The following is a 72,089-nucleotide window of genomic DNA, read 5'->3' as shown; positions in this document are numbered from 1 at the left end:
GGAGAAATGCACTGCCAGGCAAATGTTTGAGAACACTTACAAGCTTTTTAAAGTGTTTTTAATACAAATGAGTGTATTGAAGATTAATCAGGTTTAGAGCAAAACAGTACAGTGTAATAGGCTACATGTCCACCTTTTCATCTAATGTTTCTTCTGGTATTAATAGGGAATTTGTCCCCCTTTGCTGCAGTAACAACCTCTAATCTTCTGGGAAGGTTTTACACTAGATGTTAGAACATTGCTGTGAGGATTTGATGGAGCATTAGTGAGGTCAGTTACTGATGTTGGATGGTCAGTTCTGGATCACTCCAGCTCATCCCAAAGGTACTGGATGGAGCTCCACCACTCCAGAGAGTGCAGCTCCACTGCTCATGCTTGGCATCATGCATGGTGGCCTAAGGCTTATAAGGTATCAAAAGCTAAAAAAAAAAATGTTTTTTACACAATTTGAAACATATTCTGAGGGGTGATGAATCACATTTTGCTATCTGGCAATCTAACTGACAAATCTGAGTTTGGAAGATGTCAGGAGAACATCACCTACAAGAATGCATAGTGCGAACAGTAAAGTTTGGTGGAGGAGGGATAATCAGCTGGGGCTGTTTTTCAGGGGTTTGACCTCTTGGTTTTCAGTGAAGGGTGTTAATGTTACAGCATACAAATACATTTTACATGTATGCTTCCAACTTTGTGGCAGCAGTTTGGGGAAGACCCTTTCCTGTTCCAGCATGACTGAGCCCCTGTACTCAAAGTGAGCTCCATAAAGACACTGTTTGACATGTTTGGTGTGGAGGAACTCCAGTGGCCTGCACAGAGCCCTGACCTCAACCCCACTGAACACTTTTAGGATGAACTAGAACAGAGCAGTGGTAGTTATTATAGGCACATAGGTGTATGGGTAACTCCATATTATTGGCAATGGTTTGGGAATGGTATGTCCAAAGAATGAGGTGTGAAGAGTCGGGTGTCCACTATACTGTACATTGTCCACTATACTGTATACTGTACAAATACACTATACTATATATATACCATATATATTTGTACAAATCAAACAAATATGCAATACATGTGCAATAAGTCTAAATACAGTCAATATCCTTAACTGTGGTATTTTTAAATATTTAACTATATGCACAAAAATATCATTATAAAGAAATATATTGCTGCTGTTGGCCCAAAACCTCATATCTCCATTTTTGTCGTTTTCACTTTTTGACATAATTTGAAAGTGCCTGTTGCCCTTTACACTGTGTGTAAATTTCATGATGAATGGACCAAAAGAAATGGCTTGGAAATAAATCTGGTTCCATTGACTTACATTAAGAGTAAAGTTTTTCCTTCTCCTGTAAATTTATCATTTTGGAGATACAAGGTTTTGTTCTGACAGCAGCGACATGCCCATATGTAGATGAAGTACATGTAATAGTGTCAGTCTTCAACATTTAAATATGTCTCAAATTTACACTCCTGGACAAAGCCCCAAATGGCAAAACATTATGTTTTTAATGATCTTAAAAACAAATAGAAAAAACAAATTAGTTCGGTGTATTTTTCCTTTTGACTGCATTAAGTGGTGAAGTGTTGTGGGTGAAATTGCAGACAGTGTTTTAAAGAAAGAAGAGTTAATATTGTTTTACTCAGCATTGACGGCTTCAGCTAAAAACTCTCTCTCTCTCTCTCTCTCTCTCTCTCTCTCTCTCTCTCCTGCAGGCCGGTGAGGACCAAAGGTCATGTGTGACTCAGTGAGTAAAGCTGTCTCCTGTAAAGAACCTGATCATTAACCAGTAATACACACATAACACATCTGTCTCAGCCTAAACAAACAGAGAAAGAGGTAAACATATATCCACCCACACTCTTTAGTCATGCCCAACTGCTTTTTACCAGCTTCCTACAAAAAAACATGAAGGTTATGAATTCACTTTCACTTTGAGTTGCACATAAACACACTTGTTTTTATATTGGTGGGGTCAAACATTTGTCCTGTATGCATTAGACGTATGTAAGTACCTCATGGTAATATGCCTGATATTTATTATATGCATGTGTATAATACTGTGCAGAAGCCTCAACAACAAAATACTGTATAATTTTCAGTATTCAGTTTGTCACTCTTTACCTGTATTACAGCTTCTATTATTTTCAGGATACTCACTTTCAGTTTCTCAAAGAAATCTGCAGACACACCTGCAAAGTTCAGTCTTAGAAGTTGGTTGATCATTTTGTGAAGTAATCCAAACACATTCAGTGATGTTGGGGTCTGGACTCTGGGGGGGGGGCAGTCCAGGAGGCTTCCTGAACAGCTACACATCCTTTCAGACCCATAGCACTGAGTTGTCTTCTCACAGTGGAAGGATGGACAGAAACACCTGTGTATGTTTTCAGATCTGACACCTGGGTAACCATGTGGGAAGACCTGGGAATTATATTTTCTCTGAAGCTTCTAATCATTTTCTGAACTCCAGTTTTAGAAACGTCTGTTTTTACATTCATTTGGCTTTGACCTTCTCTGCTCTAATGCAAGTGGATTATTTAATATCCTCAGAAGTATCTCTTGAAAAATGAATATCTATCTAATCAAAGATAATCTCTGACTTTTGCACAGCATTGTAGGTCCCATACCATGTATTTGTACGTGTGTGTAATATATCGCTGTTGTCGGAACAAAACCTTGTATCTCCAAAATGGTAACTTTACAGGAGAAAGAAAAAACCTTGTTCACTTTTAATGTAAGTCAATGGAACCAGAAGTTTTCCCAAGTCATTTTGGGCCATTTCTTTTGGCCTATTCATCATGAATTTACACACAATGTAAAAGTCAAAAGGCCCTTTTAAATTATGTCAAAAACTGAATAAACTGACAATATACATATATATGTATACATTAGAGGTGGGAATCTCTAGGCACCTCACGATTCGATTCGATTACGATTCAGAGGGCTACAATGCGATTATAAAATGATTATCGATTATCTTTTAAAGCAAAGTATTTGTAATTATTCATAATGTATTTACTTCCAATATATTTTATTAATAAATCAAATGATGTGGCAAGTGAACTGGAAGACTCTCATTCACTGCTCTTGTTCGGAGCACATGAGACGCTGCTGCCACTCATCTGTGATAAGTTACGGTGACATAAGATCCTGTGGCAATAGAGGTCCACACAGCACATGTTCAGTTTTGGTCACAAATCCTTGGCAAAGTTGCAACAGAGTTTGTAATTTGCTTCCACAACTTGCAAAAAGTATGGCTCTTATTCAGGTCCCTTTTCCTCTGGTGTGCCAACTTCGGGTCACATAGAAACACAGACAGTCTCGCTTGGTTAGTAGCTAATGAAAAGGCAAAGAGAGAGATTTAAGACGAACATTTGGAGACAAATGGACTTATTTGCATTTATAAGCAGCGCAGTTGGTTTCCTTGCATGTTAAATCTGCAACAAGAGACTGTCAAACACTAAAAATTTGCAAAGATGAAGTCAGCTTCTCTTTCGAATTTTCCTGGTCCACCTTAAATGGTGACGCATTTACATTCTGGCACCTCAGGCAGAATTTAAGGTGGAACGAAAAAATTCGAACAAGAAGCTGGTGAATAAGAAGCGACTTCAGCCTCGTAAAACAGTCAAACCTTGAGAGACGTTACAAGAAACTGATCTACGTTTGAGGAAAAGTTGCCGGAGATGGGATAAAAGCGGCTAAAGCTAAAACTTAAAGCAGAGCAAAGTAAGTCTGCGTTTTTGTTTAACGTTATATTTTTTAGCCTATATTAGGACATTAACAGATACTGAGACATATTGGACATAAAATGTTATGGCTTCCAAAGTGATTTGATTTTTGTTGAAAGGACAAATTGGCTCTTCTTAACATTTGTGTTGTGACTCCTGACCTAACTTACCTTTTAATGCAGAGGGTGCCTGTCGGATTTCTCGCTCATCCATGTTTGTCTTTGTTATGTGCCGCCACAGACTGTCCAGCCGCTGCACTTCCAGTTCCACCTTTTGCGTTCCGTCAACATTACATTGTAAAATGACATTTTGAAAATTGATTTTTGACATTTGTGAAACTATTCAGAATTGTCCACATCCACATCGCGATGCATCTAAGAATTGACCCCCCCAACTCCTAACATACACTATACTATTCTAAATTACTATGCTACTACTATAATTTCCTAGGCCTTTACCAAGCTTTTGATTCTGTAAGTTAGTCACGTTTTGCTCTGGTTTTACTACAGAATCGGGAAATTTTTGTTCAGGAAATATAAGAAAATAGACACATGCATGTTCACTCTAAACCCCAGCCGTCTCTCTGTGTGTATAAATGAATCCAGCTGTGGGTCTGGTGTCCTGGGGCAGAAACAGACAGTTTCTGACATCTCTCATATCCCTGAATTAATTCCCATCTCTACTTCCTGTCCCGACCTAATCAGTCTCCCACTTTGAGATGGAAATTACAACTCTAATAGCATTAGAGTCTGTCTCTGCTGCACGCCGGCTCATATGTGCAGAGAGCAACTGCCTTTCTGTCATCCTGGGAAAGAGGAGAATGCTAGTTGGCATGCAGGCCATGTGAGATAATGCCCTGCTCGTCCCGAGTTAATTCTGCTGTCTGTGGGAATCAAGACGTGAGTGAAACCATCAAATTATTCCAGCAGATTTCATTTACAGCAGATTTCAATCACATCATGATATCTAGCCATGGAAAAATACTTTTTTCTCAGAAAGTCTGTGCTAACCAGCTACTATAAACACACACACACACACACACACACACACACACACACACATATATATATATTTCTTCATTTACACTCCATGCTAATATAAGTGGTGATTATTAGAGCTATTCCGTTAGTTTGGGCCTGAAAATTTCATCAAAAACAGAGAAAAATTCACCTCTCAGATAATGCTGATTTCGGATTTGCTGTAGTAGAATGTTTTTTGCCCATTCTGAAGCCTGTTAAATCAGCCTATTTCAAGGCTTAATATTGATTTGACCTTGCAGCAGTTCTACAGGAACTCAGCAAAGAGTTTTCAGTACAGTAGGCGCCACTATATTCCATCCTAAAACTGACAGAAACCTGGTTAAACTACAGTTTGTTTTCAGTGATCATATGTAGAACTTCCAGAAGCAATAGCGTTTCTTTTGTCTTTCAAAACTAGTTACTCTGTAATCAAAATGTAAATCCTAAGTATGTTAGCAGCTAATCCTATGTTTAAGGTCTTCAGTGCAGCTCCTGAGGTCCTAACCCATTGGAGGATTTGGTTGGGTGTAATTGGTAGCTCTTTTACTGCCCTGTTGTGGCTGCACAGCAGAATTAGATTTTTAGGTAAACATAAAATATATATAAAAATAAACAAAAGGTAAACAAAAATAATATAGTGAGATAAATGTACTTTTTACTTAAAACAAGTAAAAAAGTTTGGAAACAAGCTAAATAATTTTAAAATATGTTTACAACAATCTCACCAGGAGAAATATTAGATTTATTGACTAGATTTAAAATAATTTTACTAGACAAGATACTATTTTTTGCAGTAAGGGTGATACAAAAAACAGGTCATACACAAGTAGGCTTACAGACTGGGAAATGCTCAGTATGCAACGTGGGTGTCGGCAATACTTCACAGAAAGCCAACCTAAAGCCTGGGCTTATATACTATCTGACAAATGACAAGAAATAGAGAACAGCATGAACTCAAAACTCCGGTAATGTAGAGCATTGGAAAGAGACTGAACTTGACGAAGGTGATGATGGTGCTGTCAGGTGATTCCCTTCTATCTTATGGGAAATGACATTCTCAACACAGTCTGTATGCTCAAGTGAGCCTGCAAAAGAGAAGGAATGAGCAGAAAAGGCAACCTCGGTGTGAAGTGTGAATCAATGAAATAAGAGTATTATTGTAATACTTGCAGAGTTTAAATGCAATGAAGCATGGTGATTCTATTAAATAAAAGTCTACATGTATTTTTCAGTTCCTAGAAAACATTAGGCCTTCTATGAAAGCATGGGAGGCCCTAAAGGGGTTCCCCTCTGGCTATTATACATAAATTATTTAATAGTTAATAGCATTTACCATCATCATCATCGTCTTTAACCGCTTAGTCCAGCTAGGGTTGTGGTTAATAGCATTTACCATGTAATTTTAAAGTAGTTACTGAATAGTAAGTTTGAAAGTTCAACCAAATATGCCAAAAAATGAATGCATGCTCATAACCAAAATAATCCACATTGAAATAAAAAGTACTTCCACTCACTGGCCACTTTAGTAGAAATGCCTACCTTGTACTTCCACTCACTGGCCACTTTATTAGAAACACCTACCTTGTACTTCCACTCACTGGCCACTTTATTAGAAACACCTACCTTGTACGTCCGCTCACTGGCCACTTTACTAGAAACACATGCCTTGGACTTCTGCTCACTGGCCACTTTAGAAGAAACGCCTAACTTGTACTTCCACTCACTGGCCACTTTATTAGAAACACCTACCTTGTACTTCCACTCACTGGCCACTTTAGTAGAAACGCCTACCTTGTACCTCCGCTCACTGGCCATTTTATTAGAAACACATACCTTGTACTTCCACTCACAGTTATTCTGCTTCTCAAATGTGAAGCTCAATTCCACCTTTTATTAGACAGTCAAGCTTAGCGCTCACTTTTAAGAAGCATCTAAAAATGTATCTCTTTAACTTAGCATTTAATTAAAACTGTGTCTTGTGGTATGTTTATCTTTTAATTTGATCTCTCATTTTCTTATATGATTCTAAATTAATGTTTATAATTTCTTGTATTACTGTTAAGCTTTATCTCCTGTCTGTAAAGTATTTTGAGCTTCCACTAGCATGAAAAGTGCTATATAAATAAAAATTATTACTATTATTATTATCCTTATTATTAATTATTGTCTACTTTAATTCACTGTTAACAATATTTGTGTTTTTGACCTATAGCTTCAAGATTTGGGGAGTTAAGTTTAAGCAGTTAATCAGCATAGCAGAACTGGCACAGTAGCACACTGCTTTAATGCCATTCCAGACGCTTGGGGTTTGTATTTTTCCATCAGCAAGTAAAGCCCAAGGCGGATAAAACTGCAGTTGCTGAGGTTATTACTTTTGTTTAGGAGGCCCAAACTACAGTGAATAATGAGCCGCCATTTCCAAACTGCCCAACTGCTCCTGAATCTGACAGAAATATAGGATCTCTCACTGATGTAGCAAGCATTAGCTTTCGAAATTCTAAAAATAAGAAATACTTAGCTGGTGTTTTCAGAATTATCTCGCTTGCTAAGGGATTAAAATGGAACCAAAGACATTTTTTTCAGGCAACTTGGGAGGCTTGTTTTCAATTTAGAAAGACCATAACAGATATGAATGCTTTTGTACAATAAAGCAGTTCTACTACAAAACTCCAAATTAGATAATGCTGAAACATCTTTCCACCGCTTAATGGTTCCTTTAGCAACATGTTTAATATTCTCCTCATAAGAGCCATTACATGCTTCTAAGTGGTTGCAAAGCATCTAATGCGCTAGTTGTTATTCAGCTACATTCTCTTAAATTTCACTAACAATGGGCAGTGAAGCAGAGCACAGCAAAATGCATATCTTGCATTACCACTAAAAAGGCAATAACTGATGCAAGAGCAGGACATTTTCCTCAGTAAAGATCAATAAATACATTTTACATTCACTGGCTACTTTATTAGAAATGCCTACCTTGTGCCTCTGCTCACTGGCCACTTTATTAGAAACACCTACCTTGTACTTTCACTCACTGGCCACTTTATTAGAAATGCCTACCTTGTACTTTCACTCACTGGCCACTTTATCAGAAACACCTACCTTGTACTTTCACTCACTGGCCGCTTTATCAGAAACACTTACCTTGTACTTCCACTCACTGGCCACTTTATTAGAAACACCTACCTTCTACTTCCACTCACTGGCTACTTTACTAGAAACACTGTAATTCTACTCACTGGCCACTTTATTAGAAACACCTAACTTGTATTTCCACTCATCGGCCGCTTAATTAGAAAAACTTTGTACTTCCACTCACTGGCCACTTTATTAGAAACACTTACCTTGTACGTTCATTCACTGGACACTTTATTAAAAACACACTGTATTTCCACTCACTGGTCACTTTATTAGAAACACCTACTCTGTGCCCCCTCTTACTATATTGTTTGGGTGTTGGTCCATTCTCAGCTCAACAGTGACAGATAGAATGACCACTGATGAAAGAGTAGAGGATGTCTAACACAAACTGTGCTAGGAGGTTCATTAAACTTTCAAAAGGTTTTTCACAGTAACACATCTCACTAACACAAATTGGGGGTACAAAATAACTACAGCTTGGGAGGAGAACCATGCCTGAAGCTCCTGTAAGTTTCCATCTTTACTTTCTGTTTCCTGAGATTACCCCACCACCACCTCCCTCAGTTTAACCTCTGCTCAACAAGGGGTGTCCAGAGTTTTATCCTGTTCTACAGTCTTTGCTTCATATCCCATAACCATATATTGAGGGCGTGGTCCAAACTAGCAAATGGTTCTTTGAATAATCATTCAGTGAAAGGTTCTTTAGGGGTCCAAAAGTGCTTCTTTTATGGCATTGCTCTGGAGAATCCTTTTTTGGCACCTTTTTGTTTAAAATTGTGGCCTGGACATCCTGTACGTTTCAGCTTTGTGTAGTTTTGTCATACTTTAATACACTTCACTAGGCTCATGAGCTAATCATCAAATGTGCTTAGGAAGGTCACTGATTCAATACAAATGAGCCAACCTGATCTGCGTCAGTGCTCTTAGTAACGTAAGAAAATGGTCAGCTACATGTCTTTACCTGTTGCTCCTCAGAGCTGATGTTACTACTGAAAAAGTGACATTAGGTCATTCAGGCTGTGGCATGTTCAGACTGCCTGTTTATTATTCAGCCGTAAATTGGAGCCCACATTTGAAGAGTGAAGAGTGATGAACTAGGATCATGTTCAAAAATGCTTTACACCAAGTGCTTCACTAGCTGATCACAATCTGGCAACTTGTCTTAGTGCAACAAATTGAGCAGATTTAAAAAAACACCTCTGGAATAAAATGCATAAAAATGCAGACTTACTTTGCTCCGCTTTAAGCTTTAGCTCAACTATAGCCGCTTTTCTCGCATCTCCGGCAGGAAACTTTTCAGAAAGCGGTTTCTTGTAAAATGTCTTCCAGCATTTGATTTTTTATGAGTCTGAAGCTTCTCGTTCACCAGCTTCTTGTTCGAATTTTTCCATTCCACCTTAAATAGTGCAGCAGGCAAGATTGTGGCGAGACTGTTGTCTGCATTGCTATGGTGACCAGGAGTCTGCGCACCAACTTTCAGGGTTAAAGGGTGAATTAGCAGTCATATATTAACTCGAGCGTTTAAGACCATTTATTGTTAAAACTGTGTTAGAACAATCAGTAGAACATTATTTTACTGACCCCTGCCATAGGGAATGTTTTCAGATGATCAATGCAGACATAATATCTAAATAGATTTTTTGTTCATTTAAATGCCCATAAAAAAACATCTAAAAAGATGCACTGTCTGTCTAAAGTTTGGGGACACTGTCTTCTTAAGAAATCTGAAGTTGCTTGTGGTCCCTTTTCAGTTTCATAAGAAAAAATACCTTCAAAGGTTTACTTATTATGAAGCATTAGAATCAGAATCAGAATCACTTTTTTGTTACACATACAGGGAATCTGTCCATTTGTATGACATCTAACATACTAAACAGACCAGATACCAGGCTATTAAGAGGCTCATATAGTACACGCTAATATAACAAGACAGAGCTGCTGTACAGACCAGGAAAAACAGGTCCTCACCAGGATCCTGCCAGCTCATTCAAGAACTCCTTGGCATTCACACATGGCACAAAGCTATCGTGTGATTCTGATATGATTAGATATCGCTCTTGTCTCATGTTGCAAACCTGACTCAAGTCATGCAGGTTTCTCCTCTACAGTATCAGCAACAGAGGATTGTATTTTTTCTCTAGAAGGCCGGCCAGTTGCTAGACTGCTTCAACTCGCTTGTGGCTGGTCTTCCTACACTCTCACAACTAAAGCTAAGAAACACTGGGGCAGTACCCCTCTTCTCACTGGGGTGGTACTTTCAAGGGTACATTTCAGTACCTTTAGTCAGGGAACATAATTGTACCATAATCCATTTAAATTATATTTTCTAAGTTGTATTGACCCCACACACCCCGTCTCGTCTCCAGGCTTTTTATTTTATTGTTCTGTTTTAAAACATTAGGTTATGAAAAGGTACAAATACATACTTTTCACCTGGAAAAACTTGTTTAAGGTGCAGAATTGGACCTTAAAACCACTGTTGTACCTTTGAGGGAACATTTACATTGTTTGTACCTTGATGAACTAAAACTGTACCTGCACAGCATCTTCATTTCTAACAGTGTAGAGGATGTGTTAACCTATTGTCACTTAAAAAATCAACAAAAGCATTTGACCAGGGGTGCACAAACTTTTGCACCATAGGTCACTATTTAGTTCTGCCACCTGAATCATCTGCCACAGGTTGATTACCCTCTGACACTGTGCTGTAACATCCCGAGACGGCTCAGTAGAGAGACATCACGCTGACGTAAGTGGAACAAATTGCTTTAGCACAGGAGCTAGTGCACAGCTCCAGGAAGACAGAGCAGACGGAGCGGCCTGACGTAATGAAAGCCATACATCACCATCAGAGTGACACGCAGGCCAACCCTGAGCCCTTTAACATCCCAGCCGTGTGAAGACACCATATACTACCAGCTAAGTGGCAGTGAGAGAGAGGCAGTGTGTCACTGTGACACTGTATTGATTCAGCCTTGTTTTGCTTGTCTAAGGAGTAAAGCCACAGTGTAAGCAGAGGTTTGTAGAGTAGCCTAAAGACATTTCCAAGTAAAAGTGTTGTTACTTCATCGACATGATGACTCAAACACTAGTAAAAGTAGCCTATTAAGAGTGCTGAGTTCCCTAGAACTGCAGTATTACGTCATATTATTAATATGTATCAGGATAGGAACTGAAGTTTGTTGGGTTCTATTCTTCTTTTTCTGGATTATTTTGAGACTTTGATGGCCCAGAGCAAAAGCTCACAGCACAGATGTTAACATCAGCATCAGGTTTTGGTTTTCAATTCACATGAGGTGGATTGGAACAAGACTACTACCACTGGACTGTACAGTTGCTGACTGTAGCTCCCTTGTTGTCATGAACAACCACTTACGTTTAGCAAACAGATGATTTTCCACAAGGGGGAGCTATTAATACATCACTGCTTTTGTGTGGATCTCTTAAAGAGAGGAAATCATAGGCGTCACTAATCCTCGTTTAGGGGGGCTTTAGCCACCCCCGAAATGCTATTTAGCCCCTCCTACCCAAATATATGTACACTACTAGTTCCAATAATCTATAGTTTATTCTTATTCACAATATAAAGTGATAGCAGGGCACAACCTGGGGAAGGCGCTGCTGCTGCTGTAATACAGCATTGCCTCTGCTGTGCTACCAGAGATTTACTAATGTAATGTGAAAAGTGGAGCCCCCAGCTTGGCCAATCATATCAGACCCTCGGAGCAGGTTTCTGGTTTTACTCACTCTACTAAGTAATGTAAATTGGCAACCACTGAAGCTAAAGACAGGATTTTGGCTAAAAGTCGACAAAAATAGCACTAACAGCTAGCTAGCTGACAAGCCGATTTTACCTTCACTTTATAGTGAGAGTGTGAGAGTGCGAATGAGCGACAAAGCAATAAATAACTTTATAGATATTCTTTATTTTTATATTTCTTTTCAGCATTAGGAAACAATGACACCAGTATTTGCCATATATTGTTGTTTACAGTAAGTTAATGTCAGTGAAAAGCTCATAGTGTTGCTCATAATACAGTTTTATATCCACCAGTTCTCCAACCTGTAGATGGAAATTAAGAGGTGACAACTCCATCAAAGGCCAGTCAGATGAGAAGATTTTTACCAAGTAAAACTAAAATAAATATAATATTTGTCACTCTGGCTTTGAAATTGTAACTTATTAAACTTGCCTACAGAGCCGCACCACACTCTTTCTGATTGCAGCAACTGAGACTAATCTATAATCTCTGTGTTTAAATAACATATGTAGGACCTACATCTTATCTAAGAGAGAGGAAAAGCTTGACTTCAGAAATGGATATAGTGTTTAAGTCATACCAGTTCTGTACTTAATACAAATACAAATTCTGTGTCAAATTGACCAAATAGTCATTTTTAACACATTTTCTGGCTGCTCTAAAAGTTTATGATGAACAGACATTTTGGGGCCATTAAATACTTCCCCTGAAGGAACATGCTCCCAGACCCCCCTGATGCAGGCTTAGCCCCCCATCTATGAACCTCTACTGACGTCCCTGGTTTGGTCTAAAAGGAAAAGAATGTTTAACAAGTCATGAACTTTTTATTGCAAAGTTTGTAATAACAAGAGATGTTTTCTAACTTTTGGAAATTATAGTCATAATTCACAGCTGAGGTTGGAATACAGACAGGTTGGGGTCAGAATACAGGCAGTTAGGGAAATTACAGACATGTCCAAATCCAAAAACCAGGAACCGAGGTGGCAGGGTTAAGTATCACTGAAAATAATATGGGAAATCAGGCAGCAAGGAGACTAGGAAATTATGCTCTTATAAATACAATCTGGGGACACGTTAATAGAAATTGCAGAAGTAGGGAAACTTAAAACAATGAAACAATGTGAACACCGCTAAGAAGTGCACAAACACATAAAATGATTTAAGTTGTATTATATTCCCAGACAAGGTGTTACTTGATTAGCCAGTTAGTTTGGGATCACGTATCTGTGTAATTGTGATCAAATAGGCTTGAAGATTGTTCGCGAGCCTGCAGAAAAACAGGGATTCTATGTGTACACATACCAAGATCACAGGTGATCACAGTAACTAAGGCAGCTGACTCTACATTAAATTAACAATGGATGGTAATGCACTTGATCTAGAACATACTTAAGCCCTAACAATTCCAGGCTTATTACATACTAAAGCTCATTATTTAATAACTACAGAGACTTCAATGCAAATTAGCTGAGGTATTCATAGGTTATAGAAGTGTGTAATAAAAGACAGTAGCCCAATCTGTTGTGATGAAGAAGACAGTAGCCCAATCTGTTGTGATGAAGAAAATTTTTACCTACCCTTTACCACCTTCATTATATTTAGTCTGCATTTCCACTGACACAGCACTTACAATGTTGTATTACTTTACATTACTTACATTACCATGTTTCCAAAAAAGTTGGGACGCTATGCAAAATGTAAATAAAAACAGAATGTGATGACGAGCAAATCATTTAAATCCTATATTTAACTGAAAATAGTAAAAAGACAACATATCATATGTTGAAACTGAGATTTCTTTTTTTTAAATGTGCCCATTTTGAATTTGGTGCCAGCAACACATTTCAAAAAAGTTGGGACAGGATCAACAAAAGACTGGTACAGTTGTGTAATGCTACCAAAACACTTGGTGGAACATCTCACAGCTAATTAGGTTAATTGGCAACAGGTCAGTAACATGACTGGGTATAAAAAGAGCATCTCAGAGAAGCCTTTCATAAGTATTGATGGAGAGGGTTTACCACTGAAAAACTGCGTGGGGAAATTCTTAAAGTAATCTAGCAAAGAGATAAGGCCAAAAATCAATATTGGCTGGATGACAGGTGGCCCTGCATTAAAAACAGACATGATTCTCTACTGGAAATCACTGCATGGGCTCAGGAGCACTTCCACAAATGTCTGTGTTCGTCATTGCATCCACAATGCAAGTTAAAACCCTGCTATACAAAAAAGACACGATATATAAACAGGACTCAGAAACACCACTGCCTTCTCTGGGCCCGAGCTCACTTACGATGGACTGAGGCAAAGTGGAAAAGTGTCCAGTGGTCTGATGCATCAAAATTTCAAATTTCTCCCCTCAGTCGTGAGTTCATGCTGCCATGTGTGCATTTCTCTGACTCATTTCTCATTTCTTTTTAGATGTGAAGTACCTTAATAAGCAATAATTACTTTGAGTTTACAATCATGCTACTTTGTGATTAATAATAAACTTTTCCCTGATGTTTAGTTAATCCTTCTTAAATTGTTAATATGTGCTTTTTTTAAATGTTAATAATTATTTTCCCCTATAATAAAGTTACAACTTTATAATGTATATTAAAAAGAAGTGTTTTGGGCTCTAGAGTGGTGCAACCATCTAAGTGTTGGCCCTATCATCAGGAGATCAAACCAGGGGTCGCGAATTTGATCCCTGGTGATGCTACAGCCATCCTAGACAGCACAATTGGCCTTGCTCTCTCTGGGTGGGTAGGATGGCACAGGTCTCGCAGGAAGCCTGTGTTAGCCTTCACCCTCCTAGCATTGATGGCATCGTGTGACTGGGGGAGCCCTAACTAAATTGAGGAGATAATTGGGTAACAAAAAAAAAGAAGTGTTATAGGAATTCACATGTATATATGTATTCTTTCCATATAATATTTAATCTAGTATCGTATCATTTTTTTTAGCTATGGTATGCTATCAATAAGTGTTGTCAATACACTGTAAGTTATTGTTTGTGTTATTATTGAATGTATATCCTCTATGATCATCATCACCATCATCGTTAACCGCTTAGTCCAGATAGGGTCGCGGTTCCTCTATGACGAAAAGCTAAAATAAAAAGCTAATAACAAACGATGTGTCCACATTATTTGCCTGTTTATTTTATTACTTTATGTATTCGCACAGGCAGTGTAAACCATATCAAATATGTCTGTGGGTGTGGTCTTGCTCAAAGTCGTTGCTGTTGCCGTGGCGATCTGCAGGTTTTGTATTCACAGATGTGCGTACCGAACCACAGCAGCATTCTGTGCACAGCGAGCTTCACGAGTCAGGACAGAACAACAGATAAATGTGTTTACACGCCACAGTGGGGACACTCCTCAACATCTGCTGCTCTGTGAGTCTGAGGACAGACAGAAAGAGACACAACAAGAGGACAGAGGAGAATGAGAGAGTTGGTATAGGGGACTGAGAGAATGAGAGACGAAAGAAGGAGAGAGTGTGAGGTAGAAAGAGAAAAGGAGGAAAGATAGAAGGAGAGAGAGTAAGAAAGAGAGAAACAGGGAGAGAGAAGAGGGGAGAGAGTGAATAACAGAGAGAGCATGTGAGAGAGTGAGGAAGAAAGAAACAGAGGGAGAGAAACAGAAACGGTGAGAAAGAAAGATCAAAAAACGAAGGAAGAGGGGGAGAGGGAGAGGGAGAGAGAGAAAACGTGAGAGGGAGAGAGAGAAACAGAGAGAGAGAGAGAGAGAGAGAGAGAGAGAGTGTCATAAACTTTCTCTCTGAGAGCTGCATGTGTATCAGTTCACCACTCCGAGCACCCTGTACTCTCTTCATCAGTAATGTAGTCACTGTGGAGAGACTTCGGTGGCCATTTGTCTCCTCAAATCTGATTGGACGTGACTCTGGCCGACTTCTGCTGTAAACCCAAAAGAGTGAGACATGAGCCGAATGCTCAAAGAGCCGTAATTACTTATACAAGCACCACGGTGAGCCAGGAGGAGGACCTGTGTGTACACGAGTGAGAGTGATGTGCTTGTTTTTGTACATTTTCAAGAACAAATGATCTTTACAGAAGAATTTTATTACATATAGATGCTTACATTTTGTTCCTGTTGGACCAAAAACATTTATCATCTGCCTTTATACAAATATTATGCATATGCATGTATAATACATTGAAGACATATAGGTACAGTCATTTGCAAAGGTTTGGGCTCCCCAGTTGCTCTTCATTGCTCAAAATGTTATGATGAACAGACGAAGAGGAATTGTCCAAAATTACTCGGAAAAATATATTTATCGTTTATCCTTATCCTGTCCTGTAAAGTTACCTTTTTGGAGATACAACAGCGATATATACACCAATCAGGCATAACATTAAGACCACCTCCTTGTTTCTACACTCATTGTCCATTTTATCAGCTCCACTTACTATATAGGTGCACTTTGTAGTTCTACAATTACAGACTGTAGTCCATCTGTTTCTCTGTATACTTTGTTAGCCCCGTTTTACCCTGTTCTCCAGTGGTCAGGACCCTCATGGACCCTCACAGAGCAGGTACTATTTAGGTGGTGGATCATTCTCAGCACTGCAGTAACACTGACATGGTGGTGGTGTGTTAGTGTGTGTTGCGCTGGTCTTAGTGGGTCAGACACAGCAGTGCTGCTGGAGCTTTTAAACACCTCAGTGTCACTGCTGGACTGAGAATAGTCCACCAACCAAAAATATCCAGCCAACAGCGTCTTGTGGGCAGCGTCCTGTCACCACTGATGAAGGACTAGAGGATGACCAACACAAACTGTGCAGCAGCAGATGAGCTATCATCTCTGACTTTACATCTACAAGGTGGACTGACAAGGTAGGAGTGTCTAATAGAGTGGACAGTGAGTGGACACAGTGTTTAAAAACTCCAGCAGCACTGCTGTGTCTGATCCACTCATACCAGCACAACACACACTAACACACCACCACCATGTCAGTGTTACTGCAGTTCTGAGAATGATCCACCACCCAAATAGTACCTGCTCTGTGAGGGTCCATGGGGGTCCTGACCACTGAAGAACAGGGTAAAAGGGAGCTAAAAAGTATGCAGAGAAACAGATGGACTACAGTCTGTGATTGTAGAACTACAAAGTGCACCTATATAGTAAGTGGAGCTGATAAAATGGACAATGAGCGTAGAAACAAGGAGGTGGTCATAATGTTATGCCTGATACCCTATTTAGGACATTTTACTCTTACATATAGGTACTTATTGTACTAACTGATATATGACGAGTGTGTGTGATTCAGCTCTACACTGACTTGGTTACAGTTCCAGCTGTGACTCCTTCTCACTGTTAAATCTCTCACAGTGGACTGAAAGTGAAAGCTTTCTTGTATTTCTTGATTCCACTCACATCTCTTGTCGATTTTGATTCATTGTGCTCTTACGAAATCCAGAACATCCTGCCAAAGCAGCTGCCAATAAACATTAAGAGACTAATTTTTGTGTTCGTTCTACTCCAAAGAGCTTATGTAAACTTCATACTCTTTCTTTTATTTCTTTGGTTGCCGTCCTGCAGTGCTCTTGGACAGGTTTCCTTCACTTCCCTGAAACGCAGTTATTATTCATAAATGCCCTCGACTTGTTATGAGGGTTGTAGCCCAGGTTACACACCAGACTCAATCAGGCTGTGAGCAGCTGAGACACCTTACTTCTGCAGCTCTGCGTTTAAAGTGAAAGTTTAACATCGATCATCTAAGACATGGTGACACTGGTGTCTGAATGTTTGCCCCTTTAGTTTCGCTCTGAAGGTACCAGGCTAATGTAGCTAACAAATATTTGGTTTCTTAAACCGTATGACATACAGTGTTGTATCAAGATCAAAGTCAATATTGACATATCCTTTAGTGGTTGAGATGTAAACAAAGCCATTCAGAGTGGTTTGATATGAAATGGCTTATTGTAGAGAAACAATGTCTACAACAAAAATACAGCCATTTTATTTACTACACAAAACCAGCAGGGAACCTACATGTGTTTTCTGAGCTTTTATTTGGAATGTTGATGGTAAAATAGGGAAGAAATCTGGTAAAATAAGATTTCCTCTGGGACTATTTTGCCATACAACACCCTCCATGCATCCCTTCACCATTTGAAAACACATTTTAGGCTGAATTGTTCTCAAAAGTATCATAAACAATGTCTCAGATATCAGGCAGCATATTCACAACCCGTTCATGTGATGACTTTCTGTGAGGGAGCTTTTAGAGGCATTAAACTCTTCAGACATCTGGTTTATATCACCACCACTGTTTCCTCATAGTGACGTATTTCATAGCAGGTCATTTGGGCAGAAGTTTTGCTAAATGTGTTGCAATACTCTGTAATTGGCTGTCATATTCAGGGAGACAAATGTGTTACACAAACTTTGTGTCTTACTCCTACGGTTTATATTAGCTACAGATAATTGATGAAATATCAGCCAAAAGAGCAAAAGAGAGCATTCACATTGGGCACAAAAAATATTAGTTAAGAATAAATAAAGAAAAAAGTACACTGTCTTTTACACTCCTCTAAGTTTAGGTATTAAACTCTCGTAGTTATTTTGAGCAACGTTATGGTCGGTTCTGAGACAGTTTAACTAAATAACACTGAAAAACCCATCAGGTTCTAGATATTAACTAAGTGTGGGCTACAAAGAAGGCACCATGCACCATCGAAGAAATGAAACTCTTTAAACCACATCTACTACTGGAGTTGCTGATTTGTTTTTGGTTGTGAATGCTGATGAGTTCAAACAAATTTTGGTGATGCGGTATGGTCTAAAAACATTTAATTGGGAAGAAATTCATCCAAAGAAGATCAAGACATACGTATCCAACAAAGCAGCTGTACTGAATGTGTCTGTAATTAATTCTATTGTAAGAACAGAAAATGCAACAATCTTCTAAGACTGAACTTTGGAAGTGTGTCTGCGGATTTCTTTGAGAAACTGAAAGCGAGTCTCCTGAAAGGAAAGGAAGCTGGAATAAAGGTAAAGCATGGACACAGTGTAAAAGAAATTAAAAACTGAATGGAATTTTCTGTCAAATATGTTTCCTGCTTAATGGCTGAAGGATGAAGGATGGTCTCTGGTTTTTGCACAGTACTGTATATGTTTTGTGTTTATGTGATATATCTAAATGTGTCTATCTGCCTAATGTTGAATGCCCCAGCCCCACAAAGATGACACGTTGTGTAGAGAAACTAAGAGTGTGCATCTATCGCTTTTAAATCCAGAGGACTGATCCATGGCTGCTGATAATTTCACAGTTAAGCTGGCAGTGTGTGATCTAGTCAGGCCATATAAAACCTCTTAAACAGTGATTCCACATTCAGCACTAATGACTGATCCATTTCACACGAGTTAAAGCGGCAGTAGAGCAGAGACAGAGCAACAGAGCACATCGTAGCATTCAGCTAATTACAACCTGACACCATTAACACCATTAACACACCGTCACTCAACACAGAGAGAGAGAGAGATTACAGCGCATATGGAAAAAAAATACATGGACATGTATTTGCATATGTTTGAAATACATGTCAAATACATTGCAGTACATGCCGAAATATATTCCAAACACTAAAATGTATTTTAGAGTATTTTGCCATATTAACCAAATGTATTTTAAAATTTAAAAGCACCATATAAAAATAAATGTATGAAAATGTATTTATGACATACATTTGAAAATGTATGAAAACAGTCAAAATACAGTCTAATGCACTTCACTGTTTGGATACCTTTTGAGCTTAATTTGTATTCCATTATTCAATATTCCAATATTAAATATTAGCCAATGAACCTTTAACATGGAAGCGGTGCTGAGGGGGCTGAGGGGGCTCACTGAAACACACTATCTAACTTACACCTTCTTGTTGTTGAGCAAAACATACTTACAAAAATGTAAACAAAGCTTTCTCGTTACTGCTGATAACAAAAAAAAAACATGCTGAATATTTTGAAAAACTAGTTTTGTTTTGTTTTGTTTTTGTACTCTCATTTTTCACTGGCTGTAGATAGAATCCAATCAGATTTGAGTCATTGACCCACATAACCGATTAGATAGTTCTAAGTCAGTTAGACCAAACATGTCTGATAACTCTGCCTTACCCGAAACAGATTAGGAGGTAAGCATGTGCCCCTCTCGTAAATCTACATCTTCTGTACCACCCGACCACGACAACAGCCCCGACATCTGCAGCCTAGAGCAGCATAGACTCAGGCAGATTGTAGAGTAGATTTTGTGTCATTTAACTTTTTAATTGTAGAGTAGAATTTGTGTCATTGGCTTTACTTGCAAAACCTCAGTTCAAATCTATTATCCACTCACAGGGAGCCAACATCACATGTAATGAGTATCAATGTATCTGCACAACACTCAGGTTCACACTGTGCAAATGTAAGTCTATTTATGTCAATTGTGAAAACTGTACTTGCCAGTCTGTTAAAAGTAAGTGCTGCCATCTTCACTCTAGAAAATAAAGGTGACACAAAGTGATACTTGCCTTAAAAAAGCAATTTGGTTCACTAAAGAACCTTTCAGTAAAGAAGCTCTGGTTTTAAAGAGCCATTCAGTGAAAGGTTCTTCCAGACAGTGGTTCTCAGACGAGAGTTACCATGTCAGAAGAACAGACAGAGAGAGAGAGAGAGAGAGAGAGAGAGAGAGAGAGAGAGAGAGAGAAAGAGAGAGAGAGAGAGAGAGAGAGAGAGAGAGAGAGAAAATGAAAGAGAGAGATACTGAGTGAGAAAATGAGATGGGAGAGAGAGAGAGAAAAAATAAAGAGAGAGAGATACTGAGTGAGAAAATGAAGAGAGTGGAAGAGACAAAATGAGGGACTGTGACAGAGACAGAGAGAGAGAGGGAGAGAGAGAGAGAGAGAGAGAGAGAGAGAGAGAGAGAGAGAGAGAGAGAGAATGAAAGAGACAGAGACTGAGAGAGAAAATGAGATGAAAAAACTGAAAGAGACAGAGAGAAGGTGAAAAGAGAGTGTGTGAGAGAGAGAGAGAGCGAGAGAAAGTGAGAGACAGATTATAGGTATAATGCCTTGCTAAAAGCTAAATTATTTGCTAATGGAATTGACATAAAATTACTGACAAAGGTAAAAACCTGGGAAAAGGTCAGATAATGATCTAATGCTATTATTACTACAATCCTACAAAGAGAAATGTAAGATACCAGATTTCTGCAATAGTGTTCTGTATTCGAGCCAGAATGATACTTTAAATGGCCAGGATCTGTTGGTGGGTCCAAAGTTTTATAACACAGTTCTATAACCTATAACGCCAGTATGCATTGAAGTCCCTGTAGTCACTGAATGATAAGCTTTAGTATGTAATAAGCCTGAGATTAACATACAACATACAATTAAACACTAAAAAATCTAGTTCTGATCAGGTTAAACCCCAAACTATAAAGCTGCTGAAAGCTATCCAGAACCTGCATCTGTGCTTTTAGGATTAATAATTTCACCTCTCCATATGCTAACACTACATGCTGGTGTTTTTATGACTCTACACACTGAATATATTGTTCAATATCTGCAATCTTTTCAATGGAATTCAATTAGCTAAGAAGTTTAAGATTATTATACTTATACACAAGTGTATACTATAACAAAGAGCTTGTTTTGCTTGCCTCAACAGGCAACACTCAACATGCAGTGATACAGATGCAGGTCTGATTTTGTAAAAGAACTATGTAGTTACACAGAAATAATGCATACAAAAACAGTGTAACTACTGCTGATGTATTCACTGTTACAGATGGGTTACAATAGTTTAAATGAAATGTTTGAATACAACGTAAAATAAAAATAGAATCTACATCATAAACACAATTAAAAAATACATTTATTCAATTAAGTACATTTTAGTGGTTGAATGAAAGCAATCCTGATATAAGGGGTGCTGAGGGGGGCTGAGGGGTCTGAGGGGGCTCGCTGAAACACACTATCCAACTTATAACTTCTTGTTGCTGAGAAAACAAGTTGGAAAAAAATGTAAATAAAGCTTCCTCGTTACTAGTAGATGCTGATAACAAAAAATAAATAAATAAATAAATAATAAAAAACATGTTGAACATGGTTTGTTTTTGCATTCTCGGTTTTCATTGGCTTTTATTGGAATCCAATCAGATTTGAGTTGTTGTCCTGCATAAACTATTAGATAACATCTGCGGTTGAGGGCAAATGTTTTCATACACTTAGAGTGAAGATATTAAAGCTCATATTTATCCCCTCCACAGATTCCATGTCAACAAGCTATAGTTTTCACAGGGTTTTAAGGAGGTCTAATCTGTACATGACAAAAGCTATTTTTCCAACAAATGTTCACACACAGATATCAAAATTCCAGTGGGACAGAAGGTTATATATACCAAGTTGACTTTGCCTTTAAATAGCTTTAAAGGAAAATTCCAGAAAATGATATCATAGCTTTAGGGAAGCTTCTGATAGGCTAACTGACATAATTTGAGTTAAGTGGAGGTGTAACTGCAGCAGTATTTTTAAGGCCTGTCTTCAAGGCCTATTTGCCTCTTTGCTTGACATCATGGGAAAATCAAAAGAAATCAGCCAAGACATAATAAAAAGAATTGTGGACCTCCACAGGTCTGGTACATCCTTGGGAGCAATTTCCAAATGCCTTGTGAAGATGCTGAAGGAAACAGTTAAAAAAAAGTATCTATATCAACAGTAAAACGTTTCCTAATTCGACATGACCTAAAAGGCTGCTCAGCAAGGAAGAAGCCACTTTCCCCCAAAACAGGCATAAAAAAGCCAGATTACACATGGGGCAAATATCGTCCTCTGGTCTGATGAAACAAAAATGGAATTGTGCAGCCATAGTGACCATCGTTATGTATGAAGGAAAAAAGGGGGAGGCATGCAAGCCAAAGAACACCATCCCAACTGTGAAGCATGGCGGTGGCAGCATCATATTGTGGAGGTGCTTTGTAGCAGGAGGGACTGTTGCACTTCACAAAATAGAAGGCATTATGAGGAAGAAAAATTATGTGGAGATATTGAAGCAGCATCTGAAGACATCAACCAAATGAGTCTTCCCCCACTTCCAAAGTTGTGTCAAAATGGCTTAAGGACAACAAAGTGAAGGTATTTGAGTGGCCATCACAAAGCTCTAACCTTAATCCCATAGAACATTTATAGGCAGAACTGAAAAAGCTTGTGTGAGCAAGGAGGCCTACAAACTGATTCAGTTATACCAGTTCTGTCAGCTGAAATGAGGCAAAATTCCAGCAACTTGTCTATCTCTCATACAATACCTTAATGCATGTTTGCCATTGTGTTAGCATTCCAAGCTCCAGGCTGAGCTGATAAACCTGAACACTAAACACCATGGTAAGAATAACAAAAACAAAAAATGCATCCAAATGTGAGAGTAGGCTATGATAGAAAATCATTTTGCAAAGAGAATTATATTTATAATTTAGAGAAACATGAGTTAATTAACAAAACTGCTAAGAATGCTGGGAAGCTTTTTGGGCAAAAGACTCTTCAGACTGTAGAACATACCCAAATGAACTGATCTTAACTAGATTTATCTAAGTAACTAATAATTAGACAAGAAATAGTAAATGTTGCCAGATTTGTATTAGTAAATTTAGCAAGTAAGTAAACCTAACCTAAGTTATTTCCATTATTGTGTTTTACAGTGTTGGCAAGCTGCCATGGAAGAACCACTTTTGGTTCACTAAAGAACTTTTCATCATTGAAAGGTTCTTTGTCACGCTTCCTGCCACTCATCAGACAGAGCTAGTTCCCTCGCTCGCATGTTCTGACACGAACTCCATTTCCCAGACTCCTCAGCAAATCACATGACTCCGGAGAGATCCTCATCCTCCAATCATCGCTCAAGTTCGCCTGAATACTAATGCTTTGCAGCTGTTTTAGACAATATTTAAGCCCGGGCTTTAGTTAGAATCTTTGTGAGGTATTGCTTTCTCTATGAAACTACTGAGCGTTTTCTTTCTGATTGTTTTCCTGGTTATGACTTTATTCTTATCGTTTTCTCTGACTCTGTTTTTGGATTTGCCCTTTTGTACTTCTGCCTGGTTATTTGGATTGGTGATTTTGACCCTTTGCTTGTTTTGTGGACTTTGACCTGTTTTGCCCTTGTCTGTTATGGTAGCCATTCTCATCTTGCTGTGTTTTCTGGAACTGACCCATGCTTGTTATCTGACTATGGTGCTCATCCCTGATTTCCCAAGTAAAGCTTCCTTTTTGTTTTCAAACCATGAGCGTCTGCTTTGTGTTCAAACGTTACAGAATACCTCGCCACCTATGCAGATGGCCAATCCGGAAGCTTTCCAAAAGGCATTGACGGAGCAAGGACAACTACTCGGCAGGCATCAGCAGGTTCTGTTCAGGGTAACTCACTCGCTAGAGACGTTAGCTCATCAGCAAGCTGAACAACAGTCCCAGTTGGCACAGCTCGTCGCTAGTGTCAAAGAACTGAGTACTCAACTCCAGAATCTCAGCGTGACTGAACCTGAAGTAAACATCGCGACTCCGTTGGCTCCCATGTCGACCACATTTACTACTTTCCTGGTTAGTAAACCAGATAAGTTTGAGGGTAACCCTGACAAATGTAGAGGCTTTTTGCTCCAGTGTACTGTGTTTTTTCCCCTGCTAGTAATGACCAGGCTAAGATATCCTTCATTGTATCAAGGTTAGCGGGTAAAGCGTTAGAGTGGGCTACCGCTAGCTGGAACAGGATTCACCGTTTGTCATATGTCCAATTCCTTAGTGAATTCAAAACAGTTTTTGATCATCCTTATGAAGGCAGGATCAGTGGGGAATTATTGGCTAAACTTAAACAAGGAGCTCATTCAGTGGTCGATTATTCCCTAGAATTTCGGACTCTAGCAGCCAGTACCGGCTGAAATGAAGCAGCCCTTTTAGTAATGTTCAGACAAGGACTCAACCAGGAGATATTGAATGAACTTGCATGCAAAGATGATGACTTGTCTTTAGATCAACTCATTGATCTAGCCATCAAACTGGATCATCTTTTGCAAAATCGTCGTAAACACAAGCCTGATAGAAACCACAGAAGAATCCTCTCCAGAATAGGGAGCCCACCAGAATCACCTGAAGCCATGGAACCCATGCAGTGCGATTCAGCGCGATTGACACCAGAAGAAAGACTTCACAGGCTCACAAACAACCTCTGCTTATACTGTGGGAACCCGGGACATCAGATAAGAGAGTGTAGAGTGAGGCCTCCTAAGAGCAAGACGCCAACCCTTGGACAGCACATGGAGTACACTCCGCATGCTAATGTGGTGAATGTTCCCACAAAAGGGTTGGTTTCCAAGTCTTTTATATTACCTGTCAGTATCTGCTGCCAATCTGATTCTCTTGTTGTTTCAGCCCTCCTAGATTCCAGAGCAGAAGGGAACTTCATTCATGCCCAGATTGTGGAACAGCTGAAGATTCCTGTGGAAAGTCTTCAGAACGTGTTAAAGGTGGCAGCGCTAGATGGAGGACCCGTTGGAGTCGGGATCATCTCCAAAATTACCACTCCCATTGTTGTATGGACCAGCACTCTGATTTGCTAGATAATTCTACTTTCCCCAAGGCCAGAGTGTATCCATTGACCCAAGAAGAACAGAAAGCCCTAGATGTATACATTCAGGAGGCTTTAACACAAGGGTTTATTCGGCCATCCACTTCCCCAATCTCCTCTAGTTTCTTCTTTATAAAGAAAAAAGATAGAGGACTGCGCCCTTGTATAGACTATAGAGCCCTGAATCAAATCACCAAGCCCTATCCCTATCCGCTTCCCCTGGTTCCAGTGGCTTTAGAACAATTAAAAGGGGCTAAGATGTTAACTAAACTAGATCTTAGAAGTGCCTATAATCTGATCAGAGTCAGAGAGGGAGACGAGTGGAAGACAGCCTTCATGACCACTAGGGGGCACTATGAATACCTCGTGATGCCATTCAGGCTCTCTATAGCACCCTCTGTTTCCAAGCTTTCATAAATGAGGTACTGCGGGATATGCTAGGGAACTTTGTCATTGCATATCTAGACGATATTCTCGTTTACTCACCAGACCAGGAGACTCATGTGCAACATGTCCGTGCAGTTTTGAAGAGGCTATTGGACAATAATCTATATGTTAAAGGAGAAAAATGCGAGTTCAACTTGGAGTCTGTCAACTTCTTAGGATATGTTGTTAGTAATCAGGGAGTGATCATGAATGATCGCAAGGTTGATGCAGTGGTAAATTGGCCTGCTCCCACTTCAGTCAAGGAGTTGCAAAGATTTTTGGGATTCGCAAATTTCTATAGGAGGTTCATTAGAAATTTCAGTACTATCACAGCTCCCCTTACTTCCCTATTAAAAGGTTCACCAAAAAAGATCCGCTGGTCAGAGCAAGCAGAGGCTGCCTTTCAACATCTCAAAGCAGCTTTTACCACGGCTCCCATTCTCAAACACTCTGATCCTTCCCAACCTTTTGTGGCAGAAGTGGACGCATCAGAGACTGGCGTAGGAGCAGTTTTGTCGCAGAGAACCGGGTCCCCTCAGAAATTGCATCCAATTGCCTTTTATTCCCACAAGTTGTTGCCAGCAGAAATGAACTATGGTATTGGTGATAGAGAATTATTAGTGGTAAAATTAGCCTTAGAAGAGTGGAGACATTGGCTTGAGGGAGCAAACCATCCTTTCACCGTGCTCACTGATCACAAGAATTTAGAATATCTTAGGAATGCCCGGAGATTGAATGCTCGTCAAGCTCGATGGTCACTGTTTTTTGCCCGTTTCAATTTCAGCATCACTTATCTACCAGGATCTTGTAATACCAAGGCCGACGCTCTTTCCCGCATACATCAAAGAAACAGTGTCAACACAGAGCTGGAGAACGCTAAACCCATTATACCCCCAGAAGTGATGATATAGAAGCTGCTTTAGTTAACACTTCCATTCCTAATCAGTGTCCTACAGGAAGAAAGTATGTCATAATAGGTTGATAACTTGGGCCCATTCATCCCTTACTTCGGGCCACCCTGGGGAGACACGAACACATCAGCTATTAGCTCACAGATATTGGTGGGAGTCTATGCTTAAAGACATCCATTCTTTTGTTCAGTCATGCTCCACTTGCTCACAATGTAAGACCCTGAAAACCCTACCTGCAGGCAAGCTAATGCCCCTTCCGATACCTGCCAGACCTTGGTCTCATGTAGCCATTGACTTTGTGACTGACCTTCCAGATTCGCAAGGTTTTAACACCATTCTTACAGTGATTGATAGATTTTCAAGGGGAGTCAGATTCATTCCATTTCAAAACATTCCAAGTGCTTTCCAGACTGCTGAAGCCTTGTTTAATCATGTATTTAGGCTGTTTGGGATCCCAGAGGACATTGTTTCTGATCGTGGGTCACAGTTCACGTCTCAGGTAAGGACTGCATTTTTTGAGCACATTGGAGTATCTATTAGTTTGACCTCCAGTTATCATCCACAAGCTAATGGACAATGTGAACGTATGAACCAAGAGCTAGGCAAGTTTTTGAGAATTTTTTGCTATGACAACTCTTCTGATTGGTATAGGTTTTTAGCCTGGGCTGAAATAGCCCAAAATTCTCTAACCAGCTCTACCACAGGGATGACTCCTTTTCAGTGTTTTTGGGCTATCAGCCACCCTTAGCACCGTGGACAGGTTCAGTGACAGAGGTTCCGGCTGTGGATGACTGGATGAGCCGGAGTGAACAGGTCTGGGAACAGGTGCACAGATGCATAGAGACTGTCCTACAAAGGAACAAACAACAGGCCGACCGGCACAGAGGTGAAACACCTGTCTACCAACCTGGTGATCGCGTCTGGCTGGCCACAAGAGTCTTTCGCAAGATGGAGGGAAGTAGAAAGCTCCAACCTAAATATATTGGACCATTTAAAGTTGTTAAAAGGATTAACGAGGTGACTTATAGGTTAGAATTACCCCCAAGGTTTAGAGTTTCACGGTCTTTTCATGTGTCCCTTCTTAAACCTGTTGTTGCAGGCCCATTGGATGAGGTGTCGCCGGACGTCACACCACCCCCACCGGAGGTGATAGATGGGGCCCCAGTCTTCGCTGTTCGGAGGTTGCTGGACTCCAGGAGGCGGGGTGGACTGTTGCAATATCTGGTGGATTGGGAGGGTTACGGTCCTGAGGAGCAGAGTTGGGTGCTGGCTAAGGACGTATTAGATCCAGGTCTCGTCGCAGACTTTCACAGCCAGCACCCGGAAAAGCCTGCTCCACGTTCGAGGGGTCGCCCACGTAAGGGGCCCCCTGCCTCCCTTCCAGCGCGTTTGCGGAGACACCGTGATCAGACCCCATCCGTCCAGCGCCTCAACGGTTCTGGTTCCGCCCCTGTTCAGAGGTCCGGTGGGGTGCTCGGTGGTCGTCCTGGTCGCCCTCGTACCAAGGCCCGCCAGGACTCTTTGGAGGGGGGTACTGTCACCCTTCCTGCCACTCATCAGACGGAGCTAGTTCCCTCGCTCGCATGTTCTGACACGAACTCCATTTCCCAGACTCCTCAGCAAAGTCACATGACTCCGGAGAGATCCTCATCCTCCAATCATCGCTCAAGTTCGCCTGAATACTAATGCTTTGCAGCTGTTTTAGATAATATTTAAGCCCGGGCTTTAGTTAGAATCTTTGCGAGGTATTGCTTTCTCTACGAAACTACTGAGCGTTTTCTTTCTGATTGTTTTCCTGGTTATGACTTTATTCTTATCGTTTTCTCTGACTCTGTTTTTGGATTTGCCCTTTTGTACTTCTGCCTGGTTATTTGGATTGGTGATTTTGACCCTTTGCTTGTTTTGTGGACTTCGACCTGTTTTGCCCTTGTCTGTTATGGTAGCCATTCTCATCTTGCTGTGTTTTCTGGAACTGACCCATGCTCGTTATCTGACTACGGTGCTCATCCCTGATTCCCCAAGTAAAGCTCCTTTTTTGTTTTCAAACCGCGAGCGTCTGCTTTCTGTTCAAACGTTACATTCTTCAGGGCAGTGGTTCTCAAACTGGATAGTCTACATTTTTTACTACCAAGCCCTATAGACCCTAGTGACGTGTTTTGCGTCAAAAATCACACCTTGTCTTATCAGCTTTATAATTCAGCAATACTTTAATGCATGAGTTTACTATCCTTAGAATATCCTTAGAAACAGCAACCTACCGTTTCTGAAAATAGCGGCGCCATCGCGGTCGATGAAGTATCTGTGAGTAATCCATTGTGGAAAAGCAGTAAAAAAATAGACTCTCCTTCAAAGTTTATGTTTTATTCTTCAAGTAAAACTCTTTTCTGTGCTCATAAACTCTGCATTTTGCTTTATTTCCACTACTATTATTTACTTCTAGGGCTTCTAAAATATTTACGTGGTGTTTCAAATCAAATATTTGATTAGATCAGTCAGTATTATCCACCGAAAATGCCTCTTCAGTGCGCTCCACCACTTAGCCAGCTCTGAAGCTGCGCGTGCATTCCGTCAATGCGCTCGGCCGAAGAGCCACTTTCCTCGCTCTGTTTGTGTGCTCTCCTCGCAGCGGCGCGTTCACGCATGCGCGCGCATCCAGCCGAGCACACTGAAGAGATGCGCGCGCACCTTCAGAGTCTTTTGGCGTCCGTCCAACACCACTGGACTGATATAGATTTTTGTGTGTTTTCTAAATAAGCCAGTATGTATCTAATCATTTGTGGAAGGACTCTTCATTATAAGAGTAATTGTTATTATTAGCAGCTGTAAACACCCAGTGTACTAAAACAGTTTTTTAGCTGGAATATTAGCCATATTGGCCTTGAACAAGAAACTCAAAGGCTTGGCCTGCTGTGTCAGTCTGTCTAGGGTTAGTTTTAGCAATCTGCATGTATCCTACAGTTGAGAATATCAAGAAAAATAAGTCCGCCTGATGCTACTCATATACTATATGACAGTAATAAGCCATGTAATGAACAATCATCAAAATTCTTATATTTTCACCTCACAGACACTTTATTCTAAAACTTTCTAATAGACATCTAAGCTGTGAATTGATTTTCTGAATTGATACAGTCAAAAATAAGTAAAAAAAAAAAAAAATGACACTTGGTAAAATTTTGATCAAAACATGTCCAGTTTCATAAAAATATCATACTTCTGTGGACATTTACAACTCAGGTGATTACATATTTGAGAAACCACATGTCTTCTGAAAAAAAAACAAAAAACAAAAAAAAACATATAACGTGGCTGTCTCATATAATTACTGGAATTACAACAACTGAAAGAGGAACTGACAACAATGGGAAGAAGAACACACCTAATAGGGCTAGCGCCCTAAGCGCTAGAGAGCTTTGAGGATTGAGCAAAAACTTGAACAATCTAGGAGTCCCTGAGGACCAGTTTGAGAACCACTGCTTCAGGAGGCCAAAACTGTTTCTTCTATGCACTGTTAGAAATAAAGGTTCTGTTTTTCATTCATCAAGGTACAAACAATGTAATGTTCCCTCAAAGGTACAACAGTGGGTTTAAGGTCCAACTGTGCATCTAAAGAAAGTTTTTGTTTAACCTGATGTTTTAAAACAGAGCAATACAATAAAAAGCCTGGAGACGAGACGGGGTGTGTGGAGTCAATACAACTTAGAAAATAACATTTCAGTAAATTATGGTACAGTTATGTTCCCTGAATAAAGGTACTAAGATGTACCCCTGAGGGTACCACCCCAGTGACAAGAGGGGTACTGCCCCTGTAGTAGTGTAGTGTAGATTCACTTCAAAGACCTATTTTTAACACTTTTATTTCAAGAAACACTGGATTTGCATCTTCTGCTGGCTAATTTTGGGGCATTTTCTTCATCATCCATGGTCATGAAAAGCAGTTCATTTATCATAAACAGCATGCATACAGTAAGCTTACACATATTCTTGAGTGTAGGTTTGGCTTTGGCTCATCTTTCATCTCCACTCTGTAATTCCCCCAGTCCATCAGCCTAAATTGACTTCGGAGATGTGTGTGATATTTCCCCTGGAATCCATAGTGCAGAGCTTCCCTTTGAGCTCTCTATTGTTCAACTTGACTTTACTATCAACTCATTTGTTGAAGCAATTTGGCAATCCCCAATACTACACCAAGAACAGCAATGGACTACTTGTTTTGCTCACTGATTACATCCTCTGCTTTGTAACATCCAGAGTACCGGGATATCCTCATGATCTTGTACAATGATGCCTGAATAAATTTACCAGCAGGGAGGTTTCTGGGATGAAGGAGTGGTAGACGGATGTATTAATAGTTTATCAATGCCGTGTTTCAAAAAGTCCCAGTCATTTAGAAATAACATGGCAAATCTATCAGTGTATAGTGGAGTCCAAAACAAATTTTAAACAAAAAAAAGATTATGAGAATGAAGAAGAAAATAAAGAAATATTTAAAATCCTGCACTATTTCTAGGTCACTATTTGTAAAATTTGTGAAATTGACCATGTTCAAGTGTTTGTACAAAAATGTCAGATTTTTTGGTCGTATTTATTCCATTGAAGGTCAAATTCAGATGACTCTCAGGTGGATTTGATCTAATGATCAGATACTTTTGCACAAACTCTTGAAGTCCATGCCAGCTCAAGTGTACACTGTCATAAAATAAAATGAAGACATACAGTAGCAAATACCAATAAAATCTAAATCCATGTAAACATTCAAAGATTCTACTTTTCATGCAAATTGTTATGAAATAAATTGTGTTAATTAGGAAAGAATGCAAAATAAAAGCATTTTTACCAGTGATCGTCAGTGTCCAAAGAAAACCATGTCTCTCCATTCAGTCGATATTTTGTTTTCTACATCATTTCAACACACCAGTTGTCCTTTACGCTGTGCGTAAAGTTCATGATGCATGGACCTATAGAAATGCTCTAAAATCACTTGGAACAAAATCTTTTTACATTGACTTACATTGAAAGTTAAGAGTGTTTTTGCCCTCTCCTGTAAAGTTACTATTTTGGAGATACTTGTTTTTCATTGGACAGCGACGATATGTAATGTTAAAAGATTAAATGTCCCCAAGTACAATTTATAATCATTAAATGTCCTATCACTTTTGACTTGATCTTTGGATTAACCTACAGTATAAGATTGAACAAGGCTGTACTTATTCCTTCTTTGCCTTGTATGAAGAACCAGTTTCTGGGCTCTAGTAAAGGGCCTGAGTCCTCACTTCACCACCTACTGTCAGAATCTCCTAATACTGATCACCTATTTCAGCCTATTTCGATTTATGATCTAGAGATGTCCACATCTTGGACTATGCCCACACAAGCATATCAATCTCACAGTATGCAGTGGGGCTTCCATTACCCAGAGCAGCAGGAGCCCCTTTGCAACGAGATGGAGTACAACACCCAGGAGGACAATGAGGTTTCAAAGGCAGTGACCCTCCATTTGAAACCTTTGATTGAATGTTCAGTCTGATTGAAATCATCTGAAGCCCTGAGTCCCAAAGAAGTGGGCCATTTCCGTAAGATTATGTGCTGGTTTAACATATGTCCACCTGGAAATGTCATGTGATAATTCTGGCTCCAGATCTGCTCTCCAAAACTCCCTTTCGTTTCCATGAAAACAATAAATAAGGTGGATGTCCACATGCAGGGACAACACATTGTGCAGCTAAATGGCAAATATGGTACAGAAAAGTGACACTGGACAAAGGAGGAGACTTTACCATATACTACATATGAATATTGGGGATTGCCATTTTCTATTACCTAGTTTTGTTATTATATTACTGTGTCAATTTGAACAAGACTACTATATGAACATCACCTCACCAGCTAAAACTAAACCAGCTCCAACAGCTGTGCTTGTAAACATCATCATTAGCCATGTTTACATGCAGCCTAATAATCCGTTACTAATCAGATTAATAGTTCAATCAGAATAGAATGCGTCCATGTACACGCTTCAATCGGACTAGTTTATTCCATTGGGAACACAATTTCTATCCGATTGAACGAGGTGGGTAATCATGTAAATAATCTGTTAAACAGAAGAATAATAACCATGTAAACGCCTGTATCTGATTACATTCCCAATCAGAAATTTAAGTACGTTCTGTGCGTCATAGCGAAAGTTTAGAACGTCCAACATGGTGGAGCAGATACTGGTCTGCAGAGGAGACGAAGTTTATGCTTTGAACTTTAAAAGACGGCGATGAGACGGGCATCCATCTTATGTGTCTCAGAACACGATGTCTTCCTCTCCCCCTTCTTTAATAAGGACACGTGAAGAACATTTTCCTGAGCCTGACATCATTTTAAAGTAATTCAAAACACAAGCACTGCTCACTGCTGCTCATCTCACTCTGACTGGACTTGTGATGCTCGTTGTCATGGTAACGTCTACACTAAGTGGTTCTCTACATATATGCATACTTTTGGATTGGTTTACTTGTGTGCATGTAAATGGAGATTTTCATCAGATTGTTGAGTAGAGTGAGCATATAAACACCTCAGTCTTAATCTATAATCAGAATTTGTTCCATCAGATTGGCAAAAATCTTGGCATGTAAACACAGCAAGTGAGAGTAATTGCACAAATGGAAAGGCCAAGCAGTAATTTCCCGGAACTGAAAAGCTTTAATATGTGTATGTATAGAGTGCGCATGTGTGAGAGAAGGGGACCTGACAGAAAGAGATACTGAAAGTGAAAGTACTGAAATCCACAGTATTAAACCCTGCCTCATAAAATTACCAGCAATTCCAACATGACACTGTTATATTACTGAACAAAATCTGTCATGATAAGTGATGACAGCATATCTTAATGGCATGTCTGTGTCTGTGTTATGTAGTGTTTTCAAAAATCTAGATAAATTAGAAATTCATTTATCCAATATTATTTCCTCACTGTGCAAGAGATACTACTCACAACAGAGAAAAGGAAACGGAAAGACACTTTTTTGCTTGCATCATGGCTCCAGGAAAGCCCCACTCAATGTGCACAAAGCTGCCTATAAAAAGGAGCAATAAACCTCCCTCTTCAGTGCTGCTCGGCTCGGCCCTGGGAACGGACAACTAGATAGGAGACCACATCTGGACGTAATCGAGAGAATAAAGTAAGAGAATGTGCTTGCTTCATATTCCAAGCAGATCTGTAATGCTTGCAGCTGGTGTTAATATATAATGACAGTTTTGGAAAGTCAGTTTTGATAAATAGGCTGAGATTTGGTTTTTGGCTCAATACTTTGGTTGTTAGCCTTGTCTTCAGGGCGTAAAAAACAAAGTGTTTTTAATTACCCGGTTTTGTTATTACATTACTGTGATGTCAATGCAAACTGGACTATAGTTACTGAGGGAGCTCCAAGTTTTGTAAATACGGTAATTATTACTTAGCAGACTTGTAAAAACTATGGACATTGTAGATTCATACCAGATTAAAATCACAGATCTCTTTGGCAACTCAAATTGAAGCACCTCCACAGCTAAAGCCCTATTCAAGCTGGATTAGTCCCAGAGGAGGTATGGTAATGTGATTTGTGCATAATTTGATTCATACTGGATCAAGGATCTGTGTAACTTTCTCCCCAAATAGCCTGGATTGAAACATCATTGCTTGATGTTTATGCCAGCAATTGCCACCAAAAATGATATATTAATGCCCAAATTTTAGCACTTTTCCTTTTCCAAGTAATAATTTTCTTGGCATTTATTTCAGAAAGTTCACTTATTAATCCAAAAAAAATATTTTTGCTTTTTTTTCACTGGCTCGAGTCGAGTAAAGAGCCAGTTAAGCATGCGTCGAGTAGCAAGTCAGGTCAAAATGTCCATCTCTGATATGCACTAAACCAGTTATAAGCTGTAAGTAAGCATGCTAATGCTAATGGCTGCTTCTTAACAGGCATTTAGACAACCAGTGGTAGGCTACTGCAGGGTAAATAGTCTTGCAGTCAGTATGGACACGTCACTGATGTTAACACATCATTACTGTCCCTTTAGCTGAGCATAAAAGCAAGTTTTAGCGAGACTTTGTCAGCATAACATAACTGAATATAACACAGCTTCAAGATGACAGTGTTTGATTTGGTGGGCGCGCTGGTGGGCCCGCCGGTTGGCCCTGGCCATTTACGGGGTTAATTGGAGGAGCAGCTTTTAAATGGTTGTCATAGCTAACATGGTTACCCCTCTGTTTTCTCAGAGAGCCTACCCACAGAGGAAACTGAAAGGGAAACTGAAAGATCCTGTTTTCTTCTGACACAATGATTCCAAGTGCAGTGATTTCCCGGAAACCCATACACTCTGCATAACACCATCAGACCACCCCCACCTCCTTGTACCACTCAGTGCTGTGGACAAACGACTGGGGGAAAGATCACAGCCATGCAGCAGGACTGAAGAAGAAGAGGTAAGAGAACAGAGCTGCTTCACATTCTTCACTCAGAGATTGAATGCTAGTGTCTGATGGTAACCCATTTTCTACAGACAGTAGCCATAAAAGGCAATGTCTGCCCATTTTTGTGCTCCCTCATTTGAATTTAGGGATGGGAATTGATAAGATTTTATTGATACCAATGCCTGCTTTAATTCTGCCTATCGGTCTGATACTTATCAGTTATCTCTTATTGATTCCTGATCAGTCAAGCAGACCTACACAGGTTTTCAGCATCAACACAGCTGTTTTATTATTCTGAATACAGTGTAGCATGTCTGACTAATAACATTTGAACATGTTAAAATGAATTACAATGCTCCTTTTTTAATGATATAACTCAGAAAACAAATATAAAAGTGACTGATAAAATATTTGGGTGACACTAGAATAAATGAACACTCAATAGACTCTCAGTAAGACTCTCAGTAACTTATCAGCTACATATCAATGATGTAACAGCAGTGAAAACATTCAGTAGATTATCAAGAGCCTTTAATGACAGAAAGGGATACTGAAATTATCCAATTACCTCTTAATTTACTGTGTTAACAATTTTTTTTTATAATTTGCTGAATTTAGTTGTTTGTCACTTTATTTGAAGTGTCCAAGTTTAAATCTGTAGATGTTAATCTGAGAGCAACTGAACGTGTAACAGGTTTAATATAGATCATCTCAACATCCTCAACAAGCTGTTAAAGACACACTGACACCATTCTGTACCTGGAGTTTCACTGGATTAGGGTTTGGTTATGATTAGGGTTAGGATTAGGGCCATGGCAAGGGGCAGGATTAGGTTTTGGGTTGAGGTCAAGGTTAGGATTAGGGACAGAATGAGGGTTAGGATTAGGTTTTGGGTTGAGGTCAAGGTTAGGGTCAGGATAAGGGCCAGGGTGAGGGTTAGGATTAGATTTTGGTTAAAGTTAAGATTAGGATTAGGGACAGGGTGAGGGTTTGGATTAGGTTTTGGGTTAAGGTTAGGGTTAGGATTAGGGCCAGTGTGAGGGTTTTGTATAATGGAAGTACTGTATAATATAAAGTATACTTCATATAACCTAAACAATACATTTACTGAATGTAAGTAATGGATCAACAGTACATCTTCAAGATATTGACATCAATGTATTCAGATGCTGTACTACTGCCAGTTCACTGCTACGTCACTGATACGTTACTGATACTCTGTCAAGAGTTTATCAATCATCTAAAAAGGACTCAAAATAAAGTGTTTCAAGGTTTTATTAGTCAGAGAAAAAACCTGCTCAGCCTTCCTATGTGGCGTTAATTATATCATAACAGGATATTTACCCTCGATAATGAAAGTGCTCCTCATTTGGGAAGCAGTGGCACTCATCGAATTTCAGGCCGTGTTACGTCAAAATATATTGTTGGTGTTTCCACCTTTACTTGAAACGATCATTTTACAGACATTGCAAGTAGCACTGTTGCCATCCTCCTTTGTGAAATGAAGCCATATATCTTCCTCTCCACCACGACTCCTACTTGTTGCAAGTTTCCAGCAGTGTAGACGCAGAGTTTGATGTCATGTCACAGAGTTTGAATTTTTATTATCATAAAAACATACCAGTACTAATAAAAGGAATTGATCATGATTCCAATGGATCAGACAATTGTAAACCAGTTCTCAACTGGAACTGGTTCTCGGTTCCCATCCCTAGTTGAATTCTGCATTCTGCATCTTTTCTTCCGTAACAGTGATAGAATATATTTAGATGGATTTTCATCTTCTTATCTGTGCAAGCAGGTCAAGAACATTTTCTTATCATGATGTGTGTAGAGATGTGTAGAGACTGTAGAGAGCCACAACATTTCACACACAGAGAGAAAACAGTTCATCTGATAACAAAGTTCCAGGAAAAAATATCTTATTTGATTACACGACTGCGCAAAAGTTTTGGGTCAATAATTTTCATTCAGATAAAACTAATTTCTTTGAAGGCACATGCATAATGATTCTACAATTAAACTACTTTCTTACACATTCCAAATAGTTTGTACACACTCAAAATGATGGTTCTTCAAGGGTTCTTTAGTAAAGAAAATGATTCTATATAGAAAAATGAACACTCTTTGCATGATCAGGTTCTTTGGATTGATGAAGCTTGATGGTTCTATACAGAACCGTTTCAAAAAGAGTTCTATATAGCACCAAAAAGGGTTCTTCTATTGTTACAGGCTTGACATTGACAACAAGAGAAGAACCCTTTTGGGTGCTAAATCAAACCATCTACAGCACATTCTCCATCAATCTGAAGAACACTTTAATGCAGAGCGTTCTTTAAGTGTTCATGTATAACTGTATTAGGGCCAGAGTAAGGGTTAGGATTAGGTTTTAGGTTGAGGTTAAGGTTTGTGTTAGTATTAGGGCCAGAGTGAGGATTAGAATTAGGTTTTAGGTTGAGGTTAAGGTTTGTGTTAGTATTAGGGCCAGAGTGAGGATTAGAATTAGGTTTTAGGTTGAGGTTAAGGTTTGTGTTAGTATTAGGGCCAGAGTGAGGATTAGAATTAGGTTTTAGGTTGAGGTTAAGGTTTGTGTTAGTATTAGGGCCAGAGTGAGGATTAGAATTAGGTTTTAGGTTGAGGTTAAGGTTTGGGTTAGGATTAGGGCCAGGATGAGGGTTAGGATTAGGTTTTAGGTTGAGGTTGAGGTTTGGGTGAGGATTAGGGCCAGGATGAGGGTTAGGATTAGGTTTTAGGTTGAGGTTGAGGTTTGGGTGAGGATTAGGGCCAGGTTGACGGGTTAGAATTAGGTTTTGGGTTGAGGTTAAGGTTAGGGTTAGTATTAGAGCCAGGGTGAGGGCTAGGATTAGGTTTTGAGTTGAGGTTGAGGTTAGGGTTAGGCTTTGGGTAAGACTGGTTAAGGTGAGATTTTGCTTAATGGAAGTAACATATAAAGTCTACTTCATGTAATTAATGTATCAGCAGTACAACTTCAAGATATTTATTAGTGTATTCAGATGCTGCAGTACAGCTACTTCACTGATATGTTACTGATACTTAAAAGAGTGTTATTGGTATTGGTTTAAGCATTTCCCTTTATATTGTATACATTATTACTGAATAACAACTGTTTTATGACAAGTGACACTAAATTTTCACAAGTAATGTATATTGATTAAAAATATCGCAGTTAATTTCCACTGCGCCAGCAAATGGCCAGTAGAGGTCCTGTACCAAGGGGTGAATGACTAAAACAACATGTGATTGGTATGTGTGTACAGTTTAATCTCACTTTGGGCTAATAATGAGTTTGGAAAGTTAGTTTGGATTGTAGGCTGAGCTTTGGTGTGTTGCTGTTTCCTCAAAAGTTATGGCATCTATCACTGTATTGAAAAGTGACATTTTCACTAAGGCAATGGCATCTATTACCCATTTCAGAAGAATGTAAGCAAACAAGAATACCAACAGCAGCCTGTTTGAGAGAACCTGTGTTAACCCCAGCAGAATTATTGAGTGGTAGAAATCGTTCACAGTGGACAAAACTAATACATCTTTATGGGTTTATTTAAGATTAGATGACATTCATATTTTTGCATACATGCCTTTAAAATTTTACCACCCTGAACGTAAAATGCTTTCCCGGTTTAGGACAGCATCACAGCATGACGTAATATGATGACATTCCTTTTCTATAGACTACAGGTGGACAAGTGGTTGAAGCATAGAGCTCTTTTCCTTCTCAGTGTGTTTCAGCCTACAGAAGCATATTTGACACTACCTTTGCTTTTGAGATTACATTTTATATTGCTTTGGTTTTCATCCTGTTTCCCTGCACACAGTAAAGCATCTATACAGCCATACAAATGTGACCAAATAAACATAACTGAGGCACAGGAGCTGTGAGAAATTGCTGATTCAACACATACACGCACACTTCTGGAGCTCATATTGGGGGAAAATCAGCAGGTCAACTGAGCCAAGTCTCGAGCAGTTTACCGAAAGTGAGGGTGGCGAAAGAAAGCAGTGGCTGTCGGTCAGAAGATTGCTCAGCTTTTGGGAAGAGGTCAGGAAACGAGCTTTGTAGAGGCTATGCTTACTTCTGCAAAGGGAAGCAGGGTTGTAAACCTGGCTGTGGGACAGTATTTAACACTTTGACCTTTCTGCCTCAGTCTTTTGTTCTCTGTTTGACCCCCAGGGTCACCTCCGCACTCCTTTTGAGTATCTAGAACTTGGCTGAATTGCACAGGCAAAACATAAACTCTAAGGGGAAGCTGATTGCTTAAATAACAGGAAGAAGCCCTACCATGTCTCAGCATGTCTAATAGAGATTGGCTTCATGTGGCTGAAGCTGGATGTATCTGTTTGTATCCACTTATCTGGTTGATTTTCCTTCACTTACAGTAAGTGCTCTAGCTTGCTGGAGGTACCAAGCTAGTAAACAATAAAATAGGCCTTGGGAAGAGCAGTTCTGGCATGTTTAAGTTTGGATTGATGGGTTTTGGAGGCCTCTGAGGTGGTCGTGGTTCTTGATCAGGCACGAACAGGCATTGTGGAATAACTCTTAGAAGTCGCAGTTATCACAGTCAGTTAATGAAATGGGCTTATTTGGGATTTTAACTGCGGTTCAAGCTATTATTGCCTAAAATTATCACAATGAGTATAATATAAAGTAGATTTAGGTGAAAAAACAACCTTAATTAACCCTTAGATGTCACTGCCCATAATAAAATCATGCTAATTATTACATCATATTAATTATTACCCACTTGTAGCTCATTGAAGCAATTGGAAGTTACATGGAACACGCAGATTCTAAGCTTTCGATCCCTACCACATTTGTATTTGTGAGTAGAAGGGAGATATTTCTTTATGAATTTTTGTCATGTGCTCCTTTTTAGAGATAACTTTTTGTCATTTTCTTGCAATAAATGATGAAAGATATTGAAATTCTGACTCAAGGCTATCAATAAAGAATGTAAGTGCAATGTATAGTATAATTACAATGTAATTAAATACATAATTACATGCTTAGTCACATAATTACATTTGAGTAGCACAGTAGTATGAAAGTAATAATTCTCAAGGGATACCCTTCATGATTTTTCCTCAAATGTCTGTGTCCTGACAGTTTTAATAGCTGATCCATGAACACTGCATCATGCTGTGCTTATAATTGATGCAACTGTGATGAAAATTTACACTGGCACTTTTTTCACAAGTAGAACACTGACAGGCTTCTAATTGCTCTCCTGTTGGGTTCAAAAGACACAAGGATCCATAGAGGACAGTCCACTCCAGTAATTGATGTTTGTCTTGTGTTTTTTGTGTTGGTGACATGTGCTGGCCAGAGCGCCAGCATAGCAGTCTGTCATCCTAGAAGAGTGTCACAAATCAGGTCACCGAGGTGGCGACGTTGATGGAGAGGGCCATTTGCTCATTACGGTCCTCTATTTGAAACGACTCGACATAATGAACACCCTTAATGGACAGGGCCATCCATTCTGAAGGGTAACGCTCTTATTAGCACAGAGAAAGGAGGCTAACGATGTGACTTCTCTGCCATGTGCTTTTGTCTGAGGTATAGAGCAGGTGCGAGAGGACATTTTTCTGCATTGGATCCATAATGAGCTCATTTCAGTGCTGATGATGAGCGAGAAGGAAATGCACACAGATATATAATGCTGATGTTTAAGATGATACGTGGATGTTTACACACTTAAATCTCACTTTGGGATAATAAGAGTTTTGGAAACTTAGTTTTGACAAATAGGCTGAGCTTGAGTTTATTATCATTTATCAGTTAAAGGAAACAATGTAAGATGTTTTAGAACTTTCTCTAAGGTTAGGTTGAGGGTTTCACTGTCAATAGATTGTTTAGTTAGAAGCCACCAGCTGGTTTATGTCTATGTCAAAAAGCCTAGATCCCACACATGATTCATAAGGTTTCACAAACTGACATGTAATGCATATATATTTGTAATATGAGGGAATATATGTGTGTGTTTTTACTTCATTTGTAATGTCTGTACTAAAAATTGTATATGCTAACATATATTGCACATATATTATTATTATGATTAATATATTATTATAACGAGGAAATAGATGTATATCGCTGATGTATAGGTTCTGAACTGACTAAATTTGCCTGAAACCAAATTTCAGTGAGTCAACAAACTCGTTGGTTTGCCTGGCCTGTTCGACTCTCAGTGCAGCTTAACTAAATCAACAAATTCAGAGAATAATCACAAAAACCAACAGTCCTCCTGCAGTTCTGTGCAGCACCTGCTTAAAAACCAAGGAGGGGCTGAGCTTTCTCCCAGGATTAACACACACACACACACACACACACACACACACACACACACACCCCTGGCTGGAAGATGAATAAAGGAATAAATCGCAGCCCGGCCTCTTTTGATGCCCTGTAGGATTTCATGGTGAGAAGGGCTTGGTAAATCGCAGTTGATGAGTAAATGGGGTTTTCAGACTCAACACCCAAATGTGCATTACCGAAGTGAACGTTTTGGACTGATGACCCAAGGGTCCTGCCGTTGCCATGGAAGCAAGCAAGATTTTAGATGTGCGTTTATATTCTTATATAAACATCTTTGTAAATATTTATTTGGCTCTTATTGTGGCTACTGGGCCTCAGGAATAAAGGCATGTAAGTAAAATCCATGGCTGTATGCTATCTACTGTATGTCTATGTAATGCTGACCATGCAAACCATGCTGCATAAGAACCAAGTCTGATAAACAGTACATGTAAATCCATTAATTTTAGATATAAGGGAGCCTGTTTTAACCCTTGGTAGTCAAAGTAATTTCTGGCTATAATAAAACAATTGTAATTGTATCAGTAGTGAACAGTGATGGCCTTTAGTTTTAATTATAAATGTCAAAATTGGTCAGAAACCAAGAAAAAAAAAAAATTTTAAACTTGTCACAGATATTTATGTCATGACTGTAAAACCTAGTATCTCAAAAATGGTAACTTTCAGTAGAAGGAAGAAACTTTCTTAACTCTGTTATATGGTCAGGGTCGACCAGCAGGCCCAAAGTTTTATTACACACTTCTATAATCTGAGAATTACTGAGCCAGATTGCATTGAAGTCCCTGTAGTTACTGAATAATAAGCCTCAGTATGTAATAAGCCTGGGATTGTAAGGGTTTAACTTTCAATGGAAGACAAAGTAAAAAGATTTAACTCCATTTTTATTGGTTCATTCATCATGAAACCTTCACACAAATGTTTCTAAATTTTGTCAAAAAATGAAAAACAACAAAAAGCAAGATACAAGATTTGTTCTGACAGTGATGATATATACTACCTTGCATCAGTTTTACAGTAACTCTTCCAGTAAAGACTCCTGGCATAGAGCTGCTACTGTTTTCCATTCCTAACAACTACCTGAAACCTGGTTAGACTACAGCTCATATTCACAGTCAGTGACACATCACATAGAACTTCCAAAATGGGTGACATTTGTTTATTATGTTGGTGGTTAATCTAATGCATAAGGCCTTCAGTCCAGCTCCTGAAGTGCTAACCAATGGGAGAACTTGTTTGACTCGATCTACAGAGATACCACAGTTGAATGAATCCTGATTGGATAATTTTCCATTGGACACTCCAAGATTTTTGAAGCATAATTAAACTTACAAAGAGGATCACTTTAACACTTGCGGAGTTTAAGTACAACATGCATGATGACTCTGTTAAATAAAATCAAACTGAAAAGACAAAAACAGACGTGTTTTTTTTTAATTCCCAGAAATTATTAGGCCTTCTCTGAGGGCCTTGTGGATTCCATTCCAAAATTTATATTCCTTATTTCTCACTCATAGTCTTTAAGAGAAACTGAGAGGAAATGAAGAGTGTAAACTTTCTGTCCCTACCACATTTGTATTTATAAGTAGTAGAGGAGATAATTGATTATAATTTGAATTGGATAAAACATGCATAACATGTTTGACATGTTTTGTCATATTTAGAGTGTTAGGGTGCCTACACTCTAGGGCAGGGGTGTCTAACTGAACCACTCCAGGGGCCACATTTAAAAAATCTCATCAAATCTGTGGGCCAAAGAAAAAAATGTTTTTTATTTCATTTTTAATTAATATTGTTCTATAACCCGAACTGGTCATTGTTTATTCAAAACACACAAATCCTCAGCAGTAAAATACAGGCACTTATAATAGACCTTGAAATATTACATGGACACTTGAAATATTCAAAATGTAAATGTCCCCAAGAGCTCAGTCTTTTAAACCTACCTATTTGCTTGAATTAGACAGCTTTCTTTGTTGCAAGCTCATTAAGATTTGGGCTCAATTTCTGCTGCTGAGCTGACATTTGGTGTTTATATTGGTTGAACTGCAGCTGAAATTCAGTTAGTGTGTTTGTTGATATGACTGGTGTGGAGTTGCGAAGGAATTGTGTAGAATTGAGGTGTAACTGCTGTTCCATAGACTGTTGTTGGGGTAGGAAAGTCAGAGTGAACATTACGCTGCAGTGCATGCTGAGGACTGTAGTGCAGCGCACTGTGAAATGGGCTAATATTTATAGAAAATTAAAATACTTTTGTGGGCCGGATGAGATTATGTCGTGGGCCTGATCTGGCTCGTGGGCCTTGTGTTTGACACAGGGGCACAAGAGGCTGATGCAGTGTCAGAAATGCAGTACCCCAAAGTATTTCAGTTAGGATGCTGCGTCAGTTCTGTCGAACTAGAAACGTACCTGTATGCAGCGAAAAGATACATCGTCAAGCATTGAAAAAGTTCAAACCCTTTCAACTTTTGCTGCAACAGATTCTGACATGAAGGCACATCAACCAATAGAAACATGCAGGTAGAAAATGGATGAAAATCCAAGATGGAGGACAGTAGCGACTGTAACGTGAAATCCAGAAGATGAGGCTTTAGTCGGATTACATGCATGGGTCAAATCCAAAAGAGTAAAAAGGTTAAACAGGGCGAAGGAGCAAAGACAAATGTCAAAGATCAGGAGTCCAGAAAATCCAGTACACAATAAAGACAACCAAAATACACAATGGAGAAATGCTCAATAGCTCTACTACAGAGGCAATACCTCGCAACTACACTAAGCTAAAGCCCGGGCTTAAACCTAAACACATCAGGCTTAAATACTAAATACTAAATACACACAAGTCACACAGGTGAATCAGATCAATACTCATGAGAGTTGGAAGGATGATTGGTTGAGCGCTGGGGTTGGGAGTCACATTATCTCCCATGGGATTCTGGGAAATGGAGTCCCCATGCGAGTTGAGGCTGCATGATAGCGATGCTGTGTACTCTTTTCCTGTTCTATATGAATGCTTTGCCTTTGTGGCTGTTGTCTGCTTGGCTTTGTACAGGCCCATTGCCAAAATTCTCTTTTGATTGACCATATTTCTTTGTTACTGGTCGAAATATTTTGTTTCCCGCTAAATTTCGAACTGTACAATCTCCGCCCCACTCAAACCATGTACACACTTTCTAGATGCACAAGATCTGCATGTGTATGCATCTACCGCTCTGTCCTTGCATTGTCTAGTGTGTAGGCACCCTTAGAAGTGCAGACTGTTCTGATTTAGGGTGTAAACTGAATATAAATGTAATTTATTACATAGCATTGCAATGAATCATGCCAATGTATATTGAATGCACTACAAAACTTTTAAAGGATAAGAAGGAACATTCTAAGCACACCCTGAAGGTCTGTATCATATCCATTATAAAGGACATTAACAGAGTGATGGACTTACATATTGTGACACTATGAATTCTAACTTAATGAACTGCAGTGAATGGAGTGAATAATAATGGAATCATGTGTGCATCAGGCACCATTCGCTGTTCGGCTTATGTCCCTTTTAAGTGTGCCTAAATATTTATGACTGAAATGCATTTTCAGCTGTTCTGTAGTTCCTTTTTTCACTCTGAGGGCTTTGGTTCAAAATGGAATCCAAATCAAAGAGTCCTAGAGACAATGTCGGTGGGCAGGAGGATGAAAGAGCAGCAGTGCCATGGCTTCAGGGAGATAAAAAGAGCTGCTTCCCTGTGACAGTATGGCACCCCTATACATATAGAGAGAGAAAGATACAGAGAAAGCAAGAAGGAGAGGGAGGTAGAAATGAGGGACAGAAAAGAGTGAGAGGAGGAGGGGGAATTAGAGAGAGACTGACAGCTGGGATGAGAGAGAGGAAGAGAGAAAGCAGGAGAGAGTGAGACAGTGCTAGCAGAGGAATAGAGGCCTATGCCCCCAGGGATTGCTCAATAAACAGAAGAAAACAAAGGAGCATTAGGGAGAAGAACCCTGCTGGCTGCACTTCTCAGAAATAGCTTCACGCACTGAGACTTCTACATTCTCTTCATTCTGCCTCACTATGAGAAAAAGTGTGCTTTAATAATTTCAAACTAAATATTTTGTTTGTAATTGAAACTTTTTAATGTCTTAGTGTCAATTCCTGTTGTTTCAATGAAGCTATCAATACTGTGATAGTAGATTTATCTATGGAGACATCACTGCCATAGCCAGATTTGGTAGATTGAAAGAGATATCATTTGATTCAATGTACCAAAGCTGGCTTTTCACTGAGAACTTCATTTGATTCAATTAGAAAACATCCAAATGATCATGACGTGCCTTTATGGTCTGATTTGCCATGACCTTTCCTCATTTAAAGGCATTCTTGGTTTGGGATAGGGGTGCCCAATCATTGCCCTGGACATCTATCACCCTTAAGTTCCAGTCCTAATTTAACACACCTGGTTCAGTTAATGAAGGCCTGTAGGAGCATCTGAATATTATAGCCTGGTATGTTGCATCTGATATTTCCAGGGTGGTAGATCTGCTTGTCTAGGGTCATGTTCATAAACCCTCCTCCTCCTGTTCAACTTCTTGCAGATTTCACTCCCAACACAATCGTACGAACTCAATCCAGCTGATGAAGACCTTCTGTAGACAGTCATGAGCTGGATAGTGTAGTGGATAAGGATTGGAGCTAAATGTTATAGGTAGAGCTCTATGTGCAGGGTTCATAACCATTGCTTTAGAAGAGCACAGCTTAATAAGTTATCAAAAAACCCTGCAAAATTATAAAAGGTTAGGAAATAAGGGAGTAATTGATTGTAGTGGAAGACTTTCATACAAGCTGTAGTACTGCTATGCATGCTTACCAAAAAGGGTTCTGCATAGTATCAAAAAAGGTTCAGTGCATAATGAACACAAAATACTGTTAGAAATGCTAATTTCAGTTACTGCAGGAAAAAAAATGACATCCAACACAAGTAGGTCCTGTGTGACCTGTGTCCTGTGAAAGTAAGCGCCCCCTTACTTACTCAGTCAATTTAGCAAATATAGTTGAGAACTGGCATCTGAGCTTTCTGGAATGTCAGAGTCAAAAGTGGAGCACTTTGGAAGACCAAAGAGCATTGGGCCTCAATCACCAACCATTCTTTAGAAGAAATTTCTCTTACAGCCCACTTATGCTGTTCTCACAAAGATTCTGACATTCACAAATGTTTTGTTCTTAAGTACGAACAGAATCTACACACACTCAAGAGCACAAAGGTGTGAACAGTTCTGCACTTTAAGAACACGTCATGAATCTGATGTAGACTTTTTCTTTGGACTTTCTCAAGAACACGTTTAAGAAAAAAACTTAGAAAGATCTTGGTGAATGAGACCCACTGTTTTTTTCACAACACTGTTGAACAACTAAAACCACTAAAACTAAAAAGACATTTTCCATCATAGAGATGAACCATTTTATCATACAAAGATTTGTCTCTGTTTTATATATAACTTGTTTCCTATACAACTCTTGAAAAAAACTCTTTTTTAATGGTGTTCCACCAAAAGAGGCTTTCATCCACACCAGGTAGCATCCCCCATGCTCCTTACCAGCACATTTAGATTAGATTAAGCTTGGCACTAGGCTGTGCAGGTGGGTTGGAGACACCTACATTAGGTCATGTCCCACACACTTAAAAATAAAGAAGCCAGAGGTATTTGAGTGATGCTGTAAAATAACAACTTAGTAATCTAAAGCAGTTCTCAAACAGGTCCTCAGGGTCCCACAGACACACTGCGTTGGTATGTGTTGTGAGTTGGGTTGGAGCAAAACTGGGGAACATTTGCCCTAAAAAAATCTCTCAACTGAGTTTCTTGAAGAGCTGATCATTGAATAGTTGAATATCATTGAATCATTGAATATGCCATAGAGAACCAAATGGTTCTTCTATGGCATCTATCCAAATAACCCATTTTGGCACCATTATTTTTAAGAGTGCAGATCTGTTAGGCTTTCAAACTAATATAGACAACAAATTCCAAAGAGCAGTGCATGAACCGATGCCCCCATATCAGTACAGGTGTCAGAGCAGGATAAAGCAGAATGAGTTATGGCTGCTACTTTTAGCTCCATCATACCTTTAAATTTCTTTTTGAGGGGCTAAGTCTGTGCTGGTAACTGTACTTGTAGACTTACATGAGACCATAAGGTCATTTTGAGAATTGATCCCCTTTCTGGGAACTAGTGGGCTTACAGTGCACAAATGTGAATAACAGCTGTAGCTTCTCGACAAGTTCATTGTTCAGTTCTAGGTCACCAAGCCATTCTGGGGGAACTGTCCCCACAGTTGCCTAATGCAGTTTCCTCTGGGGAAAAGGGAACTGACCAAAATTAGCCTTTAACAAAGAGCCAACATTTAAGCCTCAAAACAAACTTTTAAGCAGGCAAAGTACAATGACACCACATTCATCTTGCAGTTAGGCTGTGAGCCACTTTACAGAGCTGTAAAACACCTACTGCTAGCATCTCAGCTACTTCACACCACAGTAAACACAGCACGAACTGCATATCAAAGCCCAAAACCATCAGACACGGTGATCACAGTCACCGCCAGCCAGCACCAAATCCATTTAAATGCTAGACAAAAGAAAGCAGCATCTGTGTGATGTCCGTCCTGTCAGAGATTAGCAGGGATTACAAGTGGGATTATGCTAATTGTGCAAAATGATGATAGTGGTAAGATGAGAAACATATTGCTATTTTTTGTCCATTTAAAACTGTCCCTGTGCATTTAGATGATATTTACTTTAACCCTGCTACAGAACATTCACACTAACATTTCATAAAAGGATGTCATAAACTGTTGTGACTAATCTTCCTCAGTAATATAACAGTGTCACCATTACTAGTAATTGCTAAAACAGATATCATAATGTTTAATGTCATGACAGCTAACAGGAGCACACTTGTCATGTGAAATTAGCTGTCATGGTGTCAAACATTATGGCATCTGTCGTAACAATTACCGCTAACACTAATGTGGCAATGTTATAGTACTGAATAAGCTCTGTTATAACACTCCATGACAGCATATAACAGCTACCATCACATGTTTATGGTATGATCAAAGTCTTGTTGGACAATCAAATTTAGCTTTTAAAGCCAACAACCATGCACAGCTAGTGCTTTATCTGCCATAACTTGAAGGGCTTAACTGAGTTAAATCAGATGTGGTCATTTAAAACATACATTATTTGCAGCCCACACTGTTAAAAATGGTTCTTCATGGGTTCTTCAGTAAAAGCAATGGTTCTATGTAGAGCCCTGCTGATGACATCTTGTATAAATGAAAGTTGTGGCCACACATTAGGATCTTGATCCCATTCCTTACTAAGTCATGGCCACACATTAAGATCTCATTCCCACTAAGTCATAGCCACTTAATTATCTTGTTTCCATGCCTTACTAAGTCGTGACCATGCATTATTCTTATTTATACAGGATGTCACCAGCGGGGCTCTGTATGAATACTTGTTTTGCATGTTCAAGTGGTTCTTCTCTGTGATAAAAACCTAGCTGGATATGGTTCTTTAAAGAACCCTTTAAACATGGTTCTGTGTAGCACCAGAAATGGTTTGTTATGAAAAAAAGAACCCTCTTTCAGTACTGAATAGAAGAATGTATGACTCAAGTTTGTTGTATTGTTTTGTTTAGCTGCTATCATAGCAAATGGGGACAAAATCTATGTAAATTCATCACCAAGTACACAAAGAAACTTAAGACTTTTAAGTTGTTTTTTTGTAACAGGAAAGACTTTTAAGGATTTGCTTGTCACAGTGACTTTTTGGGCTGCCGCCATAGTTAGTTTTGAAGGTTTGAAAGGTCATTGCCACAGATAATAGCCTCCATTTTTCTAAAATCATCCCAAAGCAGTTTTATCACGGATGACTTTTAAAGGTCTCTCGCTTTGTTTGCTCACTTGGCGGATGGGTCCTATGTGTTACATAACTACTTTCATCTGTATCACAGATGTTGAGAGCAATAGCATAAAGACCCAGATGGTAAAAGAAAGCTAAATGAAAGCCCCCAAATCCCAATGCTAATAATACAATGCTAATCTTTGGATGAATGTTCAGTTTCTCAATAGCAAATATCACTGGTAAGGGCAGGCTTAGCCAAATGGCTACAGAGGCAGTGATAGCTGTGTTCCTATAGTGTTAGGACAGTTAAGTGTGTTTCTGGCTTCTGCTGTAGTGAGAATTGTGGGGGTGCAGAGATGCTGCTGTTGTGATTAGCATGATTAGCATAGGGTGAGTGAGCCAACAGATTCCTCTTTTACTGGGTCCAAATGCTGGAGAGCATGCTGGCAATGTGGTGTTGTTGTCTGACAGGCTTTCTGAAAAGCCTTTTTGGATGGCAACTGTTGTGCTTGCAAAAATGTTTTAGAATCATGGGTAGCAACACTGAAAAACCATTTGATAGTAGCCAGAAAATGCAATTTCTTCCCCTTTTTTAAGAATGCATGTTGTAAGGTGCATTTTTTTTTGCTGACGTTCAAGAAATATATATATATATAATGTGTTTATTTACAAAATTAGAAGAAAACTGGATGTTATAATTTGAGATTTTGTATTGTTTATGTTTATTTTCTCAGTTCTACTCATGTGTCAGTTCTACACATTTTTTTGATAAAAAAACAATAGAGTCACAGAGAAAGAAATGTTTCATTATGTCATATTAATTAAATAATATTGATTTAATTCCACCAGCAGAGTGGCCCCTAGAATGCCTGCAGAAAGAGGCTACAGAAACTTAGAGCTGTATTCACCAAGACTGAGCTTAATTTTTAAGATTTTGAATCTTTCTTCAGTCTTGAACACTTTTGCACTTGATTATATTTTTGGCCTTTTTCATACACACTACCTCTGTAAAACACTACCACCACCATGTTTCACTGTTGGTATAATCAGGAATGGAGTTCATGTTTATGTCCACTTTGAGCAACGCTGAACATTTGTTTGTTTTTTTGTTTTTTAAAAAGAAACAGATTTGCATCAGTAAAGTGCAATATTTTATTGTCGTTGTCATCATAACAGTTTTCGTGTGAGATTTGAATTGAGATTTCTTCTCTTCAAATTTCAAGCCAAACCGAGTCATAATGCAAAAACAGAAGAACACACATTAAACAACACTACTTCATGTGTCAATAATAATTGAAAGTAGAAATGGGTCTGAAAACAGAAAATATTTCATTTAACATATAAGTAGTTTATTTAGTCCAGGACTATTTATGTATCTATTGTTTGCATCTGCACTGGACTGTCTGAAGTATTTGAGGGCCCTGCCCTATTAGCTCAGTCAGTAATCCACCCTGGATATGATGTTCTGATTGTAGAATGCTGTGTTAGCTTCATGGCAGATGTAATGAGATTCCTTTCTTCCACTTTTGACTCAGTGCACAGAACATTATTCCAAAAGGCTTGAGGGGTCAAGGTATTTTTTGACAAATACAAGACAAGCCTTTAATTTTCTCTTGCAAAGCAGTGGTTTTTAACTTGCAATTGCCTGATGGATACCAATTTTGAGCAGTGTTTTTCTAATTGTGGAGACATGAATGCTGACCTTATTTGAGATGAGCGAGGCCTGCAGTCTCTTAGATGTTCATCCAGGTTCTTTTGGGACTTCCTGGGTGAGTCGTCACTGTGATCTTCTGGTATGACTTTTGATGTTCCTTCTGGGAAGATTCCTCACTATTCCTTTTCTCCATTTGGCAATAACGACTCTCACTGTGATTCACTGGAATCCCAGAGCCTTAGAAATGGCTTGTAGCCCTTTCCAGATTGATATATTTCTTTCTTATGTCTTAAGGAATTCGTTTTGATTGCAGCATATTGCACTACGTGTTGAGGCTTTTTAGCCTACTTCACTTTGCTGGAAAGGTTCCATTTAAGTGGCATTTAGATTCAACAGGGTTGGCAGCAGTCAAGCCTGGGTATGTCTAATATAATTAATTGTCTTGTGTCTTAGTTAATTGGTTGAGTGAATCACCAAGGGGGTGATTACTTTTTCACACAGGGTCAATGTGTGTTGAATAACTTTTGTCCTTCAATGAATGAAATGATCATTTGAAAACTGCATTTTGTCTTTATCCAGGTTATGATCTTTTTGTATAAAGATCTGTCAAAGAGAAACAATGCAAAATTATATTTGATAGTTTAACTACAGCAAAAAAAAAAAACCTGAAAGTTCAGCGTCGGATGCCCCCTCATGTATTGCATAGTAGGAAGTGGTTATATTATTTTGACATAGTTGTAATGGAGCTCTCTACTACTAGAATACACAAGGCTAAGGCTTCAACAACCTAAATATGGGAAAACTTGGCTGGTAACATTAGTGAAATGCTTAATGCAAGAGTATTTGATAGTGTTTGAAAATGGTAAATAAGTGATATAGAACACCCATACTGTAATGCATGCTAGGACATGACAGCAGAATAATTCTAAAGACTTTTGTACTTGGTTATATTTTTGGCCTATTTCATTCATACTACCTCTGTGAGACACTACCACCACCATGTATCACTGTTGGCATAATCAGGAATGGATTGTAAGGCCCCTGGGCACAAAAGTCTTGGGAAGCCTCCCACACTTCAACAATTACACATATTTAGAAATCTCAATTAAAATGAAATACAAATTGATTTAAATCTTACATAAACACTGTTTTGATGTAATTAATGATCTCTTTATGTCATTACTTGCTTTACTCTAGTATTTTTTTTATATATGTGTTGGTGGGGGTATGTAGACATATGTGTGTGTATCTATTTATATTTGTATAGACATAAATACTAAGTTATCTTGGATTTATGCTGCTTATCTTTTGTTTCTATGCTAACTTTGTTGTGTTGGTTTTCCAACTGAGGGTGGATGGGTGGGAGAGAGGGAGTATGGGGGGATTCATTTGTATCTGTGGTATCACTGTACATCTTGCTTTCTGTTTAGTGTTAAAACGAAAAAAGATTGAAACAATTAAGTGTAACAAATATGCAAAAATAGACTAAATTAGGCAATACGTTTTCATGGAACTTTGCCGGGAAAGAGAATGCAACCGAGTAATTAATCGTTTTAATAAGTTTGTTTTTTTTCTCCTAAATTTAATTCATATCATATTCATTATGCTTTTATGAAAGGCCTCAATTCAAACCCAAATAAAACCATTATGGATTAGATACTGCTTGTGGTTCTCATAGTCTTGTGGTCCTTAGAGTGTTATTTTTTTGATATTTCAGAATACTGATTTCACAGTGTGTCTGTTTCTAATAGCTCAGGAGGTTTATTTAAATGTGTGCTAGAGCTGCTGTGAACTTTAAAAGGTTTTAGGTCTATTTTCTACGACAATAGCGCAGAGGTGTCAAAACATTTCTGTGTTAAATCTTCTGGCAGTTTGCCCCAGGAGTGACCCTAACCTTTCAAGGTCAAATTTCCCCACCATGCTGTCAGATCAATACTAGCTCAAAGAGAAACCATAGAGAGCAGCATAAAAACACACATAAAACTGAACTGAACTTTGGATCTTCATGCTATTTAATGCTGGCAGTGCTCAGCCAACCACACCCTCGCTCAGCCCGAGCCAAACGACACTACACAACAGTGAATATGAGACAGTAGAAAGGATATTTCAGTACAATGTCTCATTAGTAAGGCGACAGTAATCAGTGTCTATCATTAAAGTTGTCGTTAACGCTGTGTACGTGTCCGGTATGAGTCCTGTTAAATTCTTTGGTCATTAGTGGAACAGATCACTTGCAGTAGAACACAATGGAAGGAAATGAGAACAGAAATACACACAGATTTCCCTTTCAGCCATCCTGAACTATCTCTGCCAACACTTTATTACCAAATAGAACACATCAGTAATGTCAGTACTCTCTCTCTCTCTTTCTCTCTCTCTCTCCCCCATCCATCCATCCATCATCTAAACCGCTTATCCTTCTGGGTCGCGGTGGGGTGCTGGAGCCTATCCCAGCTATCACTGGGCGGAAGGCAGGATACACCCTGGACAGGTCGCCAGTCCATCGCAGGGCAGACAGACAGACATACACATTCACACACACACTCACACCTAGGGGCAATTTAGCATGTCCAATCAGCCTGACTGCATGTGGGAGGAAACCGGAGTACCCGGAGGAAACCCACACAGACACGGGGAGAACAGGCAAACTCCACACAGAAAGGACCCTGGTCGCCCGGCCGGGAATCGAACCCAGGCCCTTCTTGCTGTGAGGCGACAGCACTATCAGTATTCCAGTATATTACTTTACATTACTTTAATATATTTTAACACATCCACTGTATTTTTCATGTGACCACTGTTTCGAGATTATGCTTGAAATATCCGGTTGGGTAACAAAAGTGTTGTTCGTTACAGGGCCTGCCGACACTCCCAAAGTTTTATTACATACCTCTGTAACATATGAATATCTCCATTAGTTTGCATTGAAGTTCCTGTAGCTACTGAATAATAAGCTTTTGTATGTAATAAGCCTGGATTGTTAAGGGGTTAAAGAAAGTGTGCTTACTGTTTAAGTTATTATTTTGTCCCACTAAACATCTCTGAGGCATTCTGGGATAATGTCAGTACAGCTGAGTGAAAATAAAACTATGACAAAAACAGCAATGCTACAAGCATAAACAGCAAGAGCTTAAGCATACTGGAGACTGTGGCTTCATTATGACTCCCTGAGGAGGAGAGTTCAAAGAGTTGTGTTTGGCCTTGCCCCCTGCGTACAGAGATTTCTGCAGATTCTCGGAATCTTTTAATGATATTATGTGCCATAGATGATGAAAAGCAAAAGTTCTTTGCTATTTTACATTGAAAATCATTATTCTTGAATTGTTGCACTATTTGATCATGCAGTCTTTCACAGAGTGGTGAACCCCTCCTCATCTATACTTCTGAAAGCCTCTCTCGGATGCTCTTTTTATACCCAATCATGTTAATGACCTGTTGCAATTAACCACCAGGTGTTTTTTTAAGCATTACACAACTTTACCAGCTTTTTGTTAACTCCGTCCCAACTTTTTTGGAATGTATTGCTGGCATCAAATTCAAAATTTCAAAAAAAAAAAAGAAATTCTCAGTTTCAACATTTGATATGTTGATATGTGTAGCATTTTCAATGAAATACAGCGTTTAAATAATTTGCACATCATTGCATTTTGTCTTCATTTTTCACAGCATTTCAACCTTTTTTAGAAATGAGGATGTATATTCCAATACAGAAATGTAATATATTGTAACAAATTATCAATATGTTACTTTCCAAAATATTATATGATATGGTACTTGTGCTGTACTAGTGCTGTTCCACTCCATAAAATCTATTATTTGTTATCAATATATTTTAAAATATAAATAGAATAACTTAATATAATACTTATTTGTATGCATCTCTGCATACAAATAAGTGAGGAACATCACTAGACATTTATTATGACAAGCTCAATGACGTGAACTGTAATATACGTTGTAAAATTTGCTGTAAGTCATTGTAAAAAAATTCATTGTTAACCGGTCAAAGATCAGCATCCACGGCTGTACAGGTTGGGGTGGTGGGGGTGTGCGGACGCATCCTAAGCTTGGCCACTCTCCTAAAGTGCACGCTCACTCTCCTTTAAAGTTCAGTCTTGCATTAAGAGCACTGGTGGCATTTGAAAAGGTGTCGTTTGGGCGGAGCTGAAGCAGAGCTGTTAGAGACAGCGCAGTGTCCTCAGGGACTGCACTACCTATTACTCTCCACTAAATTTGACCTTTATTTAATCTACTGCTACACTGCAGTGCATGACAGAAAGCTGGCAGTTATTTCAGAAAGGTCTGAGGAGGCCTTCAGCCTTCCAGCAGCAGCACAAACCAGCAATCAAATAGCCTGTTAAAGCAGCGACAACCCGCAAACAACTAGAAGTGCCTAGAATGACAGACTCTGCCTCAGTTCTGATGGCATAGAAGATATAATAATGATTGTAGGTTTAATGTTTAATTAAATAGTTGATGATGAGGAGAAGGAACATTTTGTTAGTTTCAGGAATGTCGGGATTCTTGTTCAGCTTTGATGGCATCATCACAAGCTTAAAGAAAGTAAAAATATGTCCTGAACATATGTTTTGTTCACAGAAGAAAAGTCTGCTCAGCTCATAGTTTTTTGCGGGAGGAGGGGGGTTCATTGGTTTCAATGATTGTTTATCACAGTGAGGATGAGATTTGTAGGCACTGGTGGGCCTGGGTAGACCTGGAACAAACCAGATTGATCACAGCGCCAGTATTCGAATTTGTGGCCAAATGATGTTCCTGGGGGACCCATAAAAATGAAATCAATTCTCGATTCAATCCAACAGAATATAGTATGTCATCTTCTACTCATTTCCAAAACCAAAAACAAATTTTGAAACACTGTTGTTGTTAGTGTTCTGCAAATTTGGCACATATGATGCTCTGCAACAAAAGCCGTAATGAGCTATATCAAAATCTCAAAGCAAATGTCTACTTCAGTGCACTGAGTCATCAAAGGTAAGACATAAATGGTCTATAAACATTTTTCATACCTGTCATGGCAGTACGCTTTAGCTTATGAAGATTAAGTTCAGTTTTTTAAGTTTTTTGTATTATATTTCTTCATCTTTGTACGTTTGAACTTGGTTATTTTGTCTTCACTTGGCAAAACATATGTGTGATGAGCCGACGCATACTTTACAGTGAAGTGTGTTGTTGTGTTGATTGTGTTTATGTAACTACAGCATTTGTGTTTAATGTGTACAGATTTACTATGGGTATAAGGATGTTATGACTAGTAAGGTCTAGACGTCCAATTAAGATATCTGAATAGCTTGGTATCATCTCAGTAATTAGATTTCTTAGTGCATGTGAACTCTTACTTTGATTTCTTTCGGATTTCTCAATCTGTGCATGTGCAAAAACAGTCCGCAGCACTGGAAATTAGCAAGCAGTGTTGCTGCGAGATGGCAGCAAAACACTTTTGGAGCAATGCTTTAACCAACTACAAGCTTGACAAAATGAAAAGTTGAATTATTGCTCATCTTTTAGATGATGTATGTTCATATTTTCAGGTAAAGTGGCACAATGTTTAAAAAAAAAAAGCGCGGCATGAAGTTTGAAATTATTTTGTCACGTCTTCTTCTGTGAGTTTTTTGGCTGGTTGCAATGCAGAAATCTGATTACTCTCTGATTCGTGTAGACCTGGAGTTTTCCCATTATCTGATTTCTTAAGTGCATGTAAATGTGTTAATCAGATTACTGACAAAATCTGATTTTCTGCAGGTAAATGCACTCATTGCTACAAATGGACATATGGACAAATGGGCATATTGGAATCAAATCTTTTTAAAGGCTTATTGCTTATCTTTTTCCAGTGAAGTATTTGGAATCTTTGAAAGGCTGTGCATAATTTGTTACTGTTCATTGTCCATTTTTATTGTTTGGACTTTAAATTTAATTAAGTTTTTGTTAAAATATTCAGCAGATAATTAGATTAATAATTTAATGTAACAGTGACAAGTCTAATGTTATTATAAAAAATGCATTCCTGTAGTTTGTCAATTAGCAAACTGCTAAATAGACATTTACAGTAACTCACCATGATAACTGATTTCCGCCACATCTGAAGGCTGCTTTTGATCAGATTCAGTTTTGATTCAGTGTTCTGTAATGACCCATAGCCTGATTAGTGCTGTGTGCTCTGTCCATGACTTTATTTGTATGGCAAACACAGTCCAAGTGGTCACTCAACACCTCCAGTTGTCTGATTGTGAGAATAATCTTTTAGCACTTCATCATTTTATTCTCAGGATGAGATTTTAATAATGAGACTCATGTGTTTCTTTTGCCAACTCTAAAACGGAAAGTCCCAGACTTCCCTCTGCCACTCCGCTGCATGTTTTTCATCAAATGTTCTGATGCTCTTCTGACTGTCCTTCACACTTCACATTAATCAAGGAGTACATTTGAGAAGGACAAGGAGAAGAAAGTGACCCTTAACCCAAATGTAGTTGATCAGCCATGATACTGCAAAAATGGCATCCTGGCAAGTAAAAGCATTATTTTAAGCAATATATAAAATATTTCGGTAACACTTTATTTGAAGACAACCTGAATAAGGACCTCATAAAACTGGAAGGAGTATTGAATTATCTATTTCTAAAGCAATAATTAAGTATGTATGAACACCCTATGCCATTAATCACAAGATGACATAGAATGTATTGTGAAGTTAATAAGTAGGCCTTGCATTTTAATATGGCAAACGGGTGACAGACATGGGTCCTTCTGTAACACCTTAAAAACTGCACATTTATACATATACAGCTGATATAGTGTTCTTATTTAGGTCTCTGCATAAGCCATAATGTTCATCACTTAAGTTTGAGGCCCCTCATATCAGTACAACGTAATTTGCTTCTTAAACAATCTTATGACATCTTTCAATTAATGACATAAGCTGTTCAGAAATACTAATTTATAGATATGTTATTCAATGCTTATGCATGTATTATGAAGTCCTTATGTAGGTAGCCTTCAAATGAATATTTCTCATGTTTAGACTCTTGTTAGAATGTTATGAGATTGTGTCTTGTTTCAAAGCATTTTTTGAGTGATTTCATTTTGAAAAATTGTTTTCATTTTAGTGGCAGATTATTTAACTTGTTTTGAGACATAATGCTTAAAGCAAGCAAAATGATCTGCAAACAGAATGTTGATATTTCACAACATAAAATATAAAAATGTCTAGAAATGAAGGTTAAATAATCATTCTTACAACAATTCGAAAAATGACAACTGTTTATTTATTGACTAGGTTAAAAAATCTTTTGGTTGCCAGGATCATTTCTGCAGTGCACAATGTTTTGAGTTTTGTAGAGCATTGAGGCTAACAAACAATGAAATCTTATACCCCACCAATTAGCATGGTGTTAATCATCACCTCAAACCATGTGAAGTTGTTTTTTAATCTTGAAAAGACTTGCTTGTGTGGTTTCTGACACTGTATAATCTTCTACCTTCTATAATATATAATTCATATTAAATTCCTGCTCAAATCAACCTCAAAACAAAATGTGACAATATATCACAGCACTACTTTTTTTGGCAATTGTAACTGAAGGCTAACTGCTAAAATGATGCTTGGCACAGTTCCTTTATCCTTAAGTTCAACACTTTTGGTGATACGCCAATCAAAAAGAGAAGGAAAATAAAATATCTAGTTCTTAACACAAGCCAATCCAATTCGGTCCCCAAAGCGTTTGTATCAGAACTATTGCAAAGCAATATCTCAGACATCTGGCAGCATTTTATGTAGTAATTTTATGTGAGGAGGATTTTAGAGGCAGACGTCTGGTTCCCATCACCACCACTGTGAATAATTCTGCCTCAGTAAGTTTCTGTAGAATGACAATTCTATTTTTACACCGATTTTAACACTAAACCACTCTGAACGACTTTGTTTCATCTTGATGATTTAAATTTGCACTATATAAGATTCAGGTGATTTGGAGACCTCTCTGGTGGAAATGTGTAATTGCGTACAACATGCAGTAGAACACTTTGTGACATGGCTTGTGTTTCGGACCCCTTCCCCCTGTGGATGAATCTGATGATTGATAGAGAATTCAAAGAGAACTCTGTCTAAACTTGTTGAAGGACACATCTTCTGAGTGAACTATCTACTATTGTCATCATATCTTTATCAGCATTATGATAATTTAGCATTTAAGACCTAAACATTGAACCAGACCTTCTTTTTGAACCTGTGTGTGTGACAATAGTACATAAAGACATATGACACTGTCTGAAAACATGAAAAAACATGTTCTGGTCAGCAAAAATTCCTGGGCCTGTTGCAGCATGCTATGCTAAACAGGCTGTGTTGACAAAAGTAAATGTTTATATAACATCAAAATCCCTTCCTCAACTCACTTATCCTAATGGACCTCCAGGCCAGAGTGCAGGAACTGCCCACTGAACATTTTTCAGTCTTTTATACATTAACTTCTTTAAAATTCTTCTGCAAGTCTCCCTCAGTGGCGGCTGCTGAGTCACCGCGAGAGAAAGAGAGAGAGTCAGATTCTTTTAGTCACGGCCACAGGCTAAACGCTGCACCACCGTAATCTGGGCTGTCAGTAATTAAGCGGGGGATAAATGGGCATGGCTGTGCTGGTGGGCTAAACTTTGATCAGGGTGGCGCTGTGAAATGGAGGCGACTTGAGAGACGCGCTGCCGTTTTCCAACGGCGCTTCGTGAAATCAAACCGCGGCCCTGTGAAGGGTAATTATCATGAAGTGGGTGGCATAGTTAGACACACACACACACATATATATGAGCGCACACTTACGCACACACACACACACACACACTTTCCAAACAGTTCTAATTTGCTGCTGTCAATTTACAACCCACAGTCCTTTTAATTTTTTGAGCAAATGCAACGAAGCAGCCACACTTTATGATTTAAGAGGCTGCATTTATTATTTAAACAATCTGATTGAAATGAACCACTGGAAATTATTGTTTTTGTTTTGCTGTGCAGTTGTTTTACATTAATATGATTAGTTATGCAATGAATTTCTTTTGCATTTAGTTTATATTCTGCATGGACAGGTTTATTTCAACATCAAAAATTGTGAATGTCTTCCTGCAATACAAGAACGTATACTCAACAACAACTTTTCATCAAGTTCAAAACATAACTCTTCTTATACTCTGACACAAATATTACAATGGCGTTTTAGAAAAAATTAAAATAATAGGCTTTGAGAAAAAAGTCATAATATTTCAAGAGTAATTATATTTAGAATAAATTCATAATATTTTGAGAATAAAATCATAATATTTTAATAATAAAGTTACAAGAATATGCTTGTGATATTTGAAGGATAAAGTGGGCTAGTTGTAGGGGGTCTGCCATAACGCGTTAGGGGCCTGGTTACTGTACTGACGACAATGAAGATGCTGAGCATACTGGAGTTGCACTCACTTCTTTATGGGTGAAACTGATATGAAAGTATAACTCTACCAACTCCTCAGCCTCCCTCATTTTAACACAAGGAATTTGCTACCTTCCTTTTGAAAAGCCTTTGACTATAATATTGTGACTTTTCCTGGTATTAATGCCACTTTAATGTCATAATTCTACAACTTTTTTTCTCAAAATATTACAACTTGAAACATTACGACTTAATTTTAGTCTACTATTTTACATTTTTTAACAGTGGCCCTAAAACACTGTCATAAAATATAATATTTTCATAAGCAAACATAGCATTACAGTATTTTTAATTATTTTATTCCCTGAATAACTGAAAGAGTCTTTCCATGTTTTTTCGTGTTTTATGGAAGGTGTTTGCAGAAGGTCAGTATCTGCAGATCTAAGATCACGTGCTGGAACACAAATAGACAGACACTCTGTGATGTAAGCAGAGCTTTAAGGTCATTTAGAGCCTTAAAAACTAGTAGCAGAACTTTAAAATCTATTCTAAGTGATACAGGCAGCCAGTGCAGTTCGTTTAAAACAGGACTGATGTGATTTCTCTGTTTTGTTTTTGTTAGGATCCTGACGCATTTTGTACAATTTGTAAAAAATGTGCTGTTTTCTTAGGAGGTCCAGTAAGAAGATCATTACAGTGATCAACTCTGCTGTAACAAATGCATAAACAAGTTTCTCTGCATCACTCTGAGAAAAAAAAAGGCTGAACATTTCTCAAATGATAAAAAAGACACTTTAGTGTTTACATGCAGATGAAACAGAGCTCAGAGTCTAAGATCACACCCAGGTGTCCTACTTCAGGTTTGGTATATGAAGCTAAAGAGCTGAGATTCTTATAAAGCAGCTTTCTCTGAGGTTTTGTAACAACACACCTGGTCAGTCTGTCTTGAGTCTTGATCATCAGAAGGAATGGAAGGGACTTATGATTATGTGACCAGTTTAGACCAGGTTGTTTGGGCAGAGAAAACAGCGTTTAAAGGAATGTGTTGTTGACTGTTATGAGTGAGCAAAGGGCATCTGAGATTCAACATAAACCTGAAACTCTCCTCGAAAAGCCCAAATAAATGTGCATGTGGGCGTACAGATCTTCTACAGAAGAATAACAGCAGGCAAATCTTAACACGTTCTCAGCAAACAGATCATGTCAGGTCAGGCATATCAAGTCCGAGCATGTATGCAGGTGTGAAGAATGAAAATTTGACATTGTATAAGTACTTTCACCTTTTTCACTCCGCCCCCTTCTCCTGTTTCAGGTGCAGGCAGGTATGAAACACACCTGTATGAGGGGGCACAACCTCCACACTGACTGAACGTCCATAACCACATGAGCCTCTTCCTTAACTCAGCCAAGACAGAGGATATTCTGGAGCACAGACCAGCAAAGACTGACCAAGAAAACACAGGGAGATCTTCTGCCACTACTACAGCCTGGTGAGTCGCGTTTTACAGCTCAGTCATGAGATTAACTGCACTAAGTGTGGAACAAGAATGCAGTACACAATGAGTAAAAGGCTCATTACAATAGAAGAGGAACAGTTTTGCTTGGAAAGTACACTGCAGATGGTACAATCATTGGACAGATTATCTGGGATTGTCAGAGAGCAGTGGAGGGTAATAGCTCACTTTTCGTATTTCCACTTTTCTGAAGCCTTTTTACTTTTTTTACTTTAATCGGCACCACTTTAGAAAGAGTTTATGAATGGTTATAATAGCTAATCAATTAAATTATAAACTCCTTCAAATATTCAATGAGCAATTTGCTGCTATTGGAACAAATTCTCATATCTCCAAAAAGGTAACTTTACAGGAGAAGGAAAAAACATATTTTATTTTTAATGTAAATCAGTGGAACCAGACTTTTTTTCTAAGTAATTTTGGGCCATTTCTTTTGGTCCATTTATCATGAAATTTGTGCACAATATAAAGGGTGACAAGCATTTTCAAATTATTTTAAAACCTGAAAAACAACAAAAATGGAGATATGAGATTTGGTTCCAACAATAGTGGATTACAACACACAAATAAAAGGCTGTTATATGTAATGAACATAAAAAGCTGACATTTTAATGCTGACTGATGGAGCAAGTTCAGTAAAAAGCTAGAGGTTTAATAGTATAGATAAATGTTGGCCCACTATTTGGCAAGAAACAGACATTTTTGTGCATACCTGCTTATTTATTATTAATTACCATTAATAAACTCTTCTTAAACAATTCATAACTTCTTTGTAAGTGTTGTCTTATTGATATATGGTACTCTATTGTGAAACACCCATAACTCTATAATTCCAAGGCCAAAAAGTGTCTATTTCTTCCTTTTAATCCACTCTTCTCCATTTATAAGATGTTGCCACAATTATTTTGATGTGTACAGGACATGCTTTTTATTGTTACTCTAATAAGGCAAATCAGTAATAAGCATGTTCATGCTTGAATGGGATTCTGAATGTGTACACTCACTGGAGCATGGAGCTTCTTTCATAATGTGATTTTAAAAGCAGATTTTCAGTTAAAGGAGTCAAAGACAGAACCGTCTGACTTAAATTGTAAGGTTACAGATATTTGGTAGAATGTTAATTAAATATTACCTTTGAATCAACAAAGCCTCTACATTGGATTATTCAAATAAATGCTACAAAACAGGCTAAGCTAATTCAGTCCCATGTCCTGTTCAGGTTCACAGGGAGATCATGCAGGCACTTGCTCTGTTCCTCACGGTGGTCTTCTCTGTGCTAAGAGGAGGTAAGTGCTTTTTTAAACCAGTTTTACTAAGGATGGGCAATGCTACTGAATTTGTTGTTGTTTCAATAATATGTCTACAAAGGCTAGTGTCGTAATATCAATAAAAATACTTCCAAAAGTTTTCTCATGTACATAAAAAGTCTGTAGTACAAATTGAGAGTCCTTGCTTTAGTCCTAACCTTTTTGTTAGAATTGAAAGAAGTAGCTTTACTGAGTCAGGAGGAAAGAAAAAGGCTAAATTATGATGCACATGCAGTGCTGTGAGTCGCCCTGTCAAGCCTGAAATAATTAAAAATTAAAATGACTTTGAAACATTTTAAAAAGTCATGGGAGTTTTTCAGGCTACATCATATGACTCAGTGTTTAGATCTCAAATGCAAAGGGGTCTGAAACACAACCCACTCTACACTCTCTTGCACACAATGCATGCAATTACACATTTCCACTAGAGAGGTCTCCGTTTAAGAATCATCTTTGTGCTAAGATGCTTCGGGAAAACCCAGCCCTGTCCAATATATACCCGTATAATGCCTGTTCATCAACATGTTGTTGTAGTAAAAATGTCAGGATCAGAAGTATCAATACAGTATCGATCCATTCATCGATCCATTCGGTTTTCACTTTGTTGTTGAGCAGCTGTTTTTTCTTTTACCCCTTCATCATGATCTTTGTTATGTTGTTATTTTTTCAGGTGCAGGTCATGTGAAGGTCCAAACAGAGGAGGTTGTTTGGTCAGCGTGCGAGCAGAGTGTCACCCTCTTTTGTAACATTTCAACCCCGCACAAAAATTTTAGCATTGTGGATTTTTTTTGGATGAATTCCTCGCAAGGAAAACTCTGCACACACTCTGCCACCCTGAATACAGAAACCTCTGATCGCTTCCACTGTCAGTACACTGATCTGCAGCAGTTAGCATTGACCATTCTGAGTCCCGGGAAAGATGAAGAGGGGCGGTACTTCTGTAAATTGTTCTCAGATCGTGGTCATGACAGAGCCAACACAACCCTGAATGTCTTAGGTGGGTATTTTTAGCTTTCACAGTCAGGACACAAGAATTTTTTTTAAAAGCATGTAGAATGTGGAAAGCTTGGGCGGTCTGGTCATCAAGTGTGAGGTTTTGTCAAACTCAAATAACCAGTGTCCAGTAAAGTGTCCAAATAGGGTTGTATGAAAAGTAATGACAAGTGACAGGCATTCAGATGTTGTGTTTCTTGGGGTGGTTAACATGTTTGATAAATCATCACATCCATTTACTTTCAACACATGAGGAATTTTAGCTGTGGCTTGTGCCGTCATTAGTTGACTGTGTAAAACAAAAGAATTAAGAACAGAACAACAGAGCAGGTTAACTACAACACAGTAAAAATAAAAGGGCAGATTTTAGTGGTCAGAGCTTTTCTTTAGACTTTATGTGAAAGACCCCCCGTATTTAAATTTCATATGCACGTGTCGCTGCTGTGAGAAAAAAACCCTCTATTGCTGAAAAAATAACTTTACAGGAGAAGGAAAAAACCTACTTTACTTTTAATGTAAGTCTATGGAACCAAACATTTTTACAAATAATTTTGGGCCGTTTGTTCTGGTCCATTCATCTTGAAATTTGTACACAATGTAAAGGGTAAGAGGCTTTTAAAATATGTCAAAAACTGAACAAAATGGAGATACAAGGTTTTGTTCCTCCAGCAGCAATATGTAGATGTAGATATGTAAAAGCCAGACCTATACAAGTTTATTTTTGTGGAGCCCTTTAATCATGCAAAGGGTTCTTTAAGAGTTCATGGTTCCATATAGAATCATTTTTTAGAACTCTTGAAGAACCATCACTTTTAAGATTGTGCATATAATGTTTACATTTTTCAGTGAGCTTTTACATATTGTTTTATACTGAGTAATAAACAAGGGCTAATTTTCAGTCTAGCATTCAAACATCAAAGTATAGTCATATGCTCTTCATTAAAAGGGTTCCAATAGTGGAACATCATCCATCTTTTCAAAATGGAAGCTTTTCAAAAAGGTTCTATATAGAACCATCTACAGAACTTGTTTAAATTTCTTTGAACTCCTTGTGTAAATAAAGTCAATCAAAAAAGTTGTTTTGAAAAATTGTCATTCTGATGTTGTCAATTTTCTCTTCCTGCAGAGTGCCCTGTAAGGATATCTGACCCGATGGAGTCCAGCAAACTGGAAAACCAAGCCAGCACTTTACAAAGAAAATGGACAACTTTGGTGCTTTTATTAGCAGGACTTTTATTTGCTTTTCTATAAAAGCAAACATTTTTGGATGGTCCAAGATCCTGCAGATGGATGATTCTTTCTGCTTCTGTGAGATGTGAAAAAAATGGGTTTTTAGGAATTTTGGGGGAATTTTGGTTAAAAAGAAGAACTGATTCATCAGAGAAGTACAGATTGAAAACTGATTCCAGTTGTATTGGGGATCAATTGTAGGTTTTTTTGTATCTCAGGAATGTAGGAGAGCTGTAAAAAAACTGTTCCCATAATGTGCAAATTTCTTCTGGGAGAAATATGAATCTCTCCCTGTGAAGCTGGACTAATCTGATGCAATTTTTGTATACATTTCTGTGCTTTGAGGTAAATGATGTTCTGTATATTTCTGTAAATACACTTGTACACACACCTTCCACAATAAACAACAGTATCTGACTGACTCTCTTAATGATTAACTCCAGTTATCAGACTCAGTTCTGTGTAATCCAGGCTGTGACCTGTAAAGGTATGTGTTTGAAGAGCTTATCTGCAACAAGGAGGTTTTTAAAAGGAATTCTTTTCAAACATATTCATGAGTCATTTCAGGAAGTGATCACTGTGTGCTGACTGTATTGAGGCACCCCACACCCTGCTAAAGACCATAGCTCAAGCTGGTTTGAATAGTAGGTGATATTTTAAAAATCTTTGTGATAAACATATTTAACTGTGCCATTTTTGAATATTTAAACATGTACCAATATAAGCACATGCATGGCAATATAGTGAAACATATGCATATGCCACTGCTGTGAGAACAAAAGTTTGTATTTCAGAAATAAACATTTTACAGGAGAAGGAAAAAACATACTTTACTTGTAATGTAAGTCAATGGAAACACATTTTTTTTATTTTGGCCCCAATATAAATGACATAAATTTGCGCACAATATAAATTCAAATTATGTCAAAACCTGAAAAATGACAAAAATGGAAATACGAGGTTTTGTTCCAGCAGTGATATGTAGATGTACTATATGTAAAAGCCAGATCTTTACAAGTTTATTCTTGTGGACCTAAGTTGTTAAATATTGCCCTCTAGTGGTTATATTGCATTCCTCACACTGGGTTGAAATGAATTAAAGGGGAATTCCACCAGTATTTTAAACTTTCTGCACAATTCGGTCATAAAGACCTAAATATAGCCGTTCAGAGTGGTTTGGTGTGAAATGCTCTTTTCTAGAGGAACTTCTAGAGGAGTCTGTGCACAGTGGTGGTGATGGGAACCAGACGTCCACCTCTAAAAGCTCAGCTCACAGAAAGTTTTTATGTGAAATGGTTTTCAATGTGCCTCATTTTTCATGTTGGTTTTGAGAATATTTTTGGTCTAAAATATATTTTTTAAAATCCATTCATTGTTTATAGATACATGTAGGGTAGTGTGAAGCAAAATAGCCCCAAAATGAAGACTTTTTTCAGATTTATCACTATTTCACCATCATTAACATTCCATATAAACACTCAGAAGACACGTGTTGGTTCACTAGTGGTTTTGGACAGTAAATAAAATGGCTATATTTGTGTTGTAGTCATGGTGACCCCTGGTTCCTATCGCCACCACTGTAAAGAAATCTGAACCATTTCACACCAAACCACTCTGAATGACTCAGTGAATGACTTATGCAGAAATTTTGAAAGGAATTCTCTTCTAAAACATATCAGAAACCTGTTTAAATGATTCAAAGCAATAAGTTAGCAAAATGTAAGACGCTAAATATTGTTCTGGTAACTTCACAAACCTTTTTGATTTTTTACAGTGTGTAGCACTATATTAATTTGCCATCTTTTTTAAGAGTGTATGCAAACGTTTGAACACCCTCTGTCAAATTAGATTAGCTGATTGTCTATATCGAAGAATATCGGCATATATTTGCTCATGTTTGCATTATTGCATCAAAATATACATACAATATATGCGATGTTGTAAAATGTATTTGAACGGTACATTTAACCAGGCCAATATTTAAATATACATTCACATATATGGCAACATATTGAAGATAATAAATGATGTATATGTGATAGTAAAACAAATGCAGAAAAATATTACAGACATGGCACATATTTTGAAAAATGTATGGAAATATATATTTTTTTCATATGGGTTTATTAAGACATCCTCTACAGTGAAGAAAATTGATATATATAATAATCTATAAATATGTTTTTGTTTTTGGCCCTATATACATACATATAAATATATATATATATATATATATATATATATATATATATATATATATATATATATATATGTATATATATATATATATAATGCATGTATGTATATGTATATGTATGCATGTATGTATGTATGTATATAAAATACACATATATATATATATATATATATACACACACAGAAGTTCATTTCACATATATATATATATATACACACACAGAAGATATGGTAATTTATTTTTCACTTTTTTGCATATTACTGTATGTAGTTTGTACTTTTCCTGCTTTAATATTCACCTAATTCAACACAAAATTAAAAAACACAAAATCTAGTCCTTCATCCAAATTACTCACATGACATATGTTAACTGTTAAAATCGATCATTCTAAAGTGATTTTAGTGCAGCTGATGAAACTGGGCTGCGTGATATGGAGAGTGAGAAGCGATAATTTTGCAGGTAAATGAGAAATGCTTCATTATTTAACAGGTCAGTGGGTTAATGCTTCATTTCATCCATCCGTGAGCTAATGAAGCGAGTGCGCGTGAGTTAATCACCCGCTTTATAATGCAAACAAAATGCATGAGCTTTCCTCATTTACTGAGAGGACGAGGGGCTGTTTCCTTAGAGACGGGGGTCAGAGGGTTACACAGTGGGGACATTATTATTAATTTGTATGCAGGAGTCCAGTTTGGGTGTTTTTGATTTGTGGGTGATATATTGTGTGGGTGAGAAGAGAAGAATAGAAGCGGAGTGATTTGGTGCTTTAAGGTGCTTTAACGATTACTGATGATACCTGTTCATTTAAAACAATACAAAGAGGTGAAAGCTTTTATTTTAAGCTTCTCAAAGGAACAGCTTAGCTAAACATGCTAATGTGGCTTATGATGAATGGCCACCAGTTAGCATGATTTCACTAGCATGATGCTAATTAGTAGCTTTGTAATGTCATTCGCTGTTAGAAACATTAGCATACTGGACTGAACTATTTCTTAAATCTATGCACTGCATTTTGTTACTTTACACAAAGAATTGAAAAATGTATTAAACAGTGAATTACATTAAGCATATAAAATATATGAACAATTTAGAATAATTTTTTTAAATAATATGCATAATATAGGGTGGCGCGGTGGCGCAGCGGGTAGCACTGTTGCCTCACAGCAAGAAGGGCCTGAATTCGATTGTCCAGGCGACCAGGGTACTTTCTGTGTGGAGTTTGCATGTTCTCCCTGTGTCTGCATGGGTTTCCTCCCACAGTCCAAAGACATGCAGTCAGGCTAATTGGACATGCCAAATTGTCCCTAGGTGTGAGTGTGGGTGTGACTGTGTATGTCTCTCTGTCTGCCCTGTGATGAACTGGTGACCTGTCCAGGGTCCTGCCTTCCACCCAATGACTGCTGGGATAGGCTTCAGCTCCCCCTGCAAACCAGAAGGATAAGCGGCTTAGAAGGTGTGTGTGTGTGTGTATGCATAATATATTTTGTGCCTTTGCATTGGAGGGTTTGGTGGTTTTCAACTCATAATGGGTTGTAAATGACCTGATACGTTCTCTCAGCATTAATAACATTACAAACTGACCATTCATGAAGAACTACAGCAGTGGTCACCAACCCTCATAAAGATCTGCTTTCCTGCAAAGTATAGTTCCAACGTTCATCTAATAAGCTGCCTCTAAACCAATGGTCTCCAACCCTGGTCCTTCTCCAGAAGTTCTTGATTAACTAGATCAGATGCATTTGTGTTAAAAAGAGGAGGAGGCAGCATGTTACACTACACAGGAAGGTAGATTTCCATGTACATGGTTGGTGACCACTGCTTATAACTCTAATGCATGTGATCCAGTATATCAGGGACCTGGGAAGAGGTTAATCAGCTGGAGAAGGTGTGGAGGATTGTGGTTGGAACTGGGCTCTGCAAGAAGGTATAGATCTCCAGGACCAGCGCTGGTGACCACTGAATTAGAGGACGGCTAACACAAGCTGTGCATTAACAGACGCTCAAGCTCCTAGCTGTGGTCAGAGCTACAATGATGGGGTTTCTGAAAAATTAGCCTGTAAGTGTGAGTAGAAAACAGAGGTGGGCTCGCATCGCTTCTTCTTTAAAGCTGGAAAAATTGGAGTCGCACCACACCGCCTTTTTTCTGGGGGCTCACAGTAGCAAAGCCTAGGCTGCAGCCGAGGTAGGGTGGGTTCTCGGAAAGGACTGTCCTATGAAGACTCCTCCTTCGTAGCCTATTGGTCACACAAAAGGAACAGTCCTAACAAGGCTGTGTGATGACATCACCAGAAAGGTCCTGCCTGTTGCAATTGCAGTGTGAAACTTGTGAGGGAACTGGTGAGAGAAAACGGAGCCCATCGCATTAAGTTTGTTGCTTTTTCATTTCTTCATGGAAATGGAGGAGATGTTCTTATGTAGTACAGTAAACTACATATACACAAATACTTTTAAATAAAATAGGATATATGGATGATATACGATATATGGACATAAAACTGTTTTAAAAAAAAGCTTCTCAGTGTGCAGCACATTCAATGGGACTTAACCAGCCAAAAAAAATGACCCATACATGCTCCGCCCACAAAGGCAATTTTTTGAAGCTACAAGGTTGAACATGCTTTATAAAGCATAATCGAAATCCCTTCCAAATTACAGCTTTTTAACATTAGATATTTTGGGGTAAAACATTATTTTATATGCATTTGAAATGTTCCACTATCAGGACAGATCAGGTGTAGTGTTTGGTTGTATAATTTCCCACCAGCCTCATCCAGATTAGCTACAGCAATAGCTATAGCTCTGTTGTGTAGTATTTTAAACCAGAACCTCAACATTACTGTTAGCACGCTAGCAGTCCAATGTGAATAATTTGCCTATTTTGGCAAAAATTGAGTTACAACTTCTTTTGTGGTCAAGTTAGATTTTATTTTCTAAAATCTGTTTGGTCTTGGGGGGCCAAAGTGTAATGTTGGGTGGGACGATGAGCTCAAAAACAAAATGGTATACAAATAATAAAAGGTACTGATTTTTGAAGAAAGTATTGAGTTTTTTTAAAAATGAGAAGTAAAATGTTAAAAAAATTAAAAAAATTAAAAAGAAATTAAGAATTGATTGTTATGGCTGCAAATAAGTAAACTAATCCTCGATAGAGAACACATTCAGTTATGTCAAACAAGTTTAGCAAATTGTTAAATATTTATTTATTTATTTTTTATTTTTATTTATTTATTTTTTTTGCATCATTTGAGTTCAACATATTGAAAAAAAACAAAATATATAAAATGTGCCAACATTCACACAGGCCTCATTTTAGGTTTTATTTTATGTTAAAATCAGTAAATAAAAAGTAATTGTGCATTAAATTTTGCAGAAGTGTGTTCTATAGAGGATGTGTACTCATTTTCTAAATTTGTACTAAATTTGGCAAAAAATAGACCCTCACTCACCCTCACAGCTCATACTTGTGTCCAAACTGACCCATACAGCGGCATCCATGTTTGAGCATTCCTGGTCAAATTATGTTTTGGTGATTTTCTAAGTGAAAACACATCCTGTACAATTACTTCTTTATATTTTAATGCAAATTTGCTGAATTTTAAAATATTAGAGAGAAAAATTTAGATGTAAAATGTTGCGTGTGCAAAAGTTATGGCAAATTTTATATTATTTTCCCATTATGTTAAACAAATAAATAAAAAATATGACCAAAAAATTTGCAATAAAATGCCATATTTAAGTGTGTTCTGTGTAGAGGATATGTTAACTTTTTCACAGTTAGAAAATCAGCAAAACATGCAATTTGACCAGGAGTGTTCAAACATGCACACCGCTGTAAGGGTCAGTTTGGACAGAAGTCTGAGCTGTTAGGGTGAGTGAGGTAGAGTCTATTTTTTGCTGAATTTAGCCCCCAGGAAAACACTCCTCACGCTTTGACTGAGAAACAACTTTGTCCCATTTTAAGCATCCTGGACTGCAGTTTTTAGGTCAGACTTTTTTCAGAGTAGTGCGAGAAGAAAGGCTGACATTTACACGCCAAAACTGCTTGTAGGGATTTTAACAATGCCAAGCATGTCAAGGAGCCAGAATGAATGATTCGGAGGTCACTTTATGAAGGTCCATGTGTATCTAGAAATGGCTGTCCAGAACAGTTATAGCCTGTGGCTCTCTGAGTGTTCGGAGGAGAGAGAAGAAAAGGACAGTTTTTAGGAAAAGTCTGAAGAGGTCCTGACTCTAATTATGAGTCTCAGATTAAACTGTTAAAACAGATTGAAAAGCCTGTTCAGTAAACTGCAAAGTCTCAGTATCAAAGAAGTCTCAGTATAATTGATGTACAAATTATCTACAAAGTCGTGATTCATTGTTTTTCTCGATGCATGGTTTTTAATTCCTCACAATGCAACTGCTTCGCTCGTAAAAAGGAAAAAATAATCCTGAATAATTTGCATTGGTCAAAAATAAATTTTTAGATGTTAAGAATCAAAGGATTGTGATTTATTTACAAACCGAACTTGTCTAAACAAAT

At 38.3% G+C, this 72,089-nt stretch overlaps 1 long non-coding RNA gene across 1 annotated transcript; it reads left to right on the top strand.

Moving 5' to 3' along the window:
- Positions 1-33,691: 33,691 nt before the first annotated feature.
- On the top strand, positions 33,692-65,807 carry LOC118807952. The gene is made up of 6 exons (XR_005007246.1): positions 33,692-33,758; positions 34,838-35,044; positions 61,639-61,816; positions 63,060-63,126; positions 63,818-64,144; positions 65,267-65,807. It is a non-coding gene; the product is annotated as an uncharacterized LOC118807952 (long non-coding RNA).
- Positions 65,808-72,089: the final 6,282 nt, after the last annotated feature.

This window comes from Colossoma macropomum, unplaced genomic scaffold, assembly GCF_904425465.1.
Source record: "Colossoma macropomum unplaced genomic scaffold, Colossoma_macropomum, whole genome shotgun sequence".
NCBI lineage: Eukaryota > Metazoa > Chordata > Actinopteri > Characiformes > Serrasalmidae > Colossoma > Colossoma macropomum.
Note: the sequence above shows the minus strand (reverse complement) of the source record. Positions and strands in the feature narration are given on the sequence as shown.